Source organism: Magnolia sinica, chromosome 1 (assembly GCF_029962835.1).
Source record: "Magnolia sinica isolate HGM2019 chromosome 1, MsV1, whole genome shotgun sequence".
Taxonomy (NCBI): domain Eukaryota; kingdom Viridiplantae; phylum Streptophyta; class Magnoliopsida; order Magnoliales; family Magnoliaceae; genus Magnolia; species Magnolia sinica.
The window spans coordinates 19,115,191-19,187,279 of NC_080573.1; the positions used below are offsets into that span (position 1 = coordinate 19,115,191).

The 72,089-nt window shown below is 40.3% G+C and overlaps 1 protein-coding gene across 4 annotated transcripts; it reads right to left on the reverse strand.

Moving 5' to 3' along the window:
* Positions 1–28,559: 28,559 nt before the first annotated feature.
* On the reverse strand, positions 28,560–59,380 carry LOC131242231 (protein NARROW LEAF 1-like). Of its 4 annotated transcripts, none has more exons than XM_058240772.1 (6): positions 59,168–59,380; positions 45,711–46,220; positions 45,083–45,226; positions 33,165–33,405; positions 30,005–30,505; positions 28,560–29,272 (listed from the first exon to the last, which is right to left on the reverse strand). In XM_058240772.1, exons 2-6 carry the CDS (start codon positions 46,206–46,208, stop codon positions 28,902–28,904), a joined length of 1,755 nt encoding a protein of 584 aa, XP_058096755.1. In that variant the 5' UTR covers positions 46,209–46,220; positions 59,168–59,380; the 3' UTR covers positions 28,560–28,901. The 4 variants fall into 4 exon arrangements, with proteins under 4 accessions (XP_058096755.1, XP_058096748.1, XP_058096740.1 ...); XM_058240765.1 differs by having other exon boundaries at positions 28,560–29,275; positions 45,711–46,230; positions 59,168–59,379; XM_058240757.1 differs by having other exon boundaries at positions 28,560–29,275; positions 45,711–46,260; positions 59,168–59,379.
* Between the last annotated feature and the right edge of the window lie 12,709 nt (positions 59,381–72,089).

Sequence of the window (72,089 nt, forward strand, 5' to 3'; positions counted from 1 at the left end):
GGGGTATCTGGCATGTGCATGAGATGGATCCCACCGTTCAAATGACTTGGCGCAAACTCCAAGCGGATCTGCTGCTCAGGTAGGCCACACATATAGGGGAAAAAAATGAACGGTTCAAACATTGCTAGGGCTGACGTTGAATGCATAGGTCCAACTGACCAGTTTGCAGGCCTTATTTTTACACGTGGTCATCCACGATTTAGGACCCACCTTATGGACGGATCAGATGTGCACTCGCACAGTTGGAGTGCCGCTGATAAAGGTAACATCGTTCGATTCGTGACCATCAGAACTAAGGTTAAAATGGATGGTTATCACTGGCTTAAATACAGAAATATATGCCCATCTTTTAGACGTTAAGATTGTCCAATGGACCTGATTTGAGAGGTAGGCCCCATCACTAAACCACCGCCCATTTTTAGGACGGTTGACTTTGTATGGTCTAGGGTCTAGATGAATGTTTGGGCTTTGTAGTGTGATCAACATGGACCGTCCATTTTTAGGACGGTTGACTTTGTAGTTGTTTGGTGTGCACCGTTCATTTCATGTGCACACTCCAAGATGGGTACCTGAACCCATGACCTTTGTGTTGAAACTTCCGTGAGGTTATTATAGAGCCATGAGTAGGGTTATTAGAGCTGGGCTGAATCCGACCTGATCTGAACCGAATGGAAGGCCTGGATCGATGCCAATCGAGCAGGACCACACAGATCCGATCGTATATCAGATTGAGTTTGGATCATGGTCAATCCAAACTGATCCGATTCGAAATCCGATCCGACTCGAGTCCTATATATATATTTATATATATATATATATATATATATATATATATATATATATATATATAAGTTGTTTACTTTTTACTACCCATCTCTCTACCCGTTTCAAATTGAACAAACCTTATCTCCTTTTTCTCTACCTGAAGGAGGCGCCGCACCCACCCATCTTTCATCCTTTCTCTCCCGATTTCCCTCCTCTCCTTCTTTCTCTTCTTCTCTCTCCCAGTTTCCCACATCTCCTTTCTCTCCCTCTCTCCCCATACCTAACTTGATCCAACTCGATTCGGTTTCCTAGACCGAGTCGGACTCGGTTTGGGTCAGGCCAGTAAGGATTCAAATCGGATCGAGTCAGTCCTATTTGACTCAGTCACGGATCGGATCAAGTTTAGTTTAGGTTCTTGAAAAATCAGATCGAGTCGAGTTGGACACAATTTGATCTGACTCGAGTCAATGCCTACCTCTAAGGGCTATGTATTAAATGGATAGTTAAGATTACAAGGAGAGTGATTTCTTGAGCTGAGGTGGACCCAAATGCATGACTGTCCAAATAAATGACCACTTGTAGTATGATCAATATAACTTCTACATTTCCTAAGCATTGAATAGGCTGTTAGGATATTTTGGTGGGAGTTCTAGGAGAGTGCCAACAATCAAGGGGTGGGGCCAACATGACTTATGGATTATTTGTAGCATGGTCAGTACAAGACGGACAATCATTTGGACACGGATTAGCCACTGAAGTGACGTCGCCATGTTACTTGGGGCTCACCATCCATCTGAAATTTGGAGAGGCCATTTTCGGGCATCCAGAGAATGCCGGCAGATCGAAAGCTCAAGTTGTCCCACTGCGGTTAAAAAAAAAAAAAAAAAAAACAATTTGAAGATTGAACACCTATCATTAAAAACTTCCTTGGGCCATTAAAGTTTTCGTTCAAGCTTATATCATGTTTTACCTTATTCCATGTTTGTGTTAACGTATAAATAAGTTGGATGTCAAATAAACATCATGGTGGGCCTAGGAAGGTTTCAACGGTGGGCATCACTGTTCCCACCATTTTCTGTGGTGGCATCCACTTGAACTTTGGATCTGCCTCATTCTTTGGCTCACCGCCTAAAATGATCTTTCCAAATGGATGGATGGTGTGGATGCAACACATACATCATGTTGGGGCCCGCAGAATGTGGTGACTTCACTTGAGTAGCATACTCACTAATGCCGTGGTTCAGTAGCTAATCCGCGTCGAATCATTTACATATAGCATTGAATGGACAATTATGACCATTCAATTGAAGCATCTTTTAGAAGAGATGATCAATAAATAGTCATTAAACAGTGTTAGTACTATTAACATGAACCATTCCTTTTCATAACACCTAATAGGACTATTAACATAATATTATGAAAGTGATTTTGAGAGCCGTGGGCAATCCAAGGTGGGATTCATATGATGGATGATCCGGATCAATGAATAGATTGTTTGCAATATTATCAATCTGAACCATCAATTTCCCTAGCTGCCTAGTATCATCTAACAAAAGCAACTTTTTGAGTGGGGCCCACATGATAGACCCATGAAGTGGAACCACATGAGTGGTGGGGCCCACTCACGTGTGGTGTGATACATAAAAAGTGGTCCCTAAGTGCACGATGTAAGAATGTTGCCAACTAAAGATTAGGTTAAAATAATGTCCACACTTGTATATAGCTATAAACAAAGGTGAAAAGATGATTTTCCAATGGAAGAATGCACCCAAATGTTAAATAATGGGATTAAGACCAAATACCCCTTCACTTGTGATTTTCAGACAAATCAGACCCTATTGTTAGTTTCTTTCCATTCAGCCCCCAGCTTTTATTAAATAACTACAACTAGCCAATTGAGTTATAAGAAAGAGTGAACGACATACTGTAACGTATGTGCGGCGCAGATGGTCAGAGCATGCTCGTTGGATAAGAAGAGCTTATTCTGCGATACGGCGCGTGGGACCCACCGTAACGTAGGGCCAAGATCTAATCCATCCATAAGGTGTGACCCTTCAATTTCACCGTTTCCTAAATTGAAGGGTCAGTTGGAATGAGAACACCCACCTTTAAATCAATCCAGCTAGAGTGTGGGGCCCACCATGTACGCTACCTAGTGAATGAGCCCAAATCAATGATGCATATCCCATCGTACGGTGCAAACTGGGTGACGAAGGGTCACATGTAATCTGGGAGTGCATGCAATTAACTGAGCACGAGGTAGTAAATAACTTACATAAGATCCAATCCGTCCATCAGATGCTCTTCTTCATCTTCACCATGGAAACCAAAAGTTGGGTTGATCCACACCGTAAGTGTAAGTTGGGATGGGATACCCAGCCAACGTTTAGTTGTGAATGGGTCCTAGAATGGTTTATAAATGCCGTCCAACCCATTTAGCCGTTCTTTCCCCCCAAGAGGAAAGTACTCTACTAAAATCATGCTTTTGGGAATTCATGTTAAACCATTTGAATTTAGAGGTTTTAATTAGATCTTATATTTTCTTATGGTGACTCCCACCTGAGTTTTACATCACTATGATGTTTGTAACAAAGGCCATCCCCTTGTGACCATGCTATTTTAGTTAACAGTGGTTGTACCATAATGCTTCCTCTAGGGTCTTTACTCTTGCTCGGGTGGTAGACTCTGAGGAGTTTCAACACCCGGTCAACGGTTCGAGCATCCATAGGTGGTGAAATTCCACAAGCGTTGAGTGTCTGGGGTGTGTGTGCGTGGTTGCACTTTTCATCTGTCTGGTATTTTTGGTGGTTAGATATACCTGGAGATAACTTTAATATCAATTTAAGGCATGTCTTAAAAAATGAAAAATATTAAATGTTGATGTAGAAATCTGGTTAGCCTCTCTTAAGCCAGCAAACCTGCACAAAGGACAGATAAGGAAAACCCTGACTTGTGCAGGAGACACTCCAATGTATAAGTCAAGAAAGGAATCCAGGTCTATTTAAATATTAAGAGCTTAGGGTTAGAGATTTGCATACCTTTCACCTTTGGGGGCTTTCTTATTTATAGGTGGGGAGAGGTTGTGACGTAGATGGCGCCTCTCTCTATTTTGGAAGGAACGAATTATAGTAGGATTTGAACCCCTTGGCGGGATGATATTTCTGGATCCTTTGGCTAGAATCTCGAGTAGAGTCATTTTGGAGTTGGTTTCCTAGATCTTTGGCTGAGATCGTGAACTAACCAAATAGAGGTCAAGTCGGGTTCTATATAGAGCGGGGTTCGGCTGTCCTAAAGTAGTCCGACCTGGTCCACAACCGAGGTCGGGTCGCATTCATCTAAGGACAGGTTTTGCCGACCTGAGGTGAGTTAGTTCGCTTCTTTTATATCACAGTTAATTAATAATTGTCCTGACCTTGTATTTAGAGGTCGAGTTTGGCCTTTCTCCATACTTGGTTAAGGAGACGAAGGTCAAACTATTGGATCGCACTTGTTGCTGTTTGAATTGCTAACCTGACATGTTAATAGTAGGTCGGTCTATTTTTCCCATAACATTAAACACTTTAGTGACTTTAAAAAACTTGCAAGCGTTCAATTCAACTACTCTATGTGGTGTGATCCATTTCTAGTTTGGATCCACCTCATTTTTTATCCCATTCCATAAAATATTAATCACCCAAAAGGAATGCATGGTGTGGATATATATAACACATAATGCATACATTACATTACCATAATAGTCAATTATCCAAACAAGCACAAACAAAAATGTATAAATAGACAAACAAAATTAAATGCCATGCACGTTGCCTTTCCAAGTGCAGCGGGTAGATAAGGTGATTTATAGCCGGAAGCAAAATGATAGAGAGCAAAAGATGGTGTTCGGTCATTGTCTCTTGATTAATGACAAGAGAAACAACGTTGCTAGGAAAATGAATGCATGATAAAATTAATTTTACAGTGCAAAGCATTTGCACAAGCAAATGATTTGTAGACCATCATACGCTTACATTTAGGGCGTGTTTGGACGGGCCCATCCCATGGGATTAGATTGTATTAGGGTGGATGGCAGGTAATGATGGCTGCGTCAGTGGATTGCTGGCAATCCATGGGATTGCTATATCCAGGGAATCTACCACCGAGTATGTTTGGCCGGCCTGGCCAATCCCTTCCAATCCGTCCACCCAAACATGTCCCAGGCAAAATAGATGGGATTAGGAGGGATTGGGTGGATTTCAAGGTAATGATGGTGATGTCAGGCCCGTTTGGCCGGTCGGATTGGAAGGGATTGGATGGTATTGGAAGGGATTGGAAGTTAAATCCCGGGATTGGCCGGGCGTGCCAAACAGAGTCGGTGATCTGATCCCAATCCCATGGGTCTTAAGACAATCCACTGACAACACCATCATTACCTTTAAATCCCATCCAATCCACCTTAATCCATTCAAATTTGCCTGAGACGTGTTTGGTTTGAGGGATTGGAAGGGATGGGAAGGTTTAATCCCGGGATTGGCCGGGCGTGCCAAACAGACTGGATATAGCAATCCAGGGATATAGCAATCCCATGTATCTCAAGACAATCCACTGACAACACCATCATTACCTAGAAATCCATGCCATCCACCCTAATACCATTCAATCCCTTTCAATCCACCCGGCCAAACGGGCCCTCAAGGGATTGCTGGCAATCTCATAAGATTGCTCCAATCCAGGCAAAAGTTCAACGTGCCTGTTTGGCACGCCCGGCCAATCCCGGGATTGCTCCTTCCAATACAATCTAATCCCATCTGCTCTGCCCGGCCAAACAAGCTCTAGAATCTTTACTTATAATAGGAAAAGTGGCATATGCATGTACAAAAAGGATGGAAGAGAAAAGGAGGGAGAAATTACCAAAAAAAAAGAGAGAGAGAAACGAGAAATTATAGTAAATTTAAGCACAAGATCCCTAGGATGAGAGCAAGCGAAACGGCTAGTAATGGTTTCTACCAAAATTCCCATGTTGTAACAAACACGAGGTTTAGATTACATCAGTCGGTGCAATAAATGTACGGTGTAGATTTTATAATTATCATAGTGGGTTCTTCAAAGCTTTTGTTGCGCAATCTCCCTGTCGCTACGGGGACTCCTTGGGAGCTTCATTTAATGAATATAACAATTTTGAATTAGACCACTCATATTAAAAGACTAAAAAGATGAGGGTAAGATCTTAGCTGTTGCAATCTTTATTGAGTGAAATATGAACCACTAGTTATATAATAAGCATATTTTTTAGTTTTCAAAATATATCATGAACCATTTAGCATATTTACCAATAAGAGCATATGTGGTTATTTTCCAAAATTGATTTTTTTTTTTTTTTTTAAAGGATCTAATTTGGCCAATTCGGATAGACATTTTAGCTATTTTTTGGAAAAGTTTGACCTTTTAACTTTTTACACTTTTTAAGTAACTCTTATCTTAGCTTCTTATCTTTTATTTGCAATCATTTTAAGGTGAGCTCACCTAATGAATGACCCATATTAAAGTTGGGCCCCACTTAATGAATGGTCCATATCAAGATGGGCCCACATAATGCTCAGTCACATTAAAGGTGGGCCCACATGATAGATAGCCCACATCAAAGTGTTACCCAACGTTATGGATGATCCATATCAAGCGAGCTATATCTAATAGACGGTTTGCATCAAAGATGGGACCCACATGATGGATGGTAGATATCGAAGATAGGATCACAAGATGGAAGATTGACATCAAAGGTGGGCCCACATGATGAACAACCCATATTGAAGGTTCGGCGCCACATGATGGATCGTCCAAAGCAAAGGTGGGACACACATGATAGATGGTGGACATGAATAGTGGGTCCCACATGATGGATGTCCCATATCAAAATGTGCCTCACGTGATAGACTGTTCACATCAAATGGGCCCCACATGATGGACGGTCCACAACAAAGGTGGGACCCATGTGATGGATGATGGACATCAAAGGTCGGCCCGCATGATGAATGATTCATATTAAAGGTGGGGCCCCACATGATGAATGGTCTACAAAGGTGGGCCTACATAATGAATGACCCATCAAGGTGGGCCTACATAATGCAAGGTCACATCAAAGGTGAGCTCACATGATGAATGATGAATGACCCATATTGAATGTAGGGCCCCACATGATGAATGATCCACCTCAAGGTGGGCCTACATAATGCACAGTCACATCAAAGGTGGGCCCCACATGATGGATAGCTTACATCGAGTGTGGCCCAACATGATGGATAATTCATGTTAAGCGAGCCCTATTTAATGAATGGTTTACATCAAAGATGGGACCCAGACGATGCATGGTGGACATTGAAGGTAGGATCACATGATGAAAGGTTAGCATCAAAGGTGAGCCCACATGATGAACATCCCATATTGAAGGTTAGGCCCTACATGATAGATGGACCACAACAAAGTAGGACACACATGATAGATGGTGGACATCAATAGTGGGTCCCACATGATGGATGTCCCATATCAAAATGTGGCCCCACATGATGGACTATCCACATCAAATTGGCCCCACATGATGGACGATCCACAACAAAGGTGGGACCCATGTGATGGATGGTGGACATCAAAGGTATGCCCGCGCAATGAATAACTCATATTAAAGATGGGGTCCCATATGATGAATGGTCTACAAAGGTGGGCCTACATAATGCATGGCTCACATCAAAGGTGGGTCCACGTAATGCACGGTTCACATCAAAGGTGGACTCCACATGATGGATGGCCCACATCAAAGTGTGGCGTAGCATGATGGACTCTCCACATCAAGCAGGCCCTACTTGGTGGACGTTCCACATCGAAGGTGGGACACGTGATGGATGATGGACATTAAAGATGAGCCCACATGATGAACTACCCATGTTAAAGATGGGGCCTCACATATTGCATGATCCACATCGGGGGTCTGCATAATGGACAAAATGAGCCTTTCTGAATAGATGACCCATGTCAAAGTGTGGCCCTTTGTGATGGACAGTCTACGTCAAGTGATCCTCATAGAAGGTGCACCCCACACGATGCATCCTCATAAAAAAATTTAAATTGGACCACCCTCTTCAAAGGACTAAAAAGACGTAGGTAAGGTCTCACCTATTACCATCTTTATTTAGTGAAATATAAATCACAAGTTAAGCAATAAGCATATTTTTTAGTTTTCAAAATAATTAAGGAACCATTTACATCTATTCCAGTAAGAGAATGCAAGGTTATTTTTAAAAATGAGTTTTTATTATAAAAATATATTATTTGATAAAGTTCAAATTTTACCACTTAAATCTTTAGCAATTAGCAAAAAGCTTTCAAAAGTAAGTGATGGTGTGGTCACTTTTTTTAAGAGCTAATTTGGCTGATTCGAGTGGACATTTTTAGCTATTTCCTGGAAAAGTTTGACCTTGAACTTTTTAAATGGCTCTTATCTTGTCTTCTCCTTGCTCTTTACAATCTCTTTAAGTTGAGCTCACATGATGAATGGCCCATATTAAATGTAGGGCCTCACATGATGAATGGTCCACGTCAAGGTGGGCCTGCATAATACACTGTCACATCAAAGGTGGGCCCCATATGATGGATAGCTTACATCAGAGCATGGTCCAACATGATGGATAATTCATATTAAGCGAGCCCTATTTAATGAACGGTTTACATCAAAGATGGGACCAGATGATGGATGGTGGACATTGAAGATAAGATCACATGATGGAAGGTTAGCATCAAAGGTGGGCCCACGTGATGAACATCCCATATTGAAGGTTAGGCCCACATGATAAATGGTCCACAACAAAGGTGGGACACACATGATAGATGGTGGACATCAATAGTGGGTCTCATATGATGGATGTCCCATATCAAAATGTGGCCCCACGTGATAGACTATCCACGTCAAACGGGCCCCACATGATGTACGGTCCACAACAAAAGTGGGAACAATGTGATGGATGGTGGACATCAAAGATATGCCCGCACTACGAATAACTCACATTGAAGATGGGGTCCCACATGATGAACAGTCTACAAAGGTGGGCCCATATAATGCGCGGCTCACATCAAAGGTGGGCCCACATAATGCACGGTTCACATCAAAGGTGGGCTCCAAATGATGGATGGCCTGCATCAAAGTGTGGCTTGGCTTGATAGACTCTCCACATCAAGTGGGCCCCACTTGATGGATGGTCCACATCAAAGGTAGGACCCACATGATGGATGATGGACATTAAAGGTAAGCCTGCATGATGAACTACCCATATTAAAGGTGGCCCTCCCATTGTACATGGTCCAGATCAAGATGGGCACGCAAAATGGATGAAATGAGCCTTTCATTATGGATGGCTCGCATAAAAGTGTGCCCCCTTATGATGGACAATCCATATCAAATAGGGCCCATTTAATAGACGACCCATGTCCAAAGTGGCCCAACATGATAGATGATCCTCCTAAAAGATGCACCCCACACGATGGATGGTGGACATTAAAAGTGAGTCTCACGTGATGAATGATCTACATTCAATATGGGTCTCACATAATGGACAGTACACTTTTGAAAGTTTGGCTTATATAATGGATGGTGTACATCAAAGGTGGGCTCTATATGTCAAATCTATTTTCTAACATAGTGGATGGCCCGAAATATTTTAAAGCATAAAAATTATAGTCATCCATTCTTCCATCTACGGTGAAATCCACCAAAACAATATTCTAATTACTTTTACGATGGAGTTGTTGTAATCATTCAAAATGATATCAGCTATTTTTTAAATAAACGCTCTTATTTAAACATTTTACCAAACATATTTATTTTAAATAAGAGTTTTTTACAATATTGAAAAAATAATTTTACCAAATAAACTCATTTAAAACAAGAGAAATTAAAAATAAAAATTTATTAAAATAATTCTTATTTGAAAAATTATTATTGAATTAGATTAGAGATGCCAAACAAGCCCCCTTTCATTATGCAAATTTTTCTATCGGCAAGGTAGTTTGGTATTTGCTGGTTTATAATGGCAAACTTGTAATTAATAGTGTCCATAAAACCAACCACAGGATATCCTAATTACATTCTGACCGGTGGACCGTTGTCCACGGCATGTGGATCTTTTATAATAACCATCCATTTGCAATCAAGTAATCTCCCCGTTAGAATCATTCAATGGTGCAATTTTCATAGAACACGTCAACCAATGTGAGGGATACAGGATGGATGGTCCAAGTCGTAGTATGCAAGGCCACGTGTACGGATGAGATTGGATAATCCAGAGGCTAGATGAGAGATAAATGCAGTACATTTACTAGAAAAAATAAAAAATAAAAAAAGATTAGTTAGCTTGCAAGAAAGGGTGTCTGCTCGTACTAGCCGCAGTACAACCAATGAAGTACAAGGGTAGTTTAGTAATTTCACCGGAGGGGTTGATTTGGTAAGAAAGTAGTGAATTTATATACAAGTTACAGGTGGGGATTTGGTAAGCCCGCACACGTATCGAAGAAAGTCCAAGTGCACGCAACCATACCTGCCCGAGCATGAGATCCAAGTCGTCCATCAGGTGGGTCCCACCATCTAGATCATGTTTCTCACAAATAAGGCCGGCTCTACATTGTTAGAAATGGTCCAACGGCTTAGAAAATCTTGCCCAGAGATTTTCATCCGTCCATTTACCTTTTAGATGTGACCCATTTGTTGTAATTCTTGTCAGAGTTATTTTTGTTCCAGAAAATAAAAAATAATTTAAACTACCTGATGGACGGTCGGGATCTAATTCTCGTGTGCACACGTCTGGGGCTATTATTATTATTATTTTTTGTTGGTGCAACGTCAAAGACTCAAATAAATAAAGCGAGGAAAGGATTGGAAGTCAGGGGTAGTTGTTAGGTAATCGAGTCACCAATCCAACAAGAGTTCTGCATTGAGGGACACGTGGCATCAACTCGTCTCTACACGTGGCACGCTGGACCAGCTTGCGTTGGAAGATATCGTGGGTTGAACGCACCAACGCCACGAAGCAAAATAAAAGAGACGGATCCGTTACCAAATCTAACCGATTCGGTGGAAGTGGGCCCCATGACCAGGAATGATCCTAGGCTTTGCAAGGGAATCATGGGTTTTCAGTCCTGATGAGTGGGGTCCATACTTCCGTAATCCAATCCGTTGGTCCTTTATATTCCATCGTGGATGAAGCTTGATAAAAATAAAAAATAAAAATCAGCAGATGAAAGATCCTGGCCACTAATCTTGAGCTTTCTTCATTGTATGTGGGTCATCATGGTTTTCGGGAGTTCTTTTGGTATGTTCGATTCAGGGTAGGACCCAGCAGATTAACGGTCTTGATCGCCGAATTGTGGACCCCACTTATCGGAAATGAAACCTCAAGTGTGCAAAGGGTGATTTCTAGTTCCTAGGTTCGTATTTTTTTTCTCATGTTTGGCTAGAGATAATCTTTCCTCTCCTGCACGTTCAATCAAAATCGGCACGTGTAGGATGTAGGCCGAGCATATGGTTAGGGTGGGCCATGTTCTTGAAATTTTTGATCACCACTCAGACTCTTGACTGTTTACCAAACGAACACCTCTTCAACTTGACTTCTGCTGCATAGCATGTGTTACTATCGGTTTGCAGGCCAACTATCACCATCAGATGGTTAGAATTTTCTTGGGCCATGGCCTATTGACATTTGGATCCAATGGCAAAGGTCTAACCTCACGTGATTGGCATATGTGTGCTAGTGAGGATCATGTGGTAAACTGAGTGAAGATATCTCGTTTCAACGCTGAGGTCTTAGTAACCATAAGATATACAGTTGATGGTAGTTATTTTTATTATTAATTTTTTTAAAAGGATTGAATGATCATAACTTCTCATCAATGGCCACAAGAAAATGTTTTGATACAAAACATTTTTCTTTCTTGGTATTGCTCATCCACAAGGAGAACATTGAGGGTAAGCAAATAAACAGGTTAGATCATTGAAACATGACCACAATCCAATTGATTACAGCCTCAACACATCCTATAATAGTAGGTTTGGACGTTTTGCACTAAGCCTCCTTCCTAGAGCTTGTTAGATGGATATGTACATTTAAAATGGATGATCATACAGTGAGGATGAGAAGCGTATACTAAATTATATATACTCCTCTTCACAATACATGTAGCAAACATTTCTAATGATCTAGGCCGCTGAATAGGATTCAACTCTAAAGCAATCAAAAGATTTCAATTAGAATCATCCGATCTGAAGAAAGTTATATTGAAGTATCGAATGATTCAAAAACGGAACTTGTGGCTCTGATGCCATTTGTCGAGTTTTATAAAGCAGAACTTTTATATGATGGCCCAATCAGAAATATTATCTATCTAGAACAAGCTTATTCTGCACCCAATATTATAGAAGAGCTTCGATTGCTTATCTGAGTACACTAAAACTCTCCTAGTAGACCCATTACTATGATCGGCCCACTCTAGATATTATATGCACCAAAATTCTTCAACATGGAAAATCCTAACACTTCAATTGGTAGTTTTGAAGAAAATACAACTATACGATCCATATTATGCTTCCTACACTTGTGAATGTTCACAGTTGTATTTACTTGATAAGTGGCCTAGATCTCACACATGTGCCATGTCCCCATGATTCTCATCTCCTGTCTCGTTGATGCACATGACCTCAAGGAGTCCATGCATTTTCTCTCAAATTGCCCAATGACCTACAACAAGTTCGTCAGTGGTCATCAGTGTAATCGACGTACAATAATCACATAGATTAACATTTGGTTTAAACTAACCAAAAGTATAAAATGTTGGAGCCCATCGGCACGTCAGAAGTTTCTTAATTGAAAATTAACTCCCACTCTCTCTATATATATTGTTTATGGAAAAGGCCGAATGCTTAGTTGTAGTAGCATTTGGACACTCTTGAGGTCATGTTGTCTATAGACAAGGAAACACATTTAAAGAGAGTTAATCTTTTCTTTTTTTATGAGTATTCTAAGAGTGGGAGAGAAGAAAGCTTCTAATTTTCTTTTCTTATATTAGTAAAGAAAAAACTATTTGTCAAACAACTACTTGATCTAAAAGCTCAAGCCTTCAAAGGACAGTATATCAATATATATCAAGTGACTTAACACTCTAATATTCTTCCACACTAGTAGGGTGGAACTCCGCATGGAAAATATAGGTAAGGGTGAAGGGACACCTCATACCATAAATAGGTCGGGCTTGCCTCCAGTGAGAGAATATATGAGGGAGGCATATTTGTTATTCTGATATTCGAATATATGCAGGACCTTTCACTCTGAGACCAAGTCAAACAACCACTTTCTCTAAAGTTTGAGCTGTATCAATGGATATCAAGAGACTTAACACTACACTATTTCTTACCATCCATGGAAGTAAGCATATTGTTGAACCAAGATATAATCTCTGTTTATTTTACTTCAATTAATTATTTAAAAACTAACACATGGCATTATTAGTACACCTATTGTTGCATAATGTCACTTAGACAATTAATTAAGACTTGTCTTAGTGACATTAATTATATTCAAACTAGGGAAAATATCATTATGGTATTGCTAATTAGGCAGTCCTATGGACTATTATATTATTCTTAATTATCATATATATTAGAGAAAGTGGGAAGGAGAACTATAATATTTATTAAAACTCTAATTACATCCACGACAGCATAGCACGTTCGAATTTTGAGTGGAACCCATGGTCGATGTTTTGCCCTTTTCAGGTTGAATTTGAGTCATCACTATATTAGGATTGAAGGGCTAAGATTTTTCAGTCAAGAGATTTCAGGGGACTCTTCCTTTTCGACGTGGAACGCATAACTTCAATGATTGGGATTAGTGAACCATGGACCCCACTTAAAGCCCGTACATGGACAAAGTACAGTTTGAGATGTAAATGAAGGTGCTGAGTAGCTCTTCCATTGTCTGCCACTACAAAGAAGAGTGCCAAAATCATTCCTCTACTTCTTTTGTCATGGAATTGGAATCCAGGTCGTTCGCCCAACCTTTTCAGTGGATGTCAATCAGGCCTTGGCCACTATGAATTAATATATTGCCCCATGCAGGCACGCGTGCCAATAAGAACACGTTTGTGCAATTAGATCTTTACATCAGGTGGGCTAATACTGCTTATCTCCCATAGACTATAATTAGGCCATTGTGCTCGTTAAGTGGGTCACAACGTACATAATAAATGGACATAAAATAAATAAATAAACAAGAAAAGGGAAAAAAGAGATAGTTTTTTAACCGTTGGTTTTTGCATCACAGCTCACCTGAGGCAGAAGACCTGTACATTACTTCCAAAAAAGATGAAATTATCTAATTTCACACGCATATCCCATGTTAGTATGTGTGTCTACGTGTGGATGGAGAGGATACGTGGAATCAGCTAACATGGTTGAGAAATGATGTAGTGATCAGCAAAGTGCATGGGAGCCTTCCCGTGCACGTAATTGCATTTGGACTTATTAGTATTGTCATCATGGCCTACCTAGGCTGTCCACTAGCTGACTCTAGTCCAATCTTCATAGGCTGCCGTGAAAAAAATCATGCTAATCGGATTATCCTAACCGTCCATTCAGTGACATGCAAAAAATCAATGACAAGATTGTAAGCCAAAAATAGTGTCTATTTGGCTTCACCAAACCGTTCTCTAATTATTCTAAGCTCTTTTCACCTCGTCACAAAGGGATGAAGAGTTATAATCAAACTAAAACTTACTATTTATAGTAAAAATGAAATTAAAACAGGAAACGACCGTCGATCCAAGGGTTTTTCGCAATTTCGGGCTATGCAACACGGCGGGTTAGTTGGCTTCAGTAGCTCGTTCTACCCCAAAATTAGTATGTGTGTCTACGTGTGGATGGAGAGGATACGTGGAATCAGCTAACATGGTTGAGAAATGATGTAGTGATCAGCAAAGTGCATGGGAGCCTTCCCGTGCACGTAATTGCATTTGGACTTATTAGTATTGTCATCATGGCCTACCTAGGCTGTCCACTAGCTGACTCTAGTCCAATCTTCATAGGCTGCCGTGAAAAAAATCATGCTAATCGGATTATCCTAACCGTCCATTCAGTGACATGCAAAAAATCAATGACAAGATTGTAATTAGAAAATAGGTCCAATGACTAATGTTTAGGACTCATCTAATGGTTATTATTCCCGCACAAAGGTGGAAGAAGAGCAGAATCTACCTAATGGACGGTCCAGATAAGTGATACGGATGAAGAGGAGTCCAAATACAACTACGTGCATGGAAAGGTTTCCATACACAGCCTACTAAGATCATTTCTCAACATGGTTGGTTGATTAAGCATACTAAGATCATTTCTCAACGTTATTGGTTGATTATTCTAATTTAAAAGACTGCACCCAAAAAGCATTTTAGTGGGTGTGAGCAAGGGCTGGCAATGGGACTGTCGCCGCATGGGGCAACCAAATCCACGTACTTGATATGTGGGCCATGGTCGAATTTGCTTAGGCTTTTTATTGGATTTTGGACCAGAAAAGAAGTTGATGGGTTGACCATGACCTACCCCTATATTTTATAGCTCTTTTATACATAGTGTGAAGAGCTAGGCCGCAATTAACCTTGCATGCGTCTACTTGCGCTTGAAAGAGTCACATTGTTGATGAGATATATTTCTAAAATGACAACAATCAAGCAATTATAACCATAAAATTCATTATCATTATTATCATCATCATTATTTAAGAGCCTGTTTGTTAAATTTAAAGTCTGAAGCTTGATTCCAAAATTTAAATCTAAAGTCGAATTTGACGTTCTAAAACATGTTTGGTAATTGTTACGGAAGTTTGAAAATTAAGTACAGAGTTTAAAACTATTGTATTTAATGCCTTAAATCTAATTAGATTTTGCGCATATTTTTTACGCAACTGCGAAAGTGCGGGGTTTGTTTCCGATTTTGCTTAAAATTCTTTCTAAAACTATATATATAGGTGTAAATGGGATTAGGTGATATTCTAAAAGATTCTAAGACTTTCTAAAAGGATTCTAAGATTTGCAAATGGTGTAACAATGGTAAGATTCAAGCTTATTTGAATCGGGTAAGTCTTTTCTCTTTGTAATTTTTGCTTTTATAATGAAGATTTGTCGCTTTGTGCCATCATTTTTTTTCCGAAAGGGTTTTCTATGTTAAATTTTTGTGTTCTCTTGTATATACTTGGTACTCTTGGATTGCTATCCTAGATCCATCTCTATGTGATTCTGCAGTTGAAAACCCAACAGAAACAACATGTTACAACCTATTTGTTAGGAAATATTTGAAATGTTTGAAATTTGTTAATTTTACACGTTTGCCTGTCTCTCCTATTAGGAAATGTTTTATATTACAAAGTATTTTTTTTATTAAATGAAAATAAAAGTACTATTAAATTAACATTCCTTTAATTCAAGTAAGACAACCGTATAAATTAAGCAAATTAATCCTAATCTAGTAGACCACACTATAGGAAATAGTAGCCATTTAATGCCCACCAATACCACTCTTGCAAATCAACTCCAAACTTGGGTGTGCATGTAAAGTTTTCACCTATGGATAGATACACATAATGCAAATCCTTTAATATGTGTTATATCCATACCGTCCATCCCTTTTGCAATATCATTTTAGCTCATGACTCCAAAAATGAAGAAGATTGATAGCTTACATGGACCACACCACAAAAAGTAGTGAGACAATGACACGCTCTATTGAAATCTTCCTAAGGCCCAACATGTTATTTATTTGCTATAGAACTTGTTCATAAGGCTACATAGACCTAGATGAAAAGAATACTCTTTAACTGGTGGTGATTGGGTACTACCCTAATTAGGAACTAGCTAGATAGTCCTACAAAGGGCTCTGTGGGCCCACCACATCTTAAGCCGTTCATCCATTTTAAAAGATTATTTTAAGAAATGAGCCTGAAGAGTAGGCAGATCAAAGACTCAAGTAGACCACACCACATGAAGTAGTCACAATTACCCATATTGTTGAAACTTTCTTATGGCCCACCATGATATTTATTTTCCATCTAAACTGTTCGTAAGGTCACATAGATCTTGATGAAGGGAAAACATAAATATTATCTTGATCAAAAACTTCTATGGCCCTAGGAGGTTTTCAGCAGTAGCCATTTAATCCCTACAGTTTCATGTGACATGGTCCAGATGAGCATTCAATATTCGTCAACTTTATGCTCATGCCCTAGAACGATTTTTCAAAATGAATGAATGGCTTGGATAAAACACACACATACACAGACACAGACGTATATATATATATATAGAGAGAGAGAGAGAGAGAGAGAGAGAGAGAGAGCTCATACCTAGACTGTCATCTCTAGCTAGGTCCCGGTGAGAGTACTTCTGTAGGCCCATCATAATGTATATATATCATATGCAACCATCCAATTTTACGTACCATTTTAGGGCATAATACCAAAAACTAGGTAGATTTAAGGCTTAAGTGCACCACACTACTGGAAACAATGGAAATTCAGCGCCTACCGTTGAAAACATTACAGTGGGCCTTAGTAAGTTTTTAACGGTGGGTGCTCAATTACCACTATTTTCTCGTGGTGTGTGGTCCATTCGAGTTTTGAATCTGTCCCAATTTTTGGACCATGCCATAAAATCATCTGAAAAAATAGATGTATGTCATGGATAAATCACATACATCATGGTGGGCCATAGCACTGTCCAGTAGCCACCTCTCAATTGGTGCGTCGGCAGCGCCAGTAGGCAATCTGCATCCAGATTGCAGGACATAGGTGGAGGCGCACGGTCCCTTCTATTCTATCAAAGACTAGAGTTTTAGTAGGACCTACCATTAACTTTTTAGGCCTTTTTATCAACCTTTTAAATCCATCAACTAGACAATAACACATTTCTAACTTGCACGGTTCTTTAGACTACTTCCACTTACCAGGCCATTGATGGGATGACTCCAATTTTCTGGAAAAAGTAATAGTAAAAAATACATGGTGGGACTTAATAAATAGACGGAGCAGATTGTTGATTGGACACATTTTGTGTAAGCAGTTTTGATCGTACATATCAAAGGCCATTAATCAATGGTGAATTTTTTTGGGTTGGTGTGATCTTTGCATGAGAATCCATGAAATGAGTTCTGGATCTACTGAACGGTATGGATCAATGAATTGGACTTTCCAAGTGGACCAATGCAACTACAAGCACTAAAGCTTATAGTGCTCTAGTAGTGCATGTCTTTTCATACTGCGTGAAAAAGAGAGTGTACTCTTGCATAAGGGTTTTCGGGATGCACGTGTCCTCTTGCTATATTCGTGCGTTATCTGAACCATCCATTGGGTGCACTGCACTTGAAAAAGTGGTGCCCAGGAGCATCGATGGGTGGAGAGAATCTGACGTGTTGAACGGTTGGATATCACGGCTCGTTGACGGTTACGATGACTTGGGTCTGGTCGTTCTGATGGTGCAAGATTGATGGACGGTCTGGATCCCACGGATGGTGGCTAAAGATGGGCCACGACTTGTGAGGGTGGACGGTGCTCGGAGCGACTAGGTGCAGCGGGAGAATCCTCTCCCTTTGTCACAAAGCCGTTGGGTCAGCTATGCATTGACCGCCTCTTGCTATATTCGTGCGTTATCTGAACCATCCATTGGGTGCACTGCACTTGAAAAAGTGGTGCCCAGGAGCATCGATGGGTGGAGAGAATCTGACGTGTTGAACGGTTGGATATCACGGCTCGTTGACGGTTACGATCCATTCCACACGTACATGGGTTCGGTTATACGTGAGTGTTGGCCCACTCACAGCGTTTGAAACTGACTCCACCACCGCCCAATGGCAGACCGGAATAGTCTACATCACATACGTAGGTGCGTAAAACATCACAGCTCTGTGGGGCCCACCATGTTGTATATATGAATCCCCCAGTCCATCAGATTAGAAACCTTATTTGAACCGTACATACAAAATATCATAGGATAACATAATCAATGGGTTACACTAACCCCAACAATATAATTTTTTTTCTAAAACCTGTATGTTCACGTGGCGTGGCCAAAATAATTTTTGTATCAGGCTGATGTTTTTAATTTTACTTCATCTTGTTGAGTTACACCTGATTAACGGGTTTGATGAAAGATATACCCCACGGTGGACCCATATATAAACGTATGGTTGGCATTCCATCTCCATTTTTACCTATCGCGTAGCTCACCTGAGTTGTGGGTCTGCCTGATTTTTGTCCCACGTCTTAAAATCGAAGATGAAACCTGATGGGATGAGTGGATTTTACATATTCAAGTTGTGGGCCCCACATAGCTTGGGTGTTTTAGGCGATGCATTAAAAAGGTGTTGGACTAGGATTGCGTGACGCGAAAAGGTAGGTAAGGAAACGCCTACTGTTGAAACTTCCTTAGGTCTACTACGATGTTTATATGTTTATATGCCATCCAAACCGTTAATAAGGTCATTTGAATTCAGATGAACTGAATATACAAAAATATTAGCCTAATCAAAAACATTTATGACCCACGAATGTTTCAACTGTCGACATCTAATGTTTTCTGTTGTGTGGCCCACTTGAGCTTTGGATCTGCCTCATTTTTGGGCTCACGTCCTAGCATGATCTAGCAAAATAGATGGACAGCTAAGGTGGATTTCACACAAACATCACGGTGGGCCCACCTAGCTACGCAGGAACTTCATTGCAGAGGGTTTCGCAACCAGCGATTCTCATTCAACTCTAATTTTCACTGGTTAAGATCATCGATAAAAAGTCATCGAATAGGCAATGGCCCGGTTTGGGCTGAACAAGGCTAGGCCCTTGCCCAATCGGAGGGAAGACATGAGTAGCTGTGCATGGAGTCGAGTTATACCAAGTTAGGGTAACCCGACTCGATCCAATTTTGAGTAGGGATGTACACGAGCCAAGCTAGCTCAAAAAGCTCACTCATCTTAGCTGGATCTAGCTCGGCTTGACTTGATTTAAGCAACGACACAAGATGAGCCAATCTTCGTATGACTTAACTCGTTTTGAAAACAAGCTGAGTTCAATTATAATGAATTTATACTGAGTTTTGACTCGACTGAATCGAACTCGGCTGGGCTATATATATATATAGAGAGAGAGAGAGAGAGTCATGTTCACCTATGCACATAGGCAAGTGCACACGTTTGCACATGTGTCATGGGCATCTAATCCAAACGGTCCATGTGATGCGGAATCTCATGAAACCCCAAGGTGCAAATTTTCACCCTGATCTAAAATTCTCGTGGGCCATCGAAAAGAGAAATGCAAATCAAGGGAGGAAATAGTTTTCATTTTTCATGGCCCACCAAAGTTTTATATCAAAGTAAAAAATTAACCTCAGGGGGTTTCATGAGGTGCTGCTTCACGTAGACTGTTCAGATCTTGGAGTCACATCACATATGATGAGTTCTCAGAAAAGTTTACACGAGTTCCGTGCAAATTGGTATGCAGTTGAGCATTCTGCTATATATATATAACTTAAATCCTACTCTAGTCATCTGTCGATTTCTTATCATTTTTCCTTTCTTACCCAACCTGTCACGCCTAAGCTCCTCTCTCTCTCTCTCTCTCTCTCTCTCTCTCTCTCCTCGGCCACTCGCCTGAGCTCGAATATGCCCGACTCGTCTCAGCCATACAGCCTTCACTCGGCCACTTGCCTGGCTCCCTCTCTCTCTTAGCACCAACAACAGAGTACCTCTATGACTATATATATATATATATATATATATATATATATATATATATATATATATACACACACATATATATATATGGGAAATGGTTCTATGCGATCGAGTTCATGGGAACTTCCTATGAGGTTGAATTGTCCCCACCGTTATGCGTGTCGAACATCTACTCCATCAGCCTCGGGCTTAAAAATCAAGTCAATTAATGACTTTTGTGGGCCACACCACATACAAAACAGTTTCCTCCATTGATTTGCATTTCTCTTTGCTATGGCCCGCCAGAATCTTAGATCAGGGTGAAATTTTCCCATTTGAGGTTTCATGGGATTCCGCATCAGATGGACCGTTCAGATTAGACACCCATGACACGTGTGCAAAGGTGCGCACGTGCATAGGTGCGCAGGGGAGCATGACTCTATATATATATATATATATATATATATATATATATATATATATATATAGAGAGAGAGAGAGAGAGAGAGAGAGAGAGAGAGAGAGAGAGGCATGCTCACGTACACACCTATGCACGTGCGCACCTTTGCACATGTGTCATGGGTGTCGAATCCGAACGGTCCATAAGACACGGAATCTCATGAAACCTTAGGAGGTGAATTTTCACCCTGATATAAGATTCTAGTGGGCCATAGCAAAGAGAAATTCAAATCAAGGGAAGAAACTGTTTGCATTTTTCATGGCCCACCAAAGTTTTGGATCAAAGTAAAATTTTGTACCAGGGGGTTTCATGAGGTTTTGCTTCATATGGACCGTTCAGATTTTCGAGACTCATCAGATATGATGAATTCTCAAAAAAGTTCGTATGTAGTACGTACGAATTAGTTCGCAGGTGAGCGTTTCCGTGTGTGTGTGTGTGTGTGTGTGTGTGTGTGTGTGTATTAGTAATTAAATATTTGATTTGGGAGTTGGGTGTTGGGTTGGGTCGGGAGCTGGCTCGACTCGACTCGAGGTAAGCTCGCCTCAACTTGATCCACTAACTCTCCTCGAGCTTAACTCGAAAGGTTTAGCAAAGAAGCCAAGCTCCAATGGTACGCTCAAGGCTAAGCTCGAGTTCGAGGAGAGCACGGATGAGTCAAGCCAAGCTTGGCCCACCTCGACTCAGCTTGATGTACAGCCCTAGTTTTGAAAGAGCCTTGACCTGAACTCGGGTTGACTCAATAGCGAGTCTAGCATGCCTAACCCGATCTGAGTTTGGGTCTCACCTGGACTAATCTGGACCAAGTCCATCACGGTCACAAGTACTGAGCCGGCACCGAGTCTAGTCAGGTGTCTCAGATCTGAAACATCTAAAAATAATAATAATAATAATAATCTATATGTACGAGTTGAGTTTCGGATCAAGTTGGGCCAGTACCGAGTTGGATTTCGGGTCGAGTCAAGTCAAATTATTGGGTGACTCAAACTCGACTGGGTTGGAGTTCGGATTGGACGAAATCAACTCGATTGCGATGGAGTCGGATATGAACAGTCGGATCAGTCGAGTTTGTCAAGTCAAGTCGTCCCGTGCCCATCTCTAGACATGACACATGAAGGCGGGTTGGGCTGAAATGATTGAGCCCAAGCCTATCCTGAAAATTGATAGAGCGATGCATACCAGGCCCAAGCCTGGCCCAAGGGCGAAGCTAATAGGTTCAAGCCCGGTCCGAATTTGGATCGGGGCCCATCGCCACCCTTAAGCTTGATTACTGGCCAATAAGCAAATAGAACGTGATGGTTCCGATCACCGGACGATCTCAAGACGTGGGCCTCGATGAGTAGAGCCGTGAGTATAGAGTCCAATATCTCTACATTCGTTGTGATTAAGCTTATTCTACCACGTTGTGCGTGGGACCCATCTTGATCTAAGGCCCACATCCACTCTGTTCATATGGTGCAGTCCCTCAAGTTCACACAGGATCTTAAAAACTCAGGCTTATCTAAAATGCTGATTAGCCACAACATGGGGTTAAAAAATTTTAAAAATAAATCAGGCCATTCCAAGACTCTGATAAGTCACATGTGATTTTATGGTGGGCCATTCTAGATCATATCATATGGGGTTACAAGAAAACCCAAATGGAAAGACGAGATCAGCTAATCAATGGGCCAGGCATAAGGTGATTTTAGGCCCATGTTTGAACTATTCGGCCTCGGTTATTAAATTGAGCTTATTTTAAATTTTGATTTGCTAGGCCCAGGCCCAACCCATTGGCAGGAAGCTACAACTTCTAGAATGCAAGCTTATGCTTGACTGTTGCTGAAGCATAGCGCTGAAAGGTGTCAGCTGACCCAATAGGACCATCCAAGCTCTGTCTAAGCCCAGCCCACATTGTTCAACATGCCCCAAATTAGCCCAAAACCTTGACGAACTAAAATAGTCTAACCCAAGCCTAGCTCGGCCTGGGCTGATAGGCAGTTGTACACGGTCTAAAGCCAACCCAGTTGAGAAATGGGCTTCAATTTTAAGCAAGAGCTAGCTCTCGGCCTGATACTCCGGCACAAACCTGGCCCGTAGTGGCCCATGACTGAAAGCCTGACGGGCCAGCCTGGTCAAGCACAACCTTAATACCGTTATTGAAATGATAAGTAGAGCTGTACACGGGTTGAGCTTGGCACAGCTTGGCTTGGCTTGGCTAACAACCAACCCCAGCTCAAACTCAGCTCAGCTCAATCCTCGAGCCTGATTGGCTAGCTTGGGCCATCTCGAGCTGAATTCTAGCCTATGCGACATTTTCTTAAACACATAGGTTGCATGTTCAATATCCTACACTTGCAATGCAAATCAGTAAAAATGTTTTGCAGGTATTTTATCAAACATTCGATGAGAAGCATTAAAATTAAGATATGAGGAAAGTCATACAATGTAAAGATTTTTTTTTTTGTTTTATAGATTCATTTCTTTAATATTCCCTCACATATTCATTTCGAGTTTCCCTGATATGAGGGCAATCCAATAAACAACACTTTATTAAGGTAGTTCATCAAACACTCAACGAGCAGCATCAAGATAAAAATGACTAAGTCACCGAGCTGATTCGATCCGAGTCGATTCAAGTCAGGATTCGACTTGAGCCGAGTTGAGTCAAACTCGGGCAAGCTTGAACTCGACTTGAAACTCAACTCAGTCCAAATCCAATTTCGAGCCAAGGAGAGTCGAGCCATCAAACAGTCTGATAACTCGACTCGTGTACAGCTCTGAGTAAGAAAGGACATGTGGATGAAGTAATGGAAGTGGCAAGTGATCGTAGTCAATGATAAAGTAGTCAGAGCTACAAATGGTTACAGTTGCGGACTGTTTTTTTTTAAAGTATTTTAGCAGTCGACCGGTTCAGACAAATAGTACAATTCAATGAGGTATGCTATATATCAAACTGAAAACTTCTCCAATTTCTTTAGTAGTTTGATTTTTCCCAGATTGCTTATAACTAATGAATTAAATAATAGTGAATGGAAGTAGAATCAATGCAAAGCTTTGAATATTAAGTTTAACCTATAATGCAATGTTTGGGGCCCACCATAAATTGTCCATGACATCCAATCCATCCATCGTGTGCGGCCCCTCATGTTCTCATTGGTATCAAAAAATCAGGCCAATTCAAAACTTGGGTAAGCCACTCCATAAGGAACATTTGAGATCTGAAAACCCACCTTTAATAACCCTCCAAACTGTCTGTCAAGCCCACCTTTTTTTGTAAACACCATAAAATTTATTTAGAAGATGCACCCCACAACCATAAATGGACAACCTAAGGCCATTGTATAACTCAGGTGGATCATATCATGCGATATTATAAGTTTTAAGGCATGGTATTCATCTTGTTGCCTGCTTGAGTTTTAGACAAGTATCCTTTTGTGAGCCAAGAACATGAGAGGGTGCATATGATGTAAAGGAATGTCACGTGCACAGCACAATGGCCCGATGTATCATAACCTACAATGCTTTGTAGTGGGTCCATATGATATTTTTACCATTTACCAGCCACATGAGCTAAATCCAAAAGAAATATATTTCATATGTATGATTCATGCGCCCATATCAATGCTGCACATGTGGCAAATGTGGAGGATCATCTTCGATTGGTCAAATAATAAATGGGCCATAGTAAAAAATAAAATAAAAATCCCACTTTGAACCATTTTTTATTATACAGGAGTAGAAATGGACACCAAAGGACAAAAGTCAGTGACGGCTCACATTCAACGAGGAAAGATTTATTTATTAGATGATTAAAATAGTCCAATCAAAGCAAATTTTTTATCACCTGATTCCAAACATGTGCCAAAAACATGTGTATGATCAGGATCAAGAGGTATTGGATCGATTCTCTCCGAATGAATTCATGCATTTTCAGCACTTTGACACCGATGATATGCAGGCCTTTTGAAATAGCTTGGAAATTTCATTGGTGGCTTTCTCAAATTTAACTGTCCAAATTATGGGTCGCACCTATCATGAACCAAACGTCACACTTATCTGATTATTTGATCACTAGATGGGTGGACATCTATTAAACAATTGAAATGAATAATATCCAATGGTTCTATTTAAACAAAAAACGTATCCTGGAATCAGAGGTTAGGATTGCTCAACCAATCTTATTTTGGGACCGACTCAGGGGTATCAAATCCTTTGCATCGGGATTTTTTTTTTATATTATTTTTATATTTTATTTTTTTTAGTAACTTTTTTGGGGGAATGACTTTCATTTGCATTTGAAAGTGTTTGGATAGTGATCTTATGAAGGGAGGCATTTTTTTTATTTTGTAAAATTGTCATTTAGGGCTCATTTAGATACCACTGAATAAGTTACTTTTCTACTTACAGCAGTAGATTAGTAACTTATTTGAGATAGGTAAGTTTGGTTTAAGATTAATTATAAATAACTTTTTTTTACTTAAAAGGTAATTAATCACTTTAACTACGTACAAACTAAGATTAGTTACTTAAGGCATGGATCCTTACTCATGCGTCGGTGGTAGACTCTCAAGAGTTGTTCGAGTATCCATTGTCGTGAAATCCCACTGTGGTGTGACTGTGTGTGGGTGCGTATGCTTGTGTGAAAAAATAAAATAAAATAAAATAAAAAAGTAACTAAAGCCATAAGTAGCTTAACTTACAATCCAAATGCATGCCATCTTAAAATGTCATACCACAGGAAAACTTCCTTCCATTTGACTTTTAGAAGAAAATGTTGTACACCCTTGTTGAAAAAGTAAATCCTAAGGCAAATCATTTGCTATAATATCTTCTCCTTTTCGAGCAAATCCAAACTTCTTATTGACACAGATTGCCTACTGACACCACCAACAGCGACTCACAAATTTGCTACAGGACTGCTTTGTGGGCCCACTATGATGATTTACGCCGTCCATTCTTTTTGTCAGCTCATTTGAAGGCTTGAGCCAAAAAATGAGGCAGATTAAAATCTCAGGTGGACCGCACTATAGGAACAGTGGTGAATGAATATGCCACCATTAAAAACTTCTTGGGGTACACAAAACTTGTGTTTTACCTTAATCTAGGTCTTTGCGACCTAATCAACACGTTGGGTGACAAATAAACATTACATTAGGCCCTAGGAAGATTTTAATGGTGGGCATTTAATCACCATTGTTTTCCAGCGGTGTGCTCCACCTGAGATTTGGATCCGTCTTATTTTTTGGATCATGACAGTGTAGATAAAATACATGAATCATGGTGGGGCCCACATAGCATTGTCCAATCATGATATCACTATTAATCAGCATCCACTTGTCATCAACATAAACTGAATGCTTCCACTAATTTGCACTCTATCCAAACAGGCTCTCAAAAGAACATCTTTCACTATGCCTCTTATAACTAGCGTGGCCAGATCCTCCAGTCTTTGTAGAATAAGGTTCCCATACTTTAAAATTTAAAAAAAAAAAGAAAAAAGAAAAAAAGAGTGTATGCAAATCAAAGAGCATGGTTGCATTTATCTCTCAAAATTCAAGATCTTATATTCATTTAATAAAGATTCAACTGGTTGAGCTAAATTACAAAGGAAACCGTGTGGCCTGTCCATGATCAGTTTAAAAAAGGGTGTGGTCCACTCCAAGTGGGCCTTGTCTATATCTCATTGTTTCTAAACCATCACACCATAGATATGAGAACCATTCAAAAGCAATAAAACAAAAGTACCAGGCCCCAACCGATTCCACCACCTTGTCAATCCATGCATTTCATGTCACGTGACTGAGTTTCTAATTCACAAGCGTGTGGAGCACTGCCTATGCACTTCCTTGCTCGTGCATGAGATCTGAACTTACTAAAGGATATAAAGCAACGGTCCACACTCAACAAAAAAAAAAAGGACCAATTAGGATGTACCCCATTAGGATGAAAGAACTACCCAAGAATCACAGGATTCAATAGGCATACTTCTATAGGGTGAACCCCTCGGTCTTCATCATCCTAATTTTGGGGATGAAGGTCAAACAAGGGATGGTGTACCTGATGGACGGTGTAGATTTTATGTGCCTTATGTAACACAAGGAGGCCTTCTTAAGCACTTCGCTTTCAATGGACCTCATCTTTCATTCTGTGATGGGAGAAAAAACCAATTCCCCCCAATCAGCTATCTCAGCTATGACCACTACATTCTCTTTATTGGTTTGAGAGATTGAAGCTGCCAGCATCATCTGGTTTGTCCAACCTCTTCTTCTTCTTCTTCCATTTTCACACTGAATAAAGGCCTTTGAATGTGAAGCAATACATATAAGAGTGTTTGTACTTATACCCACCTTCATCGATTTGCATGCACCCTTCATTTCATTTTGCGAGCGCAAACATGATGTAAATCAGTGTGACAATCCGATAAAATGAAAAATGGGTGTATGCAAATCAACGAGGGTGTAATTGATGATACACAGGTACTTAGAAATTACTTAGAAATTGCATTGGCTACATACAAGTAGTTCAAATCAAACAGTCCAGCTTAGATGGATCATTCTATCTAGGGAATTGATTTTTAATACTGAGAAATTACTTACAAATTGCATATACATTATACAAGTAGTTCAAATCAAACAGTCCAGTTTAGATAGATCCATCTAGGGAATTAGTATTTAATACTGAGAAATTACTATGAAATTGCATATGCAGCATGCAAGTAGTTCAAATCAAACAGTGCAGTTTACATGGATCGTTCTATCTAGGGAATTGATGTTTATGCACACTCTCATTGATTTACATACACCCATTTTAAATTTACAGATTGTTACATCCGACGCAAAATTATAAAAATGGGTGCATGCAAATGGATGGCATTAATTCTCTGACATAAGGATCCATTTAAACTGGACTGTTTGATTGGAACTACTTATATGACACGTGCAATTTATACATAATTTCTACGCCCGTGTATCATCCACCACACCCTGCCAGCTCTTCCTCGAATACTCCCATACTGAGAAGAAAAATCACTAAAGGTGCGGCTCAAAATTCCTTCTAATATAAGTATCATCTAAGAAAAATGCTCTAGTGGTCTCATAGTACACAAGTTATGGTGCTCGTAGTTTCATTTGGACACTTAGACAATCCAATAAAAAAAAATCTAGCCTATCCACTAGGTCCAACATATGTCATACAATACGATGCATATACCACCCCAATTTGGAAACTATAACAATCTGATCATTAGCATTTAATATGGACGGCCAAGATCATCTACATGAAAATAGGTCCGATTAACAATTTTGATCAATCCAGTCATTGGGGTCCATCTTAGATTGCTTACGCTTCTAAAGAGTCACTTCTGGCTCGGAAAAAGGATGAGTAAAAATATAAGGACAAATCAGGGATGGATTGGCTCATCTGATCAATATGATTTTAGCATGCTAGAGCATAAAATGCGTTATGGACTTGATAGACAGTTCAGATCAATTGATTAGACAGTCCAAGTTGCCAAATGCAACTACGAGCACTGGAACTTATATTGCTCCAAGGCACTGGAGTATTTCTCATCATTTAACAACATAGAAAGAGAACTTGAGCTGAAAATGATGATCAAGACCAATCTGTCCTAGACATTTTCTATTAAATACTGTATGAAACAACACATTTATATGTCATTTGAAACATGCAAAAATGCAAGAGCGTCAAACGAGTTTGAGATCTGACCTGCGATTCGCATCTTCTGATAAATGAACCGCAACCACTCGATGCTCCTTTTTTATTTCTAGCCCCTCGATGGTTTTAAGTTAGATCTATCACACAGATACAACATACATTTTCTCACCATTTGAATCCATTTCACAAGCTTTCCCTTCGGAAAATGCTAACCGTGCACTCAATCGATACATGCAATCTACGTGGGTCCCACTTTGTGGGCAAATACCCACTTCAGTTTGGCTCTTCCAAGCTAGAGGTGGGATCGGAACGCGATCTCTTGGGCTCTCGTTCTCCCAGCTGCAAGCAAACAGAAAGGTCTCCGTCAGAGGCAATCCTCAGGGCAGAAAGGCTCTTCGATTCCAGGTTGCCTTCCTGATCTTGATGGTGCATGGGAGATGTGTTGGTGAAGCTTGGAATGAACTGATGCTCCACATTGGTTACAGTCTCGGCCCTGTCTTCTAAGGGGAACTGTTCAATGTTAATACCCAGAGGCTCGTAGATTTCTTGCATCTTGTCCTTTGGTGGTGCCGCCTCTGCAGGGGACGAGTCCCCAACTGTAGAGCCAACAGCTGTGACCGGGGCACTTCTTTGCTCTTGTATGGCTTCTATTAGACACAGATCATATTGATGAGTCATCAGGCCCGTTAGGTAGAGGTACCTAGCTCAGGCCAGCATTAGATGGGTCCCCACCCTTTCAAAATGCAGATGGGTGATGGACAAAGAATCTCCTACGGAAAACAATCAAAGATATCTGATTGGTGGACTTGTTTCTGTCAAGCATGGATTGTGGATTGTATTTTATTTTTCACCATCCATTTGCACGCCAACAATCAGAGGACTGGGATTAGCCAGCAGTGGAGTTTCTCTGCACCATCTGCAGCAGGGCCACCATATGAACGGCCTGGATTACAATTTGATGGAACCCACCTATATGGAATGCTGACCCATACTAAAATGCCACCTACCTCAAGCCATGCATTGTATATTTCTGTTTGTACAGTCTATTAAGGTTTTCTGTACATGTAGCACCCATGGATCAGTGATCCAAACCGTTGATTTGACTAGCCTTACCCTTGATGGTCCTCCATGCACCAAGATATGACATTGGCCTTTAGACAGTTTAAGTAGTTTCTTTCTTAACCGCCAATTTATTTGGCCACCCATTGATTGGTTAAGATTTTTCCATTTGCAAGATATTTGGGGACCATCATACATGGTCTGGATCACTACACCATGGGACCCACCAGTAAAAGAAGAAAACCTGAATGATGTGGTATATAGTTCCTCTATGCTCTACTTGGGAAAGAAAATAGAAGTGGCAAGGAAACACAGACCCTGAAGGCCTTGACTGGTCGTTATAAGATCCAGTTCCAGCAGATCAAGAAGGCGTCCAAGATCAACCCCACTAGTCCAGTTCTCTGGGCCTTGACCGCTTTTCAGCTTCAACCGCCCACGATTGGCTGTCCCACCCCATATGATCCCAATGGGCCGTGGTTTCTCACCACCCTGTCCTGTTAAGAGAATGAGACTTCCACTGTCACCTTCAAGATCGAATGTTTGTTGGTTCTCACCCACGACGAGAAAATCGGTGAAGAAGCAGATCCCTTTCTCGTCATTGTATTCCAGGGCATATGCCATTACGGTCCCTGTAGTCAAACCAGAGCTTCTTCCCACCTTCACCACTTGCCTCCCAATGAGGCTATTGATTGGAGACTGCAAGTCAATGACCATGACATCACCGATTTCACCCACACCTTTCACTGACGTGGTGACATTGGACATGTCGAGATTGTCAGCAAAGGGAATGAATGCTCCGTCGGCTCGCACAAATGTCTCTGCAGGCATAGCGAACCAATGATGATGAAACCATCAATCAGTAGAGAACATCAACAAGGAGAAATTGGAGAAGAACATGATTCTTCTTGTGGGGCTCTTAAGTACAAGAAAAGGAGTTATTGTCCACATGTATCAGGATGTGTACAGCATCTGCAAGTAGAACCCATCGTTTTCAGTGATCCAAACCTCTGATGGGTCCTACCATCAATGGGGGGGGGGGGGGGGCGGCAACCCCAAAAGTCCTCAAGATCGGATGATTGATCCTAGCCAGCCAAGCTTTGGCCTTTCTCCGTCTGTTGCCTCCCTTTCTTTTTTCCTCAACTGACTATTTGCAGGCCACTGATCAAAGGGTTAGTATCATTCAACCTGGGGGATTTTGGGGCAACTGCCAACCCAGAGTGGGGCCCATTAGATCAACAGTCTAAATCCATATCATGGTGCTGATTGTAAAAACTAGGGCATTCAGACATACAACAACATAATGCATCAAGACACTGGAATTCCCCAGTGGTATGAGGCCTCCAACAACCTCTTATAAGAAAAGGGGGAGTTATTTGATACTCCAGATGCATATGATGTTTGATATGCAGGCACTTCAAAATGATACATGTGGAGTACATTAACTCCCATTAAACCAGGTAAATAGCTGAACTGTCTCAAGTCACAGTCCGAAATTTAGATTGGTTGCACAATCCTATCCTCTGATTCGTAGAAACCTGTTTGTTGAAATAAGACCATTGGATTTTTTTTTTTCATTTTTAACCGTCTACTAAATGTCCCCAAATCTGATAGAAAGATAATCACATAATGTAATTTTTAGTTTAATGCATCACATAACGTAATTTTCAGTTTAATACATCAAATAATGTAATAATTTTTAGTTTAATAATCTAAACCTATTAGCAAGAGTGAAATCTTGGGGTGGGAATTCAGGGGTAAATGAAGCTATTTGCTTACAAATTCAGGTGTAGGAAGGGTGTTTTTCCATAGTCGTATCTAGGTCTCCCTCTATGTATTGGAAAACTGATGAAACATCTGTGGGACAAAGTGAATGAAAGATTTGAAAGAAGATCGTCTCATTGGAAAACTCGTCAATTTTCTTTGGGTGGAAAAATAACTTTGATCAAGATGGCTATGTCTAATCTCCCGGTTTATTATATGTCATGATATAAATGTCTAAAGTTGGTTCTAAATAAGTTGGAAAAACCGAGGGATTCTTTGTGGAAAGGAGCAGAAGAGAATCATAAATTTCATCTTCTAAAATGAGAAGAAGTTTGTAAGATCAGGGATCAAGAAGGATATGAACTTGGCATTGCTAGGGAAGTGGGTTTGGAGATTTGGGTTAGAAGTTAATTCTCATTGGAGAGAGGTGATTTGTAGAACATGTGGGGAGGAAGATAGGAGATGCTGGATTAGGTCGTCGCCGTTGTATAGATCTTCATATCTACGGAAGTCGGTAGTGGCAGTAAAACATGAAGTTTGGGATGGAATTGGGTTTATGCCAGGAAATGGGAAGAAGAGATTTTGGGAAGATAAATGGGTTGCAAGGCAGAGGTTGAGGTATCTATTTCCATGGTTGGAGAGAATTTCTCGTGAGGCGGATCTCAAAGTGGCGAGCTGCTTTTCCTTTGTGGGAGAGGAAGTAGTTTGGGCCCCACTGTGTAGAAGGAATTTAGCAAACGAAGAAATCTCAGAATTTATCAGTTTGCTTGATATGCTTTCCAAGGTATCGCCAGTCATTTCGGAACCAGATTCGATGGTTTGGTAACAAATCTGGTAAGTTCTCGGTGAAATCCCTTTACATGTCTATAAGTGGGGATTCTTCTCTGGTGGGGATCTACCCGACATCTTTTGTTTGGCGGTATGGTGCTCCCTTAAAGGTAGCGGCATTCGCATGGCTAGTAGGGAGGAAAAAAGTGCTTACAATGGATAATCTTCATAGAAAAATTATGATTCTACCAAATGTATGTCGCTTATGCCTAAGTTATTTGGCATCGATTGGGTCTCATCGGGCTAGATGGATAACTTTTTCTTGAGTTGGCATGGTGGGGGTATAGGGAGGATCAGGAGGAATATTTGGCACCTAAGCCTTCTAGCAGGATTATGGGCTCTATGGTTTGAAAGGAACAATCGATGCTTTAGAAATTGTAATGGGCAGGTTTTGAAAGTCTTTCAAAGTGCCAACTTTTATGTGTGGGAATGGGCACAAGCATCTAACAGCTTCTCAAATGTGGGCTCTATGGTTTGAAAGGAACAATCGATGCTTTAGAAATTGTAATGGGCAGGTTTTGAAAGTCTTTCAAAGTGCCAACTTTCATGTGTGGGAATGGGCACAAGCATCTAACAGCTTCTCAAATGTGCCAGATTGATGGGGGGTTGTGTCTATTTGGTTTTCTTTTCTTGTAAAGCTATGGCTTTGGCCTTCTTCGAATAAAATTGTCAACTTTCAAAACATAAAACATAAATTGGACGGTTAATTTGAATTAAGGGTATGCCACATGAATTTTCTATAAGTAATTTATAAGAGCCAGTGTATTATCCATCACACTGCCAAAGTATCAAAGTTTTCCTCTAAGAAAAATGGTGTTTGTGACTAACAAGGAAGAATTACAATTTACAACAATGGAATAATAGATTAATTATATGGGTCGTCTTTACCTGGGTTTGTTGCAGCAAATATCCCATACCAAAGGTCATCAGTGATGAAAGATGTTGCCCTCTCCACAGCACCCAGGTACACTCCAGGTCCAAGGTTGGGCGGTAAAGGATGGAACATCTTTTGGTTTGGAAAGTCCAAGTCGACCGCAACATGCCGGTTTGTGAGGAAACCAACTTGCCGACTGCCTGTTCGGCTCTTCACAATGGCACCCAGTGTTCCATATGTCTCTTGGTTTGAAACCTAAGCATGTCCATAGAAGTATCAGGTCTTTTGATTCTAGAAAAATATAAATATTTTTATTCGTATTTCTTCAAAATATAAATTGAGGCAAGTAAATGAATACTGGATTACCAGTCCCTACGGCACATACAGACACACCCATGGCTGCATGTGCAACCAGGCACGTGTAGGACATCTATATCGTGAATCAGGTAGGCCCCGCCATATGGATGTCCCCTCCCAAAATCAGGCCCATCAAACTCATCAAGTAGGCGACTCATGCAAGTTGAATGTGGAATTTTGGAGAGCATTTATTGCACGTGTATGGCCAACCTGATGAGTTAACCAATCTAATTTTGGGGCCAGGCACTAATCTAGTGCGAGCACTTCCACAGTTTGGATGTCCCAAATGTGTCAGGTGACCACGTCCAGATGAGCATGCAGAGATTGGGGTGTGGAACTCATAAACCAGGTGTACGGGAATCTGCAGGAAATGTGAATTCATACATGATTTGATGATGAAAAGATAAATAGATTTCTATCCAAACTACAAAGCACAAGGTTGCAACAAAGAAAACATATTCAGTTTTGGAAAAAAGAAAAGAAAAGAAAAAAACTCAAAACCCTCAGTGCATGGCAATAACAACAAAACTATGACATAACAACTTGCAATTTGCAAGTAATGGTTCTGAGGGTAGTCTTGTTCTTACAGTCTCACGTGAGAATCCCTACTGGGAAAAGGAAAAGGGTAAGTGGAAGCCACAGGTGATGAATTGTGAAAAGAAATTTCAGCATTTTGGTAGCTGTCAAATATAAAGCATTTTGGTCAAAAAAGAGGATGGGTGCATCATTCTTCCGCTGTCATGTCTAGATCATTCCCAAATTTCCTCTAGAAAATATGCTCAGACCAACAAAAAATGCGGAAATCAGTATCGTGAAATAGTGGACGGAGGTGTGCGAGCCCCAGTTGCACCTTTCACACAGCACAGGTATTAGCTTGCATATTATAAGCTGGGTTTCTCCATTATGATGTAATAGTGCAAACACTCAAGCTACCTCACTGATACAAGGCCACATACCAATTCAGAAATGATGGACGGCTAAGAAAAGTCCGTTCTCGTTTCCAATTGGATGATCCATTAATTCAATTGGAGGAGGATTATAAATGGATAAATATCTTTTACTTTCACAGGAGACAGAATCAATGGACTTTCTACAGGACCCATTTTACTGACAGGATTCATCACTACTTTAGCAACCCCATAGTAGCAACAAAGATTGTGCTAAACTATTAGCAGGAGTAGAAACTGTGGCTTTTAAGAAATTGCAGCCTTCCAAATAGGAACTGGCCAATTCATGGATATACCATGAAGTTAGGGGTATGGCATGTGTGATGCACATGGAGCTAGGAGGGAATGGAGAGAGAAAAGGGAGAGAGCAGGAGGAAGAGAGAAAATAGGAGAGAGAGGCAAGTTAACAATGTTTTAAATATTGACGATATCGGCCAATATATCCCACGATATATCTTGTATCCCACCTGTGCGATATGAAATGTACAGGTAGTGCTGACATATCCCACATGTTCAATCCGGTGAGCACTTTCAATTTTCGATCCCTTTTTTTATTGAAATTATGTTAAATCAGTGTCAAATGGTTACAAATCCATTAGTTCTTCATGTTTTGCATGAAAAATCATTGAGTTTAAGCTTTCGTTTCGATATCCATTGTTTCTTCATATTCTCCATGTTTTTTTTTTTTTTTCTGAAATTTTCCTTCAACCAGCTATCAATTGAGACTAATTTCAAAGTATCTAGGAATATTTGATGAAATGATCATCACTTACACTCTAATTTTGAAATTTGATTGTAAAGTGGTCCAATTTGGGAAAAATTCGAAATTTCTCCAATTTTTCCCAAATTACTTGCAATGTTGCACTCCAAACATGAAATCAAGCATGTATGAGAGCTGATCTACTGATTTGCTAAGTCCTAATCAATTTTTGAAAAATAAAAAATCATTTTTAATTAAAATTTAATAAAAAAAATTAAATATTTTTTTTCGAAATTTCCCTTCAACCAGCTGTCAATTGAGACTAATTTTGAAGTATTTAAGAGTGTTTCATGAAATGATCATCACGTACACTCTAAATGTTATGCATTAAATTTGAATATAGTTACATTAGTTTACTCAGATAACGCATAGCTTAGGACCCTATACAAAGGAAACCTATTATGTGCACTTTATTTTTGAGATGTTATGATTTAAAAGTGTGTATTAAGGTCATTTTTAACAATTCATAAAGTTTCATTGAAAAATTCAACCATTTTCCCAATGTTTCCCCATGTTTCCCAAAAAGTTTGATAAATTCCCAATACAAACAATATATCCCGTGTGATAACTAATACATATCTATATCCCAAGGATGCGATACATAACACGGTACCGATATTTCGAACACTAGTTACAGAGAACTACACCCAAGGGGGGGGTGCACACCTTAGACTTAGACATACATATATGGTTGTCTAGGACTACTAGTCATGAGACAACTACACCCAAATCCAAACAGCCCCTGTTTATATGTGTTTTATTGAGTGGAAACTTAAAGTTGCAAGTAATGCGTTTATGTTTTCCATTCATTTAAAAGAACATTTGCAGTCCCACAACTATTTGAGCCCCTCTTTTCTTGCAACCAGATCTCCATAATATAAATAAATAAATAACACATTATCCATTTCCCAACTATTTGGTATCAGTATGTATGTATGTTTATAATGTAAATTTTCTCTTTTAGTTGTTGGTGCTCGGATTTATGTGCTGTTTCATTTCTCTTCTAATTGCTTATTTTTCTAAGAAGCAAGCATGTTGCTCATAATCTTCCATAACAGCTGTTACGTAACAGTAATAGTGGCCACCGTTACACATCATGGGGTCATAACCCATAATAGCCATTACAAGGCTAGGTTTTCTTCCAAAAAACAAAAGGCCGTAACAGCGCATATCGTATCAGTAAAGGAGGTAGCCATTACGGCCACCATTACCATTATGGAATACCTCGATGTCATTTTTCTTTTCTTTTTTTAATGTTGTTGCCCAAAATAGGAAAACAAATATGTTGTTTCCCTTTCTTTCATTTTCTTAGAATTGAGAAAGGAAGATATCATCTTTTTGTTCGCCTTATTTCATGAAATAACTCCTACATAAGGGTGTACACGAACCGAGCTGGCTTGTTTAGCTCGCTCGACTCGACTCGAAAAAGCTCGATTCGACTTGGTTCGAAGCTGAGTTTGAGCCGAGTCGAGCTGATTTTTTGAGCTCAAAAATGAGTTCGAGCAGGCCCCAGCTCGACTCGGATCGAATCCAGCTCGAATCGAACTCGGATCGAACCAATTCGGTGACTCGGTTATTTTGCCATTGATGTTGCTCACCAACTGTTTTTTTTTTTTTTTCAGATAACTGGAGCTTCATTAAAGAGAGGGGAAAGAAACAAACAAAAGGAAAAAAAAAAAAAAGACAAAAGAAAAGAAACAGAAAAAGCAGCAAAAGCAGAAAAGGGCACCACTGCTGAGATAGCAGACGACCCTTAGCCACCTAAAAGGCAAAAATCGAAGGACTTTTAACTCCTTAACATTAGAAGCCCATTCAATCACCAAAATTTTTGCCCTAGATCCCACCCCCAAGGCAGACGAAGACACGTCCTCAAAACAGCGATTGTTCTGTTCCTCCCAGACGGTCCACCAAGTAGCAATAATGACCGGGCGCCAAATGCAAGATTTGAGCTTCCCTAATTTGAAACTATTCCAAGAAGAGAGGAGGCTTGCTACCGAATCGGGAACACAACAATGAGCAAAAAAAATCCGAGAGAACTCATCCCGGATTTTAGACATGAATGGAAAATGAACGAGCAAGTGGTTGACTGATTCAGCAGCAGACATGCAGCAAAGGCAAATATTTACAATCTGCATGCCTCGCTTGATAAGATTGTCCACCGTGAGGATTCTATTACGACCGGCCAACCAAGCAAAGCATATGAATTTAGGAGGGACCGGGTACTTCCAGATGAAAGGGGAGGAATCAAGCACATGGAGGGGCACAGGGCAGAGAGCGGCATACAGGGACTTGGTAGAGAAACGCCCCGATTTCTCTAACTGCCAAAGCAGATTATCCATCTGAACAATACTAGGCGAAGCCCTGAGGAGGCATTCCAAAAGAGTTTGAAGCTCCATAGCTTTGGAATCGTTGAGGTTTCTGGAGATCTGATGTCCCAAACTATGTGGCCAGCCGTGAGCGAGAAACAATTGATGATGTGGATATCCCTTTCCGGGGATAGACGATAAAGATGCGGAAATTGGAGCTTGAGCGGCATCTCCCCAAGCCAGGGATCTTCCCAAAACCGAATTGTGGAACCATCACCCAGCTAAAAACAATTGTACTGGATAACAGGATTCTTGACTTTAAGGATACCTTTCCAGATATGGGAAGCCTTGTACAATGATGAACCTTTAGGCCACAGATCCCCTGGCGCTGCGCCATACTTTCCTCCAACTATTTTCACCCATGGAGCCTCCCTCTCAGAAGCAAATCGCCAGACCCATTTTCCTAGCAACGCGGAATTCCACCACCCCCTCCCCCCCCCCCCCCCGCGGGAATACCTTGCAAACTTCACTCCAATCAAGCAAGTGAAACTTTCGCTGATTTTCTTTGCCGAACCACAGAAAATCCCTTCTGATTTTATCTATAATATTGAGCACGTGACCAGGGCACCAAAACAGAGACATGAAGAAAAGGGGAAGGCTAGACAGGGCTACTTTAATAAGAGTCAGGCGACCCCCCAAGGACAAATAACGGCATTTCCAGGAGGCCAAAAATCTATGAAACTTGTTAATGACCCTATCCCACATGAAGTTCGGCGGCCGGCCCACTGAAAGTGGAAGACCAAGGAAAAGAGTAGGGAAGGACGCGACCTTACAGCCCAGAGAGTCTGCATAAGCCTGAAGAGTGGGAGAGGGAATGTTGGTCCCTAGCAACTTGGACTTAGACATGTTTATCCGCAAGCCAGAGACCGCTTCAAAACAGCGCAGGGAGATGTGGAGATTAGCAATACAAGCTTCAGAAGCTTCGAGGAAGATAAGGGTGTCATCTGAGAACAGAATGTGGGTTATTGGGTTGGGGAGGCCGGGCATAAGGATACCACGCAGGAAACCTTCCTCTTGACCTCTGTTCAATACGGATGATAGCGCATTAGCGACAAACAGGAAAAGGAGGGGAAAGGGGATCCCCCTGGCGTAGGCCACGCGATCCCTTGAAGAAACCTTTGGGAGAACCATTGAGCATAATTGAATAGTGTGCCGATCCAATGCATGCAGCCATCCAACTTCTCCACTTGATCCCAAAACCCCAGCGGTAGAGCATATAGAGAAGGAATTGCTAGTCGACATGATCGTATGCCTTAGCTATGTCCAACTTACAGAAAATCCCTTGCACATGAGTCCTGTGGCAAGAATGGAGAACTCCATTTGCAATGAGAGTGGCGTCTGTAATCTGTCTTCCTTTAACAAATGCGTTCTAATTACAGGAGATAAGTTTGCCTAAAACTTTCGATAGCCGGGTAGATAATATTTTAGCAAGGATTTTGTATGGACTCCCTAACAAGCTGATACGTCCGAAGTCGGAAAAAGAGCTAGCACCTGCCACCTTAGGGATGAGGGAGATAAATGAAGCACCGAGGCCCTTCGAAAGAACTGCACGGCTATGAAATTCCTGGACAAAAAGAAGCAGGTTGAGACAGAGCAAGTCCCAAAAAGTCTGGAAGAAACTGATTGGAAAACCGTCAGGCCCAGGCGATTTGTCCCCTCCCAGGGCATCAACTGTAGCTTTAACCTCTTCCTCCGAGAATTCTGCTTCCAGTTGCTCGGCTTCTGAGGGATTCAGAGATGAGAAGGGCAAATTATCCAAACGCGAACTCACCCAATTCTCATCCGACAGCATGTGTTTGAAGTGAGCGATGGCGAGGGCTTCAATCTCCTCTGTCTTCAATTCTAGTTCCGTTATCCAAGATACTTAGAATAGCTTTAGAACGAGACCGCATATTGGCCATATTATGGAAGAATTTGGTATTTTTATCACCCTCAGCTACCCATCTCGCTCTAGATTTGATCCTCCGTGAGGCTACTTCTTCTTGGGCTCTGATCGAAAGGGTCTGAATTATGGCAATTCGCCGCTTCATAGATTCCAATGACAACGAAGAAACTTCTACCTGGGAATCAATTTGCTGGAGTTCAGACAGCAACGCCTCATTTTCAATCTCCCTCTACTTGACCTCCTGATGGCGCCACTCCTTGATTTTGGACTTTAAGAGTCTAAGCTTGCACAAAATTTTGTGGCCATGAAAGCCCTCCACCTGGAACCCAGACCACCAATCTGTTATTTTGCGCCGCAAGGAATCTGATCGAAACCACGAGGAGTTGATCCTGGAAGGTTTAGGGCCCTAGTTGTCGTCGTCCACCGATACGAAGATCGGGCAGTGGTCAGATGTGGTTCTAGGAAGAGCGGATTGATGAACGGAGGGGAAGGTCTCGATCCACTCAGGGGAAAGAAGGAATCTGTCCAGACGAGATTGGATAGGGGCAGCACGACCGTTGGTCCAAGTGAACCTGGCTCTCGAGAGAGGCAGGTCAACGAGTTGTTGGTGCTGAATCCACTCAGAGAACTGCAGCATTCCGGCCGACGGTCTTCTGATTCTGGAATGGTCTTCCGCGTTGCAAGTAACATTGAAATCCCCCACCATACATGAAGGTCCTGGAAAGGAAGGCCTTGCCTGAGTTAACTCCTCCCAGAACGGAGATCTAGCAAAATCGATGATAGGATCGTAAACAACAGAGATAAGGCATTGAAAGGGAGAGGAATTATCTTGGAGTTTCACGGTGACAGAATGAGATCCTGTGGATGAGGACAAGAGGTCCCAGTTGGACGATTTCCACACGACCAGGATCCCACCCGAGGACCCGACTGCATCCAAAGAGATCCATTTGGCATTGGTCACACCCCACAATGTGGTCAGAAGGTAATCTTTGAAACAAGAGACCTTAGTCTCCTAGAAACAAACGACGTCGGGATTTTTTCTCGCTATAGAAGCTTTAATCAGGCTCCTCTTATGCTTAGAGCCGACCCCCCTCACGTTCCAAGAGACTATCTTCATTGGATAACCACACTGCCCCAGTTGCCCTGTCGCCTTGAAGAGGCTTTAGAAGCTGAAACGAACCCCGGACTACCTTCGAGACATAGAAGCTCGCGGTTGCTGGTGATTCTGGATAAATGTTTGACTGGCAAGCTACTGCTTTCGATGGGTTTGCCTCTGTTTTCTATGCATTGAAATAAGGCCACGTAATCTTCCATCCGATCTCCAAAAGACAAGCCTAGGGATCTCCCGACCTTCCCTATGGCTTCTCTGATCCAGCGCTTTTTCTACATCTTAGAAATTAGGTCCACTCGATTACGCTCTGAAGGTGGGGGTTCGAGGTGGGGTTCAGCTATCATCTGTAGGGGTTCCACATTGAGGACTTCAGAAGAGAAGTTTTCATCAAATAGCGTGATTGGGCCCAAATCCTTGGACTCAGAAGCAGGTAGGAGAAGGAAACAAGGGAGGTGGGGGAAGGCGGGCGAGATTGATAATCCGATAGGGTACAGTTAGACGAGTTTCGCCCACCGAATGTGTCGTCCGGATCGAAGAAAGGGTACTGGTAGGAAGGAGGAGCAAAGATGATGGGGTGAGAGGGACTGGGAGTGAGAGCAAGACGAGAGATCGAAGTGGCAAAAGGAGTCGGGTCCAAACCAGGGTAGGAAGCTACACACGTATGAGTCGAGGATTGAGAGGAGCGAGATGCAGGCACGGGCCGATCGACTCGATCCAAGCAGCCAGTAGGGGGAAACACACGTCCCACATTACGTAAGAGAGAAGGAGATTTCTGTTGACGCGAAAGGGGGTCTGATGTGTCCCAATGTGTATCTACACGGACCGATGGTCGCTGCAGTGAATCTCCTGGGTAAAGTGCTAGGTGATTGTACTTGGCCCCGGATGACCCTCTCAAGGCTCCACACGTATCTTGGAAGTCAGAAGTCGTCAAGAGGTGCGGCGCTCGAGGAGACGACTGATCAAGAGAAGGCAGCCGAAAGGGCTTCGTCCCTCCACGTGTAGCCTGAGCATGATGAGTGGTGGCCTGACGCGGACATTCTCCTGCAGGTGTGTCAATCTCGCCTTGTGGTGCTCCACTGGAGCATGGAGGTTGTGGTTGGATATGGGAGACAGACGGACGAATCGTCACCGACGCCGAAGGAGGGCCCTCTCTAACTCGCCAAAGATCACCCCACCTCGGAAACTGCTCATCTTCCGATTCTTTTATCACCGGAAAATTGAAGGTCCGGTCATCAGTGAGAACCCTGACAAAGGAGGGCGACGAGTCCCCTTTCTTCCTTCTAACTCTGACACGAATAATGCCAATCTCCTCCCCCAACTTCATCTTCATATCCAATTCAAGGAAAGAATCGAGATAAGCCGCTACTGAGATAAAGAACTCGTCGAACCAAAGCTCTAATGGTATACCCCAAACTTAGAACTAGACGTTTTCCATGCCGAAGGAAGAGAAGTCAGCACATTTCATTACTCGTGCCACCGAGCCTCCAGAGTGGAGATGACCAGCCATCAGTAGCATCTCCGGGTTGATGCCAGCACAAACCTTCACCCATAGCTCGTTGAAGCCTAGAGGTTTGATAGTGTAATTACCCGGACGGAATCCCGTTGTTTCTACTATCCAGTCTCGCACCTGAGAGATAGGGGCTCCTTCCTTGCACAGAATAACAATGGAGTCTTGGAGGTCATCGCTGGCGTTGAGAAACAACTCCTTGTTCACCCCAATGGGGATATTGATTTTAGAGAAGAAAGGGTCAGAGGGTAGAGGCTGAGGTGACGAATTGGAAGAGTTGGTATGGGAGGAATGTCGATTGATAGAGGGTAGAGCCTGTTGTTGGTGGAGGGCCTCCTTAAAGGAGGGGGCGACCGAAGAAGTTGGGGTAGGGGAGGGGTGCGAGATTGGGGAGGGAGATTGGGAAGTTCCGGTCGGTAAACCTTCGAGGCCACAGGTCGGGATTTCTGAGCAGGGGCAAGCGGGGGCCCGAATCTGGCCCTTTGAACCAGCAACGGGCGACCAACAAACTTGATGCCATGAAGCATGTCCACAGCTCTAGCGAGTTCCGTCTCAGAGGACATTCGAACCAGAGCAAAACCTCTATATACTCCAGTATCGCGATCACAAGGCATCACTATATCCATAACCAAACAGGCACGACCAAAGACTCGCTCGATGTTGAGCGGGAACCATCCTTTGGGGAATCCTTTAACGAACAAAGTGGGGTAATCAATCCTATGTGAGAGTGGTAGAGGTTCCTTTGGCCTAGTCCGACGACGAACCTCTTGCCAATCTTCATCGCAACCAGCTGTTGGGTCTCTTTCTGCCCGCTAACTGTTAGCAAGGTGGGTAGTCTCCAAACCATTGTTCTTGGACGATGAGCCCAAACCGTCTGTCGCTTTAGATTTGTCTGTTGAGGCGTCTCCCCAATGGCGAGGAGGGCCATTTCTTGTTGTCCGATTGTTGTCCGTCTGCTTGTCGTCGTCGTTGCCGTCGCCATCATCCTCGTCAGTTCATCGTCGTCAGTTCACCGTCGTCCAACTGTTTGATAAAATGACTCAACAAAATGTGGCTGGTGGCAAGGAAGGTATGTATATCAGGTAATACATTCTAACAAAACAATGAGGCATTCATCCAAGAAAAGAGAGAGGATCATTTTTCTTTTCTTATGCTAGGCCAACTAGAGAAACTATACTTACACAGAGTAACAAAGCGTAAAGAGAAGCAGCAGCAGCAGATTTGAGGGGGTGCGGGACCACGGAAGCATTTGTTTCAAAATTTTGCAAGTATAAATCGCAAGGGAGCAAGAAGCCAGAACACAAGTCTGAAGGAGACTTCGAAGTGGGATTGACCCCTCAGTAGAGGGTTCAACCAACAAAGAGAAAAACATATTCTACTAAGGGAAAGTACTTTGCAACGCAGAGATCATGATCGCTCTTCTTGCCATGGTCCCCCCAGTTGGTGCTGTGGATTAAGGGTAACTCCAAAGACACCACAATATAACTCTCACATGCCTCATTTCTACAAACAACATTTTGAGTTGATCCATGAAACTAAGACCTTTTTTTTTTTTTTTTTTCGCATGTTACTTAGAAGTGTTTGAGAAAATACCTTTAAAACCATTGCCTCTGTTTGTAAAACAATGGGGTTTTGAAGTTGCAGTTCAAGTGTTTGTGGAAATGCCTCAATGGCGAACTCGGCTCGATCTTGGCTCGAACTCAGCCCGAGCTGGCCCGAGCTGCTGTCCGAACCGAGCCGAGCTGGCCAGTCAAGCTTGAGGACCGAGCCGAGCCGAGCCGAGTTCGAGCTGAGGTCAGCCAGTGTTCGACTCAATGTACACCCCTACTACATGTGATGTTTTTCAGTTTCTTGTCATTTTTTCAAAAAACAAAAAGAAAAAAAATTCTATTTTCACCCATTATCTTTAGCTTTTATGATGTATTATATTGTTTCCATGCATTTTCATAATTTTTATATATTAAAAGAAAAACAACTTGACTCCCCAAGTTGACTTCTTGGCCTGATGAGTAAATTCCCAATCACAAGTTTGTGAGCTCTACTCTAAGATACCCACCTATATCTACATGAAATAACATTGGTAGGAGAGTAAGGTAACCCAACTATGGCTGAACCATACATAAAAAGTCATATTAAAATATGATTAAACAATAGAATATATATATATATATATATATATTAAGAATCTTTAATATTAACGATATTAAAATTGTGCCAATAGCACAAACATTTTTGCAGCGGGTTCCACTAGGGAAACCAAGAAATCTTGTTATACACTAAGAGAGTGATTTTTGTAAAAGCACTGCCGTGTGGCATTTTTACTGATTACAAGTTTCACATAAAACATCTGCCATTTAATTTTTTTTTCCTCTGAGAAAATCTACCTCCACTTTTCTCTCCGAAACCTCCTCTCCCACACTTGCATACCTCCTCAAATCTACACACGCAACCTCAAATTATGTATAGGGCCCACTTTTTTATGTGTATGTCATCCAATCTATTCATCTGACATGCCCCACCAGGATAAATGGACTCTAAAAAATTAGGTCATTCCAAAACCAATGTGTGATTGAATTAAATGTCAACATCTTAAAGAGTCAGTAGGCAGGCCATGTCCCTTTGATCCAGAATGTTGATGTGATGGCTGCCTTCCTATTTTCAAAGTGGGGCCTACTTAAAGCGGTTACCTGCTGAACAACTTGGATCATGTACCAACAGAAAGCAACTTTAGCAGTTAGCACTAACTTTTGATGTGGAAGACCACTGACAAGCAGCTTAGTCAGTCAAATGGTTGGATGATTTCAGTTTAATGCAAAGCAGTCCTATGCTTCATTTTATAACTCCTACTAGTCTCCCTCTTACAACTGACTCTACTTGTGGTAACAAGAAATTGTAACGAGCTCCTCTGTCAAATGAAGATACATGCAGTAAAAACTAGAACTTTTCATCATTAAACCGGTGTTTAAAAAGGGGAATTGCTAGGAAGATGCAAACAGTACCTGAGAACCTGAACCGATGCATGGATCGCTTCCACGTAAGCCATCCACAAGCTCAGAATACAATTGTTCTTTGGGGATCGGTGCCGGTGCACCATAGTATGAGAACTCCACAACATCCACATCACACCATACACCTCCTGGTCCCTACTCAAGGGAGAAAGGCATGTCACTATCACAATAAAACCTGAGTTGAAAATGAGCGCTGCCAACCCACTCTCTCTGTGAGAGACCCGGGTTGTTCAGTTCATCAGGTGGCCCCATCATATATATGCCGTGACCCGAAAAATCAGACCAGGGCAGTCACTAGTTAGGCACACGTGTATGACACGTGGGCCGATGATCAATTTATTTCAACCATCACTCTATTCCTACCTTAGCCCACCTGATGACTTGACTACCTACTTTTTCCAATGGAACATACACAGTGGGGCCCAATAGATGAACAACCTGGATCTTGCACACAGGTGCCACCACAATTGTTGTGACAAAGCATACGATTTTTAAGTGCATAGCCATTCCATCTCTTGTTGAAATTAAGCTGACAATACATAAAAATCTTAAAAGGCCATGAATGAACATCAGATAATGCATTAATATCTCAAAGTAAAACTACAAACCAGTTCCTCACCTCAAGGGCAGAGGGCAGGCACTGGATGTGGCTGAGCCACTGCCTGTGAACTTTCCGGGCGACAAATACAAGAATAGCAGGTATGTCCGTCAGCATCCCCTTTCGAATCCGAAAACCAATGGCCGTTCCAAGGCTATAACATCGCAAGATCTTGCTATGAAATGCTCTTATAGTCATTACTTCAAGCAATGTGGTCGCTTGCTGCCCCGTTGGCAACCGATCAAGTGTTTTGGGTAGGACCCCTTTCTGAAGGTTCCCAAAATAATTCGCCCGATCTTCAGCAGAAACATTAAGTCGAGTAGAAGTGGGCCACGAGAAGTGGGCAGCATTGCTCTCAGAGTGCTGACCACCCGATGCGAATGCTTGGAGAGGTGGCGAACTTAAGGAATGAAGGTTGGTGTGACCACAGATATTTCTCTCCAGATCCAAAGCCGATTCCTCAGAATTTGCTGATGTAGTGTGATTCCCCCTCGACTCCAATGTTCTGGTAATGTCCATTCTTCGCAAAACCTACATGGAACTAATCCAATAATCTCTCACGCTACAGAGACTAACAACAAAAAAATTCACATGTAAAGACAGAATCTGAACTCCATCAAACATGGTTTAAAGTTTCAAAGATATAGGCCAATATTAGGGTTTAATGCCTTGGGAAATTAAACACGTATTTTACAAGATATCATCGAAAATATTGTCAGAATCTGCTGATAAATTAAACACGTATTTTACAAGATATCATCGAAAATATCGTCAGAATCTGCTGATATATCGTGAATTCATGATACCAACAATTTTGCGATAAATCTGCAGTCTTTTAGTTATAAGTTAACAATGTTTCAATCAAAACACGCAATATTTCACAATTTTCAACCGAAAGTACCATAAACAAACAAACAAACAGAAAAAAAAAAAAAGCCAAAAGTTTTTTGTTTGGTCCCTTTTGTCCTTTCACAACTCCACTTGCGTTGATGCACTTGCGTTGTTTTGCATCAAAACACAGTTTGGTGGAGAAATTGCAATCAAAGAGAGATTTAAAGCCAGAACCTCATAGTTGAGGAAATTAGATTTCTTTTTAATTCGTTTTATCAATAGATTATCAAAAAAATAAGTAGAAATCCATGTCTACGCATGACTCCGATGCACTAATGGATTTCAACCACGAAACTTGGATTTCGAAGGGGAAATGGAAGATATGGAAAAATCTGAATGATTTGAACTCATTTTGATATGATAGCATCATCTATGGATGACAGTGCATAGTTCTGTAGCTTAAACATTGGAAATTTATTGTGCATAGTTTTTTGTTCTTGTAGCTGTGTAATCATGTGTCTTTTAATATCTCCTAAAGTTCCACTGACATTCGAATATTTTCCTAAAGTTTCCCCAAAGTTTTGTTCAAACTGCGAAACTTTGCGCCATATTGAAACATTTCCTGATATTTCCTGCAAATTTTCCCGTTCTTGAAGGTGCAAAACTGTGTGAAACAAATATTTAAAACTTGCCATTAAGTCCTATGCTTTAGAATTGAGTGTAAAAATCTATAAAAACATATTAAAGTGCAATTGAACTAAACATTTTCTTTTGGAGTGTGTTCTGATCATTGTTCGGAGCAATGTTTCAAATCTTGACGATATTGGCTAATATATTCCACGATATATCTTGTATCCCACCTATGCAATACGAAATGCATAGGTAGTGCCGATATATCCCACATGTTTGATCCAGTGAGCATTTTTAATTTCCGATCCTTTTTTTAAAATTTATGTTAAATAAGTGTCAAATGGTTACAAATCCATCGGTTTTTCATGTTTTGCATGAAAATTCATAGAGTTTTTGAGCTTTGATTTCAATATCCATTGTTCTTCATGTTCTCTGTGTTTTTTTCAAAATTTTCCTTCAACCAACTATCAATTAAGACTAATTTCGAAGTATTTAGGAGTATTTGATGAAATGATAATCACATACGGTAATTTCAAAATTTGAGTGTAGATGATCTGATTTGGGAAATTTTGGGGAAAATTCAAAATTTTCCCAATTTATTGCAAATTGCTTGCAATGTTGCACTCCAAACATGAAATCAAGTATGTATGAAGGCTGATCTAGTGATTTGTTATGTCTTTGTCAATTTTTAGAAAATAAAAATCATTTTTAATTAAAAATTAATAAAATATTAATTTTGTTCTTTGAAATTTCCCTTCAACTAACTGTCAATTGAGACTAATTTTGAAGTATTTAGGAGTGTTTGATGAAATGATAATCACATACACTCTAAATGTTATGCATTCAATTTGAATATAGTTGCAATAGTTCTATCAAACAGCGCATAACTTAGGATCCTATACAAAGGAAACCTATTATGTGCACTTTTTTTAAAGATTGTTATAATTTAAAAGTGTGTATTAAGGTCTTTTTTAACAACTCCTGAAGTTTCATTGAAAAAATCAAACATTTTCCCAATGTTTCTGCATGTTTCCCAAAAAGTGCGATAAATTAACCGACACAAACGATATATCCCATGCAATAACCAATACATATATGTATCCCAAGGATGCGATACGTAACGCGATACCGATATTTCGAACACCGGTTCGGATTATCCCCGATATTATCCCTATCTCCAGCTCGGCGATACCGATAACAATGGTAGCGATGTCAATAACATCGGTAGTCTCAGAAATTCTACCTATCAACAAGGTATCGCTAAGTATCACCAATGTATTGATATCATCGATGTAAATTCCAAGTGTTGCTTGTATCAACGATATTTCGATAATATTGCCAATGCATCAATATCGCCAAAAATCTATTTATTAAAAAACTTTCATTTCAAAATTTTTTTACAGGCACATGGTTACATGTAGTGTTCAAAGTATCGGTATTACTACAAGTTTAGTTGGTCAAGGATACAGAAACAATATTGATATCGCCAATAATATTGTCGATAATCGAAAATGTGGGGAAATGGTAGGTTTTTTTCAATGAAACTTCAGGAGACGCTAAAATACACATTTGCATATTTAAGAATAGAAAAGTTGCAAAAGGAATGCACACATAATAAGTTTCTATTTAATGGGGGCCTAAAAGCATACGTTGTCCTAAGTCATAGACAGATTCAAGTCGTATCTTGCTAGATGGAAATGTAGATTCTTATCTTTGGGTGGCCGCTTAACTCTCATTAAGGCGGCACTTTCAAATCTTCCATTATACTTCATGTCTTTATTCAAATGCCTAGCTTCGATTGTGGCAAAGTTGGAAAAACTAAGATGTGATTTCTTATGGCATGGGAAGGAAGAAAAGAAGAAATTCCACTTGGTCGAATGGAAGGAGGTTTGCAAGCATTTTCAAGTGGTGGAGCAGGCGTAAAAGATCTCAAGACCATGAATCGGACTCTTTTAGGGAAGTGGACGTGGAGGCTAGGGACGGAAAATGGGAGTCTCTAGAATACGATAGTCAAGAGTAAATATGAGAGCTCGGATGGAGGTTGGTGGACCAAGGTTACTTCGATCTACAAGGCATCGGCTCTTTGGAGAGGTGTGTTATCAATAAAAAAGGAAGTTCTAAAAGATATTGGTTTTGATCTAGGGAAGGGAGACAACATTCAGTTTTGGGAAGACATCTGGGTGGGACATTCAGCTTTGAAAGTGGATTTCCCAAACATCTTCTGCCTCGCCCCAAATCAGGCTATTACAATTGATAGGTGCTACACCGTTCTCGGGAGCAAGGTCGAGTGGAATCCGATGTGCACAAGAAATCTTCAAGGTTGGGAGATTGATGAGTACATAGCACTCCTAGATCGCATTTAGAAAGGCAAGCTGGATCAGTATAGCGAAGACAGATTAATATGGAGACTTGATAAATCCAGCAATTTCTTGGTGAAGTCATTATATAACCAAATGGCCAGGAATCCCTCCCCCAAAGAAGAGCCATTGACAACTCAAGTTTGGAGATACCCAACCCCTCCAAAGATTGTAGCCTTTGGATGGCTGGTTAGAAAGAAGAAAGTCCTCACGGTTGATAATCTTCGGAAAAGGGGGATGATCATTACGAATGTATGCCCATGTTGCATGGTAGATGAAGAATCGATGGATCATCTCTTTATTCATTGCTCCTTTATCAACCAAATCTGGCTAGACATTTTGAAACCCTTCGGTATTAGGTGGTCTCACCCTGATACGGCAGGTCGGCTTCTTAAGGCGTGGCATGGGGTTAGAATGGGTAAATATAGGACGGCATTATGGAGATTGGCCCTTCTCGCGGTGTGGTGGTCTGTGTGGGAAGAAAGGAATGGGAGATGTTTCAATGATACCTCCAACTCGGCGGAGTCTATAGTCCGTAGAGTTAAATAGTTAATCATAGAATGGGCTGCTAATGTAGATAATCTTAAGAGATGTAATTTTCTTTTCTTGGAGCTTAGTTTGGTCCGCTTCTTTTGCGGCCATGCTCTCTCTGTATTCTCTTTTTGCTTTCTAATATAAGTTTCGTGACCTTTCAAAAAAAAAAACATATGTTGTCCTTCCATCCCATCTATCCATCCATCCAGCTTTCCATCCAAAATATCTATCAATATTTCACAATATCAACAACACGATAATTTACTGAGAAATCGTTGATAATTGTTAAGGAAACGAAAGATTGTGGTCTCAATATTGCCTATGTTGTGAAAACGATAATATTGCTATATAAATATAATCGATATTATTGTCGACAATTTGAACATCGCACGTAACCATGTGCCCAAAAATATTTTTGAAATGAAAGTTTTTTTAATAAACAGATTTTTGGCGATATTGATACATTGGCAATATTATCGATATATTGTCGATACAATGGTGATACAAGCGACACCTGGAATTTACATCGTCAAAAATATTAGCGATACATTGATGATATCAATATATTGTGATATTTAGCAATACATTGTTGATACCTAGAATTTCTGAAACTACCAATGTTATCAGTATCGCTACCAGTGTTATTGGTATCACCGAGCTAGAGATAGGGATAATGTTGGGGATATTTTGATAACATTGGGGATACTCCGGTGTTTACATAAAGTGTTCAAATTGTTGACAATAATACCGATTATACAGCAATATTATCGTTATTGCAACATGAGCAAATATTGAGACCACAAACTTTCGTTTCCTTCCCAATTATCAACGATTTCTCAACGAATTATCTTGGCTGGATGGATGGTTGGATGGATAGATGGGATGGAAGGACAACATATGCTTTTAGGCCCCCATTAAATGGAAACTTACTATGTGTGCATTCATTTTATAATTTTTTTTATTCTTAAATATGAAATATGTGCATTTTAGCATTCCTGAAGTTTCATTGAAAAAACCCACCATCTCCCCGCATTTTCGGTTATCGACGATAATATCAGCAATATTGATATTGTTTCTATATCCCTGACAAACAAAACTTGTAGCGTACCGATACTTTGAACACTGGTTTTGATAAATTACCGAATTTAAATACATTTCCTTTTGAGGTATGTTAGATAAATTACTAAATTGAATTATAATAATTGGTCTAGTAATTTTTCTTTTTGAATGATAATGTTCTTCTTCTTCTACTTTTTATTGAAATGTGATAATGACCTTTTTCTTCTCTTGTTCTCTGTTTGTTTGTTTGTTTTGGTCTTTGGCCTTTTTAATAGAATCATCTCTCAAAAAAAAGGAGGAAAATACATATACTTAAATGATGACGAATCATCTAATGTGAACATAAATCATTCCAATAAATAAGACTAACCAAATCACGACTGTTCCCCCACATAATTCATATTTGGGGATTGGGTGAAATTTGCAAAATGTTACTCCCAAATTGGACATGAAAAGAGGATCAACAATAATTTGATGGTTGCTTCCGCATTATGAAGAAATGCCATCCACATGCTCAAAGTGTCGACTTCAACCATCATGGGTACCGTGGCCACAAATTCAATCTTCTCTACTCTTTCACTATGATGGCTCCCATAATACTTTGGCATGGCCCACCTGGGTTGCATCATTCTGCCAAGCTAGAACAAAATTAACTCCGTCAGCTACCATGACTTCTAGTCTTGATTTGCTGCTTTGGTCTTTCCTTTTAATGGATTTGGCAGATGCAATTATTTGCCTTCATTTTAACTTGTTGGCTTTTTAGGTTGCATGGGTGCCACTATGATTTTCTTCCCACCTAATGGGAACATGCATGTGTTTGCCTTGGTAAAATGGATCCCATCTTAGGCTATTAAGCACATACACTACAACGATGACACGACAAACCTCATCCAGAGATTTTTTTCCAATGAAGAAAGTGACTAAAATGATGAGAATTTACTAAATTTTGTTAACTCAATTTTTCTTTTCTTTTCTTTTTCTTTTTATTTTTTCTTTTTTGTAGGTTAAAGATTTTATTCCCAAAAGCCAGGCAAAAAGCCGAGCTAACAAATACAAAAAATGAAGGAGAACACAAAAGTTACATCCCCAAAACTGAATGAGCAAAATAAGAGTCAAATCGTCATGCATAGGTTGCCCATTCAATTACATCCCCTTTAGACTTCCAAATACTCTCTCCCACGGACTCGAACTATTCCGGAAACATCATCCATTGCATCCCCCCCATGTATTCCATAGAAACACTAGGAAGAGCAGCTGCCATAATGCTCGAAGGTCCTTTGCCAAATCCACCTCATGCCAAACTTGGAACAAATACTCAATAGAAGAAGGCATTACCCAATGGATGCCAGATACCTTGAAAATCTGAGTCCATACTTGAGAAACGAATGGGCAATGGATGAATAAATGGTCAATTAATTCCGCGTCCGCCATGCAAACTAGGTAAATATTGGGGAGAATCATAGCTCGCTTAAGAGAATACATTTTCTTCAAACCAACCAAGCAAAGGAGGCAACCTTTAGGGGGGGGCCGCCATAGAACCAGAAGGTGTGGAAAATGTGTCCATTGGTCTCATCCCCCGAACCAAGGATCTGCCAGAAGATGTGTCACTCCATATTATAGGGTCCAACGTTGACAAAGAAGGTTGGATGTAAAAAAAGACAAGCCATCAACCTCACAAAGTCCACCTCTTCATTTGAAAGGTCCCTGCAACATGGGAGACACCATCGAAAGACAAGCCATCAACCTCACAAAATCCAGCTCTTCATCTGAACCGTCATTGCCACTTGCCCAAAAGAGCAACATTCATCACTTTCAAATCTCTTATTCCCACTCCACCTTCAGCCAACGGCTTGCACACCTCTTCCCACTTTAGAAGATGAAACTTATGGTTGTCGTTGGCCCCATGCCATAGAAAGTACCATCTTTGGACACTTATACACAGACATAAAATATAAAGGTAGGCTCGATAGAGTCACCTTGATAAGGGTAATACGTCCCGCCAGGTATAAGTGCTTGCCTTTCCACTTGGATAACTTCCACTCAAATCTTTCAATCACCCTACTCCATAGATGCTTCGGGGGTTTTCTTATGCATAACGGAAGACCCAAGTAAGCAAATGGAAAAGAACCAACTTTGCACCCGAATATAAATGCTACGTTGGACAATTCTTCCTTGGATAGGCCTATGCCAAGCATCTCACTCTTCCCCACATTTATCCTGAGACCCGAGATCTCCTCATAACATCCCAATATCTTCCTCTGATTATCAATCATATAGCATCCACATTACAAAATAATAAAGTGTTGTCCGCAAATTGTAAATGGGAAATTTTGGGACCAACATGAGAAGGACAGAAACCTGATATTAGCCCCACCTCTTGGCCTTTTGTTAACATGGCACTCAATGCATCCGCTCTACAATAAATAGAAATGGGGAAAAAGGATCCCCCCACCGAAGACCTCGCGATGAATTGAAGAAGCCTTTTCGCGAACCATTAACCAACATCGAAAAGGATGTCGAAGATACACATTCTAACATCCATCGGATCCATTTGTTGCCGCATTCTAGCCTTTTCAACATATATTCCAAGAATCTCCAATCCACATGGTCATATGCCTTCTCAATATCTAGTTTGCATAACACCCCTTTTATACTTTCCTTATTCCTTGAGTAAGATACATTCGTGCGCAAGCAACACGCTATCTAGGATTTGCCTATCTACTACAAAGGCTCCTTGATTTTCTAAAATAATCGAAGGAAGAACTCTTATGAATCTATTAGCGAAAACCTTCGCTAGGATTTTGTAGGGGCTGCCAATAAGACTAATCGGACAAAATTCTAATAAAGACTACATCTTCTCACTTTGGAATAAGCATTATAAACGCAGCCCTCAACCATTCGATAAGCTGACCTTTCTCACAGAATTCTTACACAAATTCCACCACATCTTCTTTACTGTTTCCCAAAAAAATCCGATAAAAGGCTATAGGGAAACCATCAAGTCCGGGAGCCTTATTGCTACCTAAGGAATCCATGGTGTTCTTGATCTCTTCTTCCACAATAGGCTTCTCAAAGGATTCCATATCCACAGTCAATAATTTTCGGAACTGTAAATTATCTAAGACCGGCCAAGTCCAACCATCACCAGATAATATGTTAGAAAATAGTCTCCCATGGTATCACAAACTTGATTCTTCTCTTCAATCCGCTCCCTATTGACTGCTACACTGCTAATCCGATTATGTCTTCCCTGGCCACTTGCTATCCCATGAAAAAAATAGGTGTTTTTGTCACCTTCTTTGAGCTACACCGATCTTAATCTTAGCCTCTTCCTTATTTCTTCTTCTTTAAGGAATCTAGAATACTCCACTAATAAAATGAAAAGCCTGTTACAATCCTCCTCTGATAAGGCAACTCCCTCTTCTTTCATGTCGAGATCGTTAAGTTCAACAATTACAGTTTCAGCCCTCTCGGCTCGATTTGCGATTTGCGAAGAATTCCTTCTTCCAATCAACCAGCTTTAGCTTTAAGAATTTGATTTTTTGTGCAAGACAAAAGCCAACAGTTCCTAATGCCAGGAAAGACCCCCTCCAGTTCCTGACCATTTTAGTAAAATTCTCCAGTCTCCACTTCCATCCATGCAAGTTGAAATAAAAAAGGTTTGGGGGCCCAGCTTCTTCCGAAACTTGTAGCAGAATTAGACAGTGGTCTGATGTTGTTTTAGGTGAACTGAGTGATTTAACCAAGGGGAATTTATCCACCCAATCAGCTGAAACCATGACTCTGTCGAGTTTGGACATCACTAGATTTTCTGTCCCATTTGTCCAAGTGTATTTTGCCCCGCTCATAGGAATGTCGATCATTTCATTTAGAGTAACCCATTCGCCAAATTCTTTGATGCTTCTGGTTTGTCTACCTCCATTGTTCTTCTCATGAATGAAATGGATTACATTGAAATCTCCCCCCACACACCAGGGGAGGTTATAAATAGTTCTAACTTGATTCAATTCATCCCAAGTTCTAACTTGATTCAATTCATCCCACAGAAGATCTCTCCAATTCGGAAGACAAAGACCATATACCGCTGAAAATAGCCACCTAAACTGAGAAGATGTATCATCAAAAGCTCTAATTTAGTGTGAAGATATGCCCAAGGAAGAATTAAGACTGTCAATTTGCACCATCACAGATATTGCCACTGCAAATTAGATCCTTTCTCTGGTCTTTTCCCTCCTCTTTCCCTTAAATAATGACATGTGGTGGGACCTTTTGGGCACCCCCTCACGCTTTGACATGGACCCACCTAGCTTGCATCATTGTTTGAGTGAAAATTCAGAATGGAAATAAAGCAAAACTATCTCTTTAGTCTCTTAGGAGGAATTAGAACCCAAATCAGAATCTTAAAAAGGAGTTCTATAAGAGAACAAAGCAAAATAAAGAAAAAGATACAAGCCAAAGTGCCAAACTGCCGCATCTTTTGGTTTTTCTAGAAGAGGAAGCAAGAAAAATTCATGCTAGAGTCCTAGACCAACCACTATACTCTCACCTAACAAGCAAAAGCAAACCCATATCCAAAAATGAGGTTCTGTTTGAGGGAGAAAAAAAAAAGAGGCAAGAAATGAAAATAGAGAATATCAACCAAGTGCAAGGTAGCAAATTAATGATTTTAAAAAAAGGGTGATGAAGCACAAATCATAATATAAAAATAAGTTTATTTAAGAGGAAAAAGGCATGAAAATAAAGAATGATTGTACATTGTTTTCTGCTTTCTTTAAGAGAAAAATATGCAGGGTAGAACAACCACCATACTCTTTGTAAATTGGCCTGAGAAAACACAAATCAGCATTTGATATTCATCAAGGTTTTCTAAACAAGAGCTGAAAGCTCATTGTACTAAGAGACTTCGTGAAGAAGTCGGCAATCTCAATCCCAAAGGAGATTCAAGAGAGCGAGAGAACGCCAGTCCAAAAGAAAAGATGGCACGTGTTTCAACACTATTATGCACAAAATACCCTCCAGGTGTGTAGGTCTCCACCATCAACTGCCAACGAAGCCTAAGGAGAAACACTACAAAAGAGGATCTTCACAAGAGATTATGATTACCAATTTAAACTCAAGGATGTGTTTTTTTTTAAGCCGGGTGGAATTGATGCGGCCAAATGGCCACACAAGCCAATTGATCAAGATTTGAAAAAATGGGCCGCATCTCACATGTGCAAGCTCCACACTATGCACAATAAATAAATCACTTTCCTTTCTTAGCTCATCTCTATTTTTCTTTTCTTTCAAATCTCTACATTAAGAAATATCTCTACTTTCATTTTCTTTCAAACCTCTACATTAGAACATATCTCTACTTTCCTTTTCTTTCAAACCTCTACATTAGAAAATATCTCTACTTTCCTTTTCTTTCAAAACTACGTTAGGAAATTTCATTTTTCTTTCATACCTTTATATTAGACAAGAAGTAATCTTAGATTTTTCTTATTTAAGTGCTTTCTTAACTAAAGTTATTTCTTATTTAGGTTGGGGTGGGGAGGGTGGTGGGAGGGGGGGCTTGAACTTCAATCTGGTGTGTCGAATCGTATTACAATTAGTTTCATCCTTGATCTAGTTGCATCACGCAGCCATACATCGTATGGTGGCATATCTACGGCTTCACACCACACAAAGTCCATTTTTACCATAACAACTAATTTTCAGGGAAAATAGGCCATGTTTATAATCAAATGGGATGGGCCCACTAAGCCTGATACATGTGTTGTGGGTTGAAGTCAAGTTGCGTCGTGGTTTTAATTCCATGAACTTCAAATCAACATCAAAGTTGATAATCTTATGCTCAAAATGTTGCTAAAATATTCCTCTCCTAACCCTGCATGACTTCAAAAAGAACTCCCAGGTCCCAACTGAAGAATTAGATTGAGCTTTAAATCCAAGAAACAAGTTTTTAGTTTTTTTAGCAAAACCTTGAGATACTCTCGAGATGAGCTCAAAACAATCTAAAAATGCATCAAATTTCTCTAAAAATCAAGACCTATCAAGAGGGACCACTTTTTACTGGATCTAAGGTGGTCGGTTGATGGCCCCACTTGCATTAACGTGTTTGAAGACCGAAACGAGATTGTGTGGCAGTCAGGAGATACGGAGAGATTGAGGAAAAAATAACCTGACTCGAGGTCCAAAGATAATAGAAGATGCTCATATTTGAAGTAGGCTCTAATACCATGAAACTTACAGAGAAGGCTTGAAAGAATGAATTATTCTCTAACTTCATTGAAGGAAGTAATAAGGTATATGTACAACAAATCACTAAACTAAGCTTCCATATAATAAATGACTAACCACCCTTAAATATAGCAATGACTAAACTACCCGTATATACAACATCATATAACATATCCCCCAACCAAAAGGCAGTCATTCCACCATCTATTTAAAGAGAATCTTTCTAGGTCATTGCACAATGAACCAGTCATGGTCATTTCCACTGTACATGTGGCCGTAAATCAGTGAACCAAAATTATCTGACTGTTGGGCTCTGCAATTGGATGGCCCTTGGTATGAAACCACTCTTGAAAAGATACCAGCATCTAATTAATACACTTTTCTGTTTTGAACTAGACCACTAACACTAGTTGTTTTCATCCCCAATTGACAGCTAAAATTCCTTTCTAGTGCGGTGTGGCCCACCAGATGGATTCTCCAGAACGTCCAATCGTGCAGCCATGTTTACCAATAAGTTGACCCCAAAAAAAGAAACGTGAAAGATTCATTACATGATGGATTCTAGTTAGCCTCCGATTCAAACCACACAATATGCAAAAACAATGCTTGCAGATAACATAATCAAACACTCCAAAATTAATAAGTGATGAAAGAAAACAAATTTCTGAAGTAGAACAGAACCCACTTCATGTATGCACCAAACATATCCTTCATAACCAAAGGAAAAAAAAAAAATCTCAAAAGTTTCATAGCAGAATATCAATATAAATGGCAACGTTCTTTTTCCCCGTGAGAGCAACAAAAAGGAAAAGGATCTCCCACAAACGATTTTATTTAAGTCAAGTCATCAAGAACTCAATCTCCTTACGTGGGGCATACATGCCTGAGTTCATGACTGTCTATCTCAATCAGTGGAATTTGCCCACTGAATGCCAGCCATCGGGATTCATACACCCATCCATTTACAATCATTAAAACCCTCCAATCACTACCTAAGACCGGCCTACCAATGTGATTTTCAGGTACATCCCATCCACATTGGGGCCCTACAAATGAAAGGCCCGGATCCTGTACCCGTGTGCTTCATGCATGGAAATCAAGTGCTCAGTAGCATTCTATCCTTTCTCATCAAAATTGAAAGTTAGTAAACCACTCTACTTCGCATACATGCATGAGTTCATGACATCTATCTCATTCAGTGGAATTTGCCCACTGAATGCCAGCCATCAGTTGGGATTTCATCCAACCGTCCATTTACCATCGTTAAAAACCCTCCAATCACTAGCTAAGATCACCAGACCAATGTGATTTTTTAGGGAAACCCCAGCCACACTAGGGCCCTACAGATGAAAGGCCTCGATTCCATACACGTGTGCCTCACATATGGAAATTGAGTACTCAGTTGGTAGCATTCCATCCTTCCCCATCGAAGCTGAACGGTAGAAAACCACTCTACTTCTACTATAGTATCCACAAGGGAGCAAAAAATAAAATAGGAATTTGATATATACACCCACCCTGGTTGATAGACACACACCCATATTCCAATTTGGGAATCAAAATAGCACAAAATGTACTATTTGAATTACCCAAATGAAAGATGGGGTGTCTGTAAATCAATCAAAGTAGGCGTAGATAGTATTAAAACGAGAGCACAAGCACACAACAGACCAATCAAATTGCAATCTTTCCACGGAATCGTAGAAACCATGCTTGCAGAAAACAACTTCTGAACAGCCCGAAATCAAGAAATGGTGAGAGGACAAAACGTAAAAGCAGCAGAAAATAGACTTCAAGAACAAAGAAAGATGCAAGCTTGGAAGGTTTTTTGAAGAGACTCACCTATGAGGAGTGGATTTTCTGAGATGGATCTTGAATCTGAGACTCTTTTGGAGATTTCTCAGGCCTTGATAGAGCTCTTCCAACCTTTCCCATTTGGAAGTTTTGAGCGGAAACTCTTCTGCAGCGGCACAAATGGCCAGACGGCAGGAGTTGCAGAAAAGAAACCCCCCATGTGTGGAGAGCGGGTTAGAGACGGAGAGATAGAGAGTTTATATAGCAGCATGTAACGGCGGCCGATATATCGTCGTTACGAAAGCACAGTTCACCCGTTACAGTGCAAGGGTGAAGTATCGGCCAACGTTTTGACTGCCACTTAGTCAACAAGCGGTCCAGATATTATTTTGGTCCATTTGTTACAGAGCAGTGTAGATCTGGTCCGTCCAGTGCACGTGGAGAACACAAGGCTTTTTTGCTAGATGGGAGAGGGTGGGGAAGCTCTAAAAAAAAGGTAAAGCTGTTTGATACTCTGTTTGGGTGGTGTTGATACTCAGCTACTTTTAAATTGTGCGCGTGCTGGGAGGGTGCGTTGGTACCTTGTGCTGCTGGAAAAGCTATGTGGGCCTCACCAAAACGAGGCTGATCCAAATCTCAAGGGGACTACTCTAATAAGAAACAGGGTGATTGAATGCCAACCATTAAAAATCCCTTTGAAACTGCTTATAGGTTTGAAATAAGTTGATATTTGTGTTTTTCCTTTTTCATCCATATCTATATGATCTAATCAACAGGTTAGGTGGCAAGTAAACATTACATTAGGTCTTAAGATGTTTTTAACGGTGGGTGTTCAGCACAACTGTTTTTTTTTAGCCTGGTTCACCTATCTCTCGCATGACTCGCTACATCATGGTGGGGTTTATAGAGCTTTTCCAACAGCACACGATACCAACATCAGTGTTTTGTGCTACACTGCCGAATCCAAGTCCCCAGTGATGTAATCCTCTTGAGTCCCTCCTTAATCTATTTTTTTGGAGTTTATGTCCTAACGCGAGTCAAAACAACAAATGCATAATTCCCTAGAATATGTAATATATCCTAACCTATGTGTATGCCTAGGTAAATTAGAATTTGCAAATAAGGGAGCATTTTGATGGTAAGTTGCTTAAGATAAGCTATTTCTGGAGATAAGCTACTTATACCATAAGTAGCTTATCTTGATTTGTACTTATTAAGAAGATAAGTATGTTTGGTAAATAGCATATTTACTTATATAAAATGAGTCACTTATTTAATACTATAAGTAAAAAAATGTAACTCATTTGGTACTATACAAATGGCCGGTAAATGACATATTGGTTGAAAATCCGATAACATATGGCCCATAGCCGGTCTAACTACAATTTATTCATTGAATCTTGATTATTAACCGGTTCACATTGTGCCATAAATGCAATGACGTGGACCATTTATCCATTATAGGGTTTGGGTTGAACCTTGTTAATCATGTGACCATAATTTAGTGGCTCAAATCGTGGTTCATTTGTTGAGGAGCTCTCTTCTTTTGTTGCTCATATGCTTAGTGTTCGCCCTGCATGGAAGGGAGAGAGGTGCTCTTGCACGAATGATAGCACAATGAAGCAGTGCTGTGAGCCATACTCATATGTGGATCTTGAACATAAGAAATTGATCACCTCTTTTTGTAATTGTCCATGGCTTTCCAATGCATGAACCCATGTTTGGTTGATAATAAACTCAACAGGAAGGCATGTCTCCATAGCATGTGGGTGGTTCATCTATTAATCAGGTCCATCCGTATAATGACCGTTAGGATGGATGGCTTATGTTTCAAAAAAGTAAACCTAATTAGTCTACATTATTCATGAATTTTCTTCATTTTAACTCTGAATACTTGAGCATTAACTATTTTTTATTTTTTATGTTACTTTGAAGATCACTAATCAAATGTATATACCATCATGATTTTCAAGAAATGAATGCCATTTGGATGCAATTACATATAATATGCAGTTGAATGCATTTTATCCAACTATAAAATTATGTTAATAAAAAATAGCAATGTGCGCATGTTAAATGTAAAACTTAGGTGCATAAGTAAAAGATTCATTTGCTCATTTTTTTTCTGATGCCTTTTTACTCGCGTCACGTTGTGGCTGGACTAGGTACATCCATGCCCTAATGAAAAGGGTAAGCTCTCAGTCTTAAGGGGGGGGGAGGGGGGGGTGAATAGGACTATACCAAATAAAAAAATAAATGCGGAATATAAATGCAGATAGCTGAAACAAATAACAACTTCAATTGCAATAGTATTGAGAAGTTAATACAAACGTTGCTCAAAGGACAACTTTACACCAAAAATCAAAGTTTATGGTAGGATAACCTGATTTCTTGAACTTAGTAAGGATAGAAAAAACTCAAACTAATACAAAAAGTCATTGAAACAAATCTAGCTATTACAACATTCACCACAAGTACATAAAATAAATACAAGTATTCACCACACATAAATCACATACATCATCATCCACCAAACTCCAAGAATTATAGTGGCTCGGTGTGTACACCAACTGTTCTCAAACAGTCACACCTATTTCACTCCCAATAATCATAACCCATGTGATATTGGCTTTCACTATGAAAGAAGGTTTTTCAAGGTTCACCTTAAAACCTTTACAATTGTGTTTTCAATGGGCTACCATAATTAAAAACCCCACACTGAGATTTTCTGGCTATCTCAATCAAAACCATAATACAAATTTTCTGACAATCTCAAAAACCAAAAGCAGTAAATCAAATACTTATCTGAAGATTCTCTTTTGATGTAGCCCGGTAGAACTACTTCTTTGAAGATGAAGATGTCCAATGTTCAATCACACAAATGGAAGGGATCTACGTCTAAATGACTTTTAAATTAATTCAACATTGAGCTACTTAGATTCAATTTCTTGGATCTCAAAAGGGGTAGATCAAAATTCCTTCTTATCAAATCAGATTGAAGTAGCAAGAAATCAAGAAATTAGAAATTTAAAAAAAAACTATAAAAAGAATATTAAATTACCGTATAATAGCCTGACAATCACGGGGACTTATATCTCAGAGTGGCGGCTTGAATTGGCTTGGAATGAATGAAAAAAACTGAAAAAAGTCCTCTATTTATAGGCTGAAAAACGGTTCCCCTTACCGGTCTAAGGTCAGCTTCAATTGGTCCTCGGAGCAACCAAATTTCAAAAATTCTAGCGCGATCGGATAAAACTGACCCTCGACTGGTCGAGTAGCCTGTTCGACTAGTCGAGTGAGGCTTAAAATGGTTGCTGGAGTTCGAGTTGAGCCCTACTCTACTAGTCGAGCCAGTCTCCACGACTAGTCGAGCAGGGTGCTCGATTGATCGAGGACCTACCAGAAAATTTCAAAATTTTGAATTTAAATCTGGACTGGTTGAGAAAAACCCTGGACTGGTCGAGAAAAACCCTGAACTGGTCGAGCCAGATCTTAGACTAGTTGAACATTGACTAGGACTAGTCGAAGTAAAGCCTATAATAAATACAATGACCCAAAATAAATGTGCAATATGAATGACTTAAGCCTAAGGTCTTTCTAGAATCATTTATACCTAAAATGTTGAACATTGAACTTGTAGCTTTGGTAGATCCAGTAGATTTTCTTCTTGAAGCATTTAAAGCTTGAACTTGTATGCTTGAAACTTGATCTTTTTCTTAAACTATAAAGTGTACTTAAACTTGATCTTGCATTTAAAGTAACATTTGAACTTGGTTTAGAACTTGAACAAATTGAACTTGGTCTTGAACTTGAAGTTGATGTTGGACATGAAGTTGATGTAGATAGAACAATCTTCATGGCTTGTAACACATCTTCGTATGAAGGTGAACTTTCCATCAGGAACAAGTCCATTATTTCAAAGTGGTTTGTCACTACAAAATTTAACAATACAGGATGCTTGATATACAACATAACACTTACACCTAGTGCACACAATCTGCATCTAAGCTATAAACTTTTATGCTCTAGTACATGAATGGACACAATCGATGTGTTATATCTACCAAGTGTGTAGTACAGAGAGGAGGCAAAAGTTATTTGGGGCCATTGCCATGTCCATGAGAATTCTACCCATCCATTTGTTTAGCAAGCTTGTAGCAGGACAAGAGTCAGGCAAATTCAAAACTCAAGTACGTCATACCGTACAAAATAATAGGGATTGAACGCCCGCTACTAGATGCTTGGTGGGAGCCATTGGAAATTTAATCCAATATGATATTTGTGTTTTCAGTCCATTGCCTTATGAATAACCTTGTGAACGGTTTGGATAACATATACATATTATGGTGGACATTGGGAAGGTGGGGCCTTCCCGTGTAATTGTTTCATGTGGCAGTATGGCTTAAATAATTCATTCGTGTAATGTGTACATGTCAAGCCTGCTAAAGCCAAACACGGCTTGAATCAAATAGAACACCCATGACCCCAAGCGCCATATAGACTTAGATACCAAGTTTTGTACAAATTAAGTCAATCGAACCATCGGAAAAAAAAAAAAAAAAACTAGGTGATTTGTGAGAGGGAGGATTTATCCCTTCGATGAGTTTTTTTTGACCTTTATAATGAAAGAACTTTCAATTAAGCATGTGATAGCTTGTGTAATAAAATGATACGATAACATTGAAAAAAAAGAAAAAGATAAATGGTCACAAGCTAAAAGTATTCTATTAGTATTGAATAAATGTCTACAATCAGTATGAGAATAAATAAAAACAAAAAAAGGGAAAGAGATAACTAATGACATGGCTTGATAAGCAAGGTGGTCATCAGGGCATGACTATTTGTTCATCTTAGTTGAGCTTCATAGGGAAGACTATCGTTAGTAATGGTCATCAGGGCATGACTATTTGTTGATCTTAGTTGAGCTTCATAGGGAAGACTATGCGTTAACGATGGTAATCTATTTGTCACTTGATTAGACTTTGTAGGTTAGATGATCATGGTTTATGAGAGGGTTGTTTATTCATCGCTTAGTGTGAATTGGGCCTTGTAGGCTAGATGTCTAATGTCAGGTTTATCTTTGACTGTTTGTTTGTCACACAATTGGGCTTTGTAAGCAATATGGTTGTGATCAGATGACAATGCCTTCATCACCTAGAACAATAGTTTTTTAGGTGAGATGACTAGTGGGGGTGATAGTTTGTTCATCATTTGGAACCAAACTTTGTATGCAAGGTGGTCACGGACAAAATAACTATCTATTTGTAACTTGGGACCTCACTTCGTAGGTGATATTGCCGTGATTTTACAGTTTGTTTGTTACTCAACTAGGCTATATAAATGAAACAATCATGGTTGAATGATTATTTGGTTGTTGTATGGTTGAACTTCATAGGCAAGATAGCTGATGTAATCTCTAAGCATGTGTAAAAGTCTTGTTGGCCTTTTGTTTGAAGCTTGGGGATCCAATGCATGTGCTTATGGACATTAAATGGGGAGAAAAGCAATTTAATCAGTCCATACTTTTTCCCTAGCAATGGATGAGCTAGATCGAAACTCAATTAAACTAAGACAGGCATCCACAAGGGACGGGGGGACAAACATTACATTGCATGGGAAATTTGTGTTGGATTGGCATGTGCCTAAAGTCCTTCGTTTATTGCTCTATTTATAGGCACATAAGATGGTTGCTAGAGAATTGCATTCCAAATCATTTTGTTTATTATATTACAATTAATTTGCTAATCAACAAATAATATTGGTTATGCTTCTATTTTAAAGGCAACTTCTCACAATTTTCATATTTTTCAGCCAGTCGTTAATTAGCTAAGCATAGATAATCACTTTCTGCCATGTGTTTTAGATCATATCACCACCAACTGTTCATTTTATTGTGTGCACTCTCTTAAGCTATTGCCTAAACTATGACCTTTTATATTTTACCACACATTTACACAACATATGCGTGCTCTTGATCCTCTTGACTGTTTGAGTACACATGTCCCTAGGAAATGGCTATCTTTTCACATGATTTTCTTCTGCCAGTTATATTGATTGCAAGAATAGAATCTCACCTAATTTTCTATATGAGGGTTGTGTCACTGATCAATTTTCTAGCCGTGGAATATGTTGATGTCAGCTTAAGTGTAAATCAGTAGCATAGCCACTGAGTTTTGGATTTACCTAAATCTTTATTATTATTATTATTATTATTATTATTATAACATCTATCCTATTATGAGCATGAGAAACAGACCGATGAATTAGATGTATAAAAGATATTGTAGTGGGACACAATTTCCATGTACAAGAACTTCCTTTGGGTGGGAGCACCGGGGAAATGGCATCCACATAGAGATGCCTCAATATGGTCTAGCCATGGAATATGATAATGTCAACTTAAGCATTAAAAAAAGTAAGTTACCATATCCGCATTTTGGAAAAGAAATGGTAATAACCTATGTAAATAATTATTACCCATATACATGGTAAATACAGTTAAGCTGAAAAATCAAACAGGCCCTGAGCGCATGTAGGTCCTTGCAATTGTCCAATGTTCACATCTATGCTGCGTAAGGGCGGCAATGGGCTGAGTAGCCTGCCTGAATCGACAAGCCCATCTGTTCTTGTGTTGGGCTTAGACTATCTAACTTGGCCCATGGGCTAGGATTTAGCTTTACCTGCATGGGTATTTTATCAAAATTTAGGCTGGGCCGATGGGATGGAGTCGGTTCTGGGCCCTTTGATTATTTTATGGGCCAACATTGGGCCTGATGTGCTAGGCTCGAGCGGGTTCGACGGGCTCGGGCCTGGGTCTTGAGTGTCAGTAAGGCAGGCCTACACTGGCCCATTGAAACAATAACCGCGAATAGCTTGTCTGATTCTCTCTCCTCGCGCGAATCGCTTTTTCAGCATTGTCTCAGAGAGAGAAGATGCATGTCGTCGGATGGAGAAGCACCGATTCCCAGGTGCGACCGTCTGCACCAAGCGCTTTGCGACTGCCACCGTCGATTCCGAAACCGGCACGAGCGTGACGTAGCGTGCCGGCACCTGAACCGGGCCCTGGCCGTCTGCCTCCTGTCGGGTTCATGCCCCTCCGAATCCGAATCAGTCCGTTCCCTCTGCTCCAGCTCCGGCACGGCCCAAAAGCGGGCCCAGTGCCAGCAGGCCCAGCTCGCCCTGTCCATCTGCCTCTCCTCCCATCAGAACCTTCTCCAAAAACCCTAACCCCATCCTCATCTTTCTTCCAGCTCATTAGCCCTAAACCCATCCCGGTAAGTCGTTTTCTTTAAATTAGTGTTTTTTTTTTTTTTTTTGAACGGTGGATAAATGATCAGTCTTCTTTCCATAGCGAAACTGTACAATTCCTGAGAATGGTGATTGTAGAAGCTGGATCTTGGGGATGATCGGAAATCAGTCTACTCCGCTCATCAGGCGGGCTGTACTGTGGAAATCAATGGACAGCTGATGGTGTGGCCTAAATGATGAGTCGATCGATCTGAATTTCTGCTCCTGGCGATCTTTGTGATGGGATTGGGGGCCACCTTATACTTGTTTTCAATGTCCCACACGTGACATGGATAGACTGGGTTGCAATGGGTTGTAGGCGGTGGTGAAACATTAGTCCATTTATCTAAAAAGAAAAGAAGTTTCTCAGTTTATAAACTGTATGGTAGTTTCAGGGGATATTTTTAAAAATAAAATAAAATTAGGGCCTGTATGGATGCCACTAAAATGTGTTTTAATGCTGTTTTCTTGCGACCTGAGTCCCCTGATGGAAACATACCAACGGTTAGAATTAAATATGATAATGTGGCCCAATCAAGTATACAACGAGCGTCAAATTTCATCTCTGTGTGGGTGTGACGACAAGTCTGATTAATGGTTTTGATTTTCGAAAACAACTCATATTTTAGCATGTTTGTGAGAGGCGATCAAGCAATGCCTTGCTTACACCATTTGAAAAAATGAGGATGGAGCAGCTTTCTTGACCTGTGGAAGCGGGGGCTGCTTCCCATGAGAATAAGGGAGAGAACAAGGGATTCTTTTCTACAGCCAGCATGCATAATACTCCAGGTGATTGTAAGATGATAGCTTTTTATTAAAAAAAACATTGATATCTAGAAAGATCAATGAGAAGAGAAGCAAAACAAGTGTGAGAGATGAGAGCATGAAGCCAGGTGCGAGGCGAGAAGCGATTCGAGGAGGCAAGGAGGGAGACGCGAAAGCCCCATTTGAGGTGAGAGTAGATCGAATTGATTGTGAGGTTTTGAAGGGGAAGATGACAGAGGAGCCCAAGTCTTGACCCTCACATGTGGGTCTCCTCTTGAAAGATCAAGGGGGGCGAGGCATGATGGCTATGGACAGAACGATTGGCTTCGAATCTCAATTTGTTCGTCTAGGGTAGGTCGTCAAGTGGAGGTTAGGGGAAGGAGAGGGAGCGAGCTGGATTTGGATGCGAGGGGTGAGGGTAGTGGGTCAAGGGGTCTTGAGGTGGTATGGGATTGAGGGTGAGGGGTAGATCGGTGAGGGAGAGGGGAAGATTAATGATGAGAGGTAGAAGGTTTGGGAGAGGGGGAGGTCGGATAGGAACTGAGGAAGGGGAGGGGGAGTGAGCAATGTTTTTTAGTATCAACGATCGACCAATGTATCGCAAATGTGTGATATGAAACACACAAGTAACAATACGAAACACACAAGTAGTGTCTAATAATTTTCGTATTGCAGGATAGATTGCAATATATTGCATAGTATTGTCGATATCATTGTCGATATCACGAAATATCACGATCAATCCTTTACAAAAAATACGTCGTATCAACGATATCTGTTGATCTCGACAGATATCGCATGAACGCATGGGGAGTCCGGGTTTGAGGGCAAAAAATTGGAAAAAAACCCCATCCAAACCCCTTTTTCTTGATTTCTCTCCACTTTTAAATAAATCTATTGTGGATTTCGACCCATTCTTGTGAGTCCCTTTAACGAAAAACACCAATGTTGACGTGGAATCAGAATCCAAGCCGATTTGGGGCCCTTTTTTAAAAAAAAAAAAAAAAAATCCTGTGAGCAATTTATGGTTCTTCATATTTTTTCGAAAGATAATGATACTTTCATTAAAAAGACCAAAAACAGGACAACAAGATGGGGCGCTAAGAAGGCGACCACTTACATCTTAATAAAATCAAAATTACATCCCAATAAAATCAAAATTACATCCCTTAAGCTTGGAAGAGGCCGAGGCCCATTCTATTATAATTAACCTAGCCCTTCGGGAAGTTCCCTCCATCGATTTGCATTTATTCTTGAAGTATCTAGCATTCCTTTCTTCCCATACACCCACCACATAGCTAGGGGAGCTATTCTCCATAAAGACCTTTACACCTTGCCTAGATTCACCCCATGCTAAGCACCCAACAGATCTTGAACCGCAAAGGGGAAGGACTGCGCTACTTTAAATCTTCCTAGAATTTCTATGCAAATTAGCCCCACAAATGGGTAATGCACAAGCAGGTGGTCCACCATCTCATCATCTTGCTTACAAAGAGAGCACATATTTGGGATTATCATGGATCTTTTCTGAAGGTTATCTATTGTCAGAACTTTTTTCCTCCTGACTAACTATCCGAAGGTAACAATCATAGGGGGAACTTCATAACCTTTTTATATTTTGTATGAAAAATCATGGATTTTGAGCTTCGATTTCGATATTTGGGGGAGATGGGCTGAGTTATGAAAAATTGGAAAAAAATGAAAAATTTTCAATTTCAATCAAATTAGTTGCAATCTTTGTGTCTAAACACAAAATCAAACATGTATGTAACTTGATCTAGTGAATCTTGGTAATTCGGAAAAAAATTATTTTTAATTAAAATGTTATATCTATATATATATATATATATATATATATATATATATATATATATATATATATATATATATAGTAATGCTCACACACAACTAGTTGGACAAATCAAATTGATCCAACTAGCTATGTATTAAATAGCAAAAAATTATTTTTCTATCCCAAGCAATATACCACATGTTAGGATCCGTAATATCAAGTTTTACATAAGTATGATAGAAATTATATGTTAAAGATCTGGCCTGTCCATTAAATAGGGCCTACTAATTATATTTTATCTGCTAAAATTTAATAAACTATCATCGTCATTGAAGCCATATGTACAAGTTGAATATGTACTACTAAAATCAATTTCTAATAGCCCCTTTTTCTTGTAAATAAATATCGTACCATTAATCATTAAAAATAATAATTTATGTCCTTCACATGTTTTAAAAAAATCCTACCTAATTAATGGACCAGATTTCTTATACATTTACTGCACCGCACAAATACATCACATGTGTGCATCTTCCTAATTCACTCATTTTCTCCTGACATCCATTGCCTAATTTACATATTAACTAATGTTAATAAATGCTCTTGTGCGGAGAGAAGCTGCATGAGGTTACTTTGCAAAAGGAGTACCCAGCTTGGGTGGGCCTCATTGTGGTGTTAAAGTGAAATGCACCCCAACCATTAGGTGAGTCACCCTCTGTTTGACCCAGGGCCAAAAAATTTGCCCATCTTTATTTCAGTTGGGCCACACTTATTGGAAAATTTTTATCGGAAAATCTGACCCTCTACACTGTTCCCTAAATGTCAGCCACTTGAATCACATGTGAGTTTGATATTTTAGCCTTTGAGCCAATCTTTTGGTTTCACGTCTAATGGGTGTAATCAATTTTACATACACATTATAGTGGGCCCTCTAAAAATCGAGGGTGGATGTCTCTCTCCCAACTATTTTTCTTTGTGTGCCTCAAATTAATAACATATCATCCTGAGTTTTTGGCTACTATCTTACCATGGGATTACACATCTAGTGGTCGGATTTGATTACACATATAATGGTCGGATTTGATCTTACATACACATCAACGTGTGGCCCCGTAAAATATCACTGCTGGCGTCCCTCTCACACCGGTTCCCAGAAAATAGTCTAGTTCCAAGGAAAGATCAATATCTTCTGGAATGGACTTAGATTGTGTAGCGTACCACACGGCATGGGCATCTATAGATGGCAAAGATCTCTGTGGCTCACCATCATGTATTTGTTTTATCCACACCATCCATCCATTTTCTCATATTACTTGAAGGCATGGCCCCAAAACTGAGGCTGATTCAAAGCTCAAGTGAACCCCCCCAAAAGAAACAGTGGGAACAATGATGCTCGGCGTTGACACCTTCCTAGTGCCCACCATGATGTTTATTTGCCATCCAACCTATTCATAAAGTCATACAGACCTGGATGAAGAGGGGAAAATACAAATATCAGCTTGATCCAAAACTTCTGTGAAACCCAAGAAGTTTTTGAAGGTATGCCTTCAATCTCCACTTTTTCTTGTGTTGTGGTCCACTTGAGCGTTGGATCTGCCTCATTTTTGGGATCGTTCCCTAAAATGATTTGAAAATATGTATGGACGGCGTGGATAAAACGTATAAATCATGTTGGCACTGATTTTAAGTCCCCTTGATCTAACATTGGGTGATCCACTTGATGGTGGAAGTGGATTTCAAATTAACACCATAGCAGGTCCATCGGAATGGAAATTGGATTGCATACTGAGTTACTCAGTACGCTCTTATCGTACTGAGTAAACTCGGTTGTGCCCATCGTGAATGCATGTGGTTTATCCACACCGTCCATCTGTTTTTCCAGATCATTTTAGGAGCTTAGCCCAAAATTGAAGCATATACAAAGCCTAAGTGTACCATACAACAGGAAACAATGGAAATATTGATTTCCACTGTTGAAACCTTTCTAAGGTCCCCGTTGATGTTTATTTGTCATCCAACCTGTTCATAGGATCACACAGACATGGATGAAGGGAAAACACAAATATCAACTTGATCTAAAACTTCTGTGGCTCTTAAGAACTTTTCAATGGTAAATGTTCAATTCACACTTTTTCCGGTGGTGTGGTCGACTTGAACTTTGTTTATGCTTCATTTTTTGTTTAAAGCCCTAAAATTATCTGATAAAAATGGATGGTTGGAGTGGATAAAATGCATGAATGACAATGGGCCCCACAGAGTTTACTCAGTCTGCTTAGGGTACTGAGTTACTCAGTACGCAATCCGCCTCCATCGGAATGACCAACCATTGTGACTTGAAATCACTCATCCCTGGTGGTATTCATCTCTGTAATAGAGTGGTGCTGCAGCGCAGACAACCACCCTCCTATTTTTACAGCCCAAACCATGATGTGTAAGTAAGATTCACTCCAATCATTCGATGCGTATTCTCATTATGGGCCTAGAGCCAAAAAATCATGCTAACCTTTGATTCAATACAACCACAACAATGGAAACATTGGGAGAGCCGCCCACCCTTGATTTTTACCAAGCTCAACATGACAAGCACGTGAAATCCACTCCAACCATTAAGATGACACACTAAAAATCTATGCCTAACATCCAAAAATTAGGGGCATACGTGATTCATGTGGGCCAAACCAATGAAAATAATTTGGAGGGTGAGTTTTCCTTATACACGGTTTTCAATCATGTGGTCCACTTGAACCATAGATGAGGCTGATTTTTTAATTCACCGTTCTAATATAGGGTGACTCACCCAATGGTTGGGGTGGATTTCACTTTAACTCTATAGTAGGGCCACCACTGCTGGCTGCTTTTCCTCTTAGAATAACTTTTCTCTGTCTTGGTATTAAATAGCATTGATTAGTCCTTGAATTAATCAACTAGTTGGACGAAAATGCAATGTCCAACTAGTTGTGTGTGAGCATTTCTCTCTCTCTCTCTCTCTCTCTCTCACACACACACACACACACACACACACACACATATGAAATTCCACTTCGATCAACAGTCAATTAGCTCCCATTTCAGAGTATCCAGGAGTGTTCGATGAAATCAATCACATAGAGTCTAATTTTGGGATTT

Excerpts from the sequence above, each read along its gene's own strand:
- LOC131242231 (XM_058240765.1), bottom strand. The coding sequence starts at position 46,208 with ATGGACATTACCAGAACATTGGAGTCGAGGGGGAATCACACTACATCA. Across the intron at positions 45,227-45,710 it reads GCCTGCCCTCTGCCCTTGAG|GGACCAGGAGGTGTATGGTG; the intron begins GTGAGGAACTGG and ends TCCCTTGAGTAG. Across the intron at positions 33,406-45,082 it reads GCATCGGTTCAGGTTCTCAG|GTTTCAAACCAAGAGACATA; the intron begins GTACTGTTTGCA and ends GGACATGCTTAG.